This window comes from Oncorhynchus mykiss, chromosome 5, assembly GCF_057628025.1.
Source record: "Oncorhynchus mykiss isolate SJ-2025 chromosome 5, ASM5762802v1, whole genome shotgun sequence".
In the NCBI taxonomy this organism is placed as follows: Eukaryota; Metazoa; Chordata; class Actinopteri; order Salmoniformes; family Salmonidae; genus Oncorhynchus; species Oncorhynchus mykiss.
Genome location: NC_143026.1, coordinates 74,763,701 through 74,830,000, shown reverse-complemented (window position 1 = coordinate 74,830,000; position 66,300 = coordinate 74,763,701). Strand labels below are relative to the sequence as shown.

General features: G+C 43.1%; 4 protein-coding genes across 4 annotated transcripts; 3 read left to right on the top strand and 1 right to left on the bottom strand.

The window, feature by feature from the left end:
* The first annotated feature begins 8,630 nt into the window (after positions 1-8,630).
* Positions 8,631-12,050, top strand: LOC149983576 (proproteinase E-like). Its single transcript, XM_090236700.1, has 3 exons — positions 8,631-8,760; positions 11,539-11,579; positions 11,835-12,050. The coding sequence occupies exons 1-3, from the start codon at positions 8,631-8,633 to the stop codon at positions 12,048-12,050; spliced, it is 387 nt and encodes a 128-aa protein (XP_090092826.1).
* An 18,396-nt stretch (positions 12,051-30,446) lies between these two features.
* LOC100135942 (sodium-dependent phosphate transport protein 2B) lies at positions 30,447-41,066 on the top strand. The gene is made up of 13 exons (XM_021604256.3): positions 30,447-30,628; positions 31,539-31,588; positions 31,698-31,832; positions 33,444-33,572; positions 33,919-34,062; positions 34,436-34,547; positions 34,706-34,901; positions 36,853-36,948; positions 37,774-37,894; positions 38,564-38,731; positions 39,399-39,515; positions 39,687-39,811; positions 39,930-41,066. The coding sequence occupies exons 2-13, from the start codon at positions 31,543-31,545 to the stop codon at positions 40,479-40,481; spliced, it is 1,941 nt and encodes a 646-aa protein (XP_021459931.3). The 5' UTR covers positions 30,447-30,628; positions 31,539-31,542; the 3' UTR covers positions 40,482-41,066.
* Positions 41,067-43,369: 2,303 nt separating this feature from the next.
* Positions 43,370-57,705, bottom strand: LOC110524525 (protein sel-1 homolog 3). The gene is made up of 24 exons (XM_021604254.3): positions 57,417-57,705; positions 56,248-56,818; positions 55,904-56,030; positions 55,160-55,281; positions 54,878-54,993; positions 53,818-53,882; positions 53,491-53,614; positions 53,199-53,331; positions 52,886-53,026; positions 52,534-52,757; positions 52,244-52,423; positions 52,034-52,156; positions 51,763-51,903; positions 51,591-51,653; positions 51,327-51,503; positions 51,088-51,215; positions 48,994-49,077; positions 48,668-48,749; positions 48,391-48,466; positions 48,066-48,169; positions 47,773-47,894; positions 47,549-47,663; positions 47,095-47,158; positions 43,370-46,560 (listed from the first exon to the last, which is right to left on the bottom strand). The coding sequence occupies exons 1-24, from the start codon at positions 57,480-57,482 to the stop codon at positions 46,259-46,261; spliced, it is 3,450 nt and encodes a 1,149-aa protein (XP_021459929.3). The 5' UTR covers positions 57,483-57,705; the 3' UTR covers positions 43,370-46,258.
* Positions 57,706-61,519: 3,814 nt separating this feature from the next.
* LOC110522885 (uncharacterized) lies at positions 61,520-64,171 on the top strand. The gene has a single exon (XM_090236571.1). It carries the CDS (start codon positions 61,658-61,660, stop codon positions 62,909-62,911), a length of 1,254 nt encoding a protein of 417 aa, XP_090092697.1. The 5' UTR covers positions 61,520-61,657; the 3' UTR covers positions 62,912-64,171.
* The last annotated feature ends 2,129 nt before the right edge of the window (positions 64,172-66,300 follow it).

Here is a 66,300-nt window from a genome sequence, read left to right as displayed (position 1 = left end):
CTTCATTTCCTCAGCCTGGTTTCCCTTATAATTTCCTGCACTTGGCGTCTCATTCTCTCTCTCCCTTCCTCTCCCCTCTCTGTTTCTTTCTCTCTCTACCCACCCCGGTCTCTGTCTTCTCTCTCCCCACCCCTGTCTCTCTCTTCTGTCTTTCTCTCTCTTCTCTCTCTCCCCCCACCCCTCTCTCTTCTCTCTCTTTCTCTATCTTTCCCTACCCCTGTCTCTCTCTTCTCTCTCTCCCTACCCCTGTCTCTCTCGTCTCTCTCCCCACCCCTGTCTCTCTCTTCTGTCTGTCTCTCTCTTCTCTCTCTCCCTACCCCTGTCTCGTTCTTCTCTCTCCACACCCCTGTCTCTCTCTTCTGTCTGTCTCTCTCTTCTCTCTCTACCCAACCCTGTCTCTCTCTTCTCTCTCTCTCTCCACCCCTGTCTCTCTCTTCTGTCTGTCCCTCTCTTCTCTCTCTCCCCACCCCTGTCCCTCTCTTCTCTCTCTCTCTACCCCTGTCTCTCTCTTCTCTCTCCCCACCCCTGTCTCTCTCTTCTCTCTCCCCACCCCTGTCTCTCTCTTCTCTCTCTCTCTCCCTCTGTCTCTCTCTTCTCTCTCCCCACCCCTGTCTCTCTCCTCTCTCTCCCCACCCCTGTCTCTCTCTTCTCTCTCCCCACCCCTGTCTCCCTCTTCTCTCTCCCCACCCCTGTCTCTCTCTTCTCTCTCCCCACCCCTGTCTCTCTCTTCTGTCTCTCTCCACACCCATGTCTCTCCATTCTGTCTCTCTCTTCTCCCCCCACCCCTGTCTCTCACTTATCTCTCTCCCCACCCCTGTCTCTCTCTTCTCTATCTCCCTACCCATGTCTCTCTCTTCTCTTCTCTCTCTCCCCACCCCGGTCTCTATCTTCTCTCTCTCCCCACCCCTGTCTCTCTCGTCTGTCTCTCTCCACACCCCTGTCTCTCTCTTCTGTCTCTCCCCACCCCTGTCTCTCTCCCCACCCCTGTCACTCTCTTCTCTCTCCACCCCTGTCTCTCTCTTCTCTCTCCCGACCCCTGTCTCTCTCTTCTCTCTCTCCCCACCCCTGTCTCTCTCTTCTGTCTCTCTCCACACCCATGTCTCTCTCATCTCTCTCTCTCCACCCCTGTCTCTCTCTTCTCTCTTTCCCCACCCCTGTCTCTCTCTTCTCTATCTCCCCTTCCATGTCTCTCTCTTCTGTCTCTCCCCACCCCTGTCTCTCTCCCCACCCCTGTCACTCTCTTCTCTCTCCACCCCTGTCTCTCTCTTCTCTCTCCCGACCCCTGTCTCTCTCTTCTCTCTCTCCCCACCCCTGTCTCTCTCTTCTGTCTCTCTCCACACCCCTGTCTCTCTCTTCTGTCTCCCCACCCCTGTCTCTCTCTTCTCTATCTCCCCACCCATGTCTCTCTCTTCTCTCTCTCTCCACCCCTGTCGCTCTCTTCTCTCTCTCCACCCCTGTCTCTCTCGTCTCTCTCCCCACCCCTGTCTCTCTCTTCTCTCTCTCCACCCCAGTCTCTCTCTTCTCTCTCTCCCCACCCCTGTCTCTCTCGTCTCTCTCTCCACCCCTGTCTCTCTTCTCTCTCTCTCCACCTGTCTCTCTCTTCTCTCTCTCCACCCCTGTCTCTCTCTTCTCTCTCTCCCCACCCCTGTCTCTCTCTTCTCTCTCTCTCCAACCCTGTCTCTCTCGTCTCTCTCTCTCCACCCCTGTCTCTCTCTTCTCTATCTCCCTACCCCTTTCTCTCTCTTCTCTCTCCACACCCCTGTCTCTCTCTTCTATCTCTCCCCACCCCTATCTCTCTCTTCTTTATCTCCCCCTGTCTCTCTCTCTTCCCTCTCTCCACCCGTCTCTCTCTTCTCTCTCCCCACCCCTGTCTCTCACTTATCTCTCTCCCCACCCTGTCTCTCTCTTCTATCTCTCTCTTCTCTCTCCCCCCACCCCTGTCTCTCTCCTGTCTCTTTCTCTCTCTCCCCACCCCTGTCTCTCTCTCCTGTCTCTTTCTCTCTCTCTCTCTTCACCCCTGTCTCTCTCTCCTGTCTCTTTCTCTCTCTCTTCACCCCTGTCTCTCTCTCCTGTCTCTTTCTCTCTCTCCCCACCCCTGTCTCTCTCTCCTGTCTCTTTCTCTCTATCTTCACCCCTGTCTCTCTCTCCTGTCTCATTCTCTCTCTCTTCACCCGTGCCTCTCTTTCCTGTCTCTTTCTCTCTCTCCCCACCCCTGCCTCTCTCTCCTGTCTCTTTCTCTCTCTCTCTTCACCCCTGTCTCTCTCTCCTGTCTCTTTCTCTCTCCCCACCCCTGTCTCTCTCTTCTCTCTCTCCCCACCCCTGCCTCTCTCTCCTGTCTCTTTCTCTCTCTCTTCACCCGTGCCTCTCTTTCCTGTCTCTTTCTCTCTCTCCCCACCCCTGCCTCTCTCTCCTGTCTCTTTCTCTCTCTCTCTTCACCCCTGTCTCTCTCTCCTGTCTCTTTCTCTCTCCCCACCCCTGTCTCTCTCTTCTCTCTCTCCCCACCCCTGCCTCTCTCTCCTGTCTCTTTCTCTCTCTCTTCACCCTTGCCTCTCTCTCTCCTGTCTCTTTCTCTCTCCCCCCACCTCTGTCTCTCTCTCCTGTCTCTTTCTCTCTCTCCCCACCCCTGTCTCTCTTCTCTCTCTCTCCCCACCCCTGTCTCTCTCTCCTGTCTCTTTCTCTCTCCCCCACCCCTGTCTCTCTCTCCTGTCTCTTTCTCTCTCTCTTCACCCGTCTCTCTCTCCTGTCTCTTTCTCTCTCTCTCTTCACCCCTGTCTCTCTCTCCTGTCTCTTTCTCTCTCCCCACCCCTGTCTCTCTCTTCTCTCTCTCCCCACCCCTGCCTCTCTCTCCTGTCTCTTTCTCTCTCTCTTCACCCTTGCCTCTCTCTCTCCTGTCTCTTTCTCTCTCCCCCCACCTCTGTCTCTCTCTCCTGTCTCTTTTTCTCTCTCCCCACCCCTGTCTCTCTCTTCTCTCTCTCCCCACCCCTGTCTCTCTCTCCTGTCTCTTTCTCTCTCTCTTCACCCCATCCCTCTCTCCTGTCTCTTTCTCTCTCCCCCACCTCTGTCTCTCTCTTATGTCTCTCTCTCTCTCTTCTGTTCTTCTCTTTTCTGTCTGTATCTTATAGTATTCCCTTCAAAGAAATCTCAGCAGCGTTTCCCTCTCCATTAATCTCAGCTAGGTCAGTCTTAAGCATTGAGCTCCTTAATGTGACCTGACAGTTGATTGGCCGATCATTAGCCATCAGAAAGTTACTACCGTTTAGACCTCATTACATTGATTTCCCTTTGAAGGCTGAGACCCTGAATCACAAATCTGCTAGGACCAATTTAATGTCACGATAACCAGGTGGCTGGGCGCCGGCAGAATAGGTTAATGACAAAAACAGAGGGCATTTCATCATGACCATGTAAGGTTTTCTCCTATTGCTAATTCAAGCCATAATAAATCTCCATTTAAGTCAGTGCAGAGTTTTTATAGCTTCAACACAAAGTCATCTGTGATTAATAGGTTCATTCATACTGTCTAGTTGTAGCATACATGTGTTTGTTACTGGGTGTAAGGGTTTTCTTGTGGTGAAGGAGAAGCGGACCAAAATGCAGCGTGGTTTCTTTGATTCATGTTTAATAACAAAAGATAAACACGAACACTACAAAACAATAAACGTGGAAAATCAAAAACAGCCCTATCTGGTGCAAAACACAGAGACCGGAACAATCACCAACAAAACACTCAAAGAATATGGCTGCCTAAATATGGTTCCCAATCAGAGACAATGATAAACACCTGCCTCTGATTGAGAACCACTCCAGACAGCCATAGACTATACCTAGAAAACCCCACTAAGTCACAATCCCAATACGTACGAAAAACCCAAGACAAAACACACCACATAAAAAACCCATGTCACACCCTGGCCTGATCAAAATAATAAAGAAAACACAAAATACCAAGACCAGGGCGTGACACTGGGCATATATGTTATTAAATGTGGCAACACATTGAAAATAACCTACGGATTCAGTCTTGTATATTTAGATACAGATGTGGGATCTTAATTTGATCACCCTGTTGCAGGATAACTTTCCTGAAATGCAGGAAATGTCAAACTTATAGTGTATTTGAAGTTTAAAAAGGCTTCTGAAATGTGCCATTTCCACATTGAAATTTCAAACTTGATTTTCCCTGACGAAAAATGTATTAACCCCTATATTTCCTGTTGCTGTAGGATTATTTTCCTGCTGTATCAAACTGGCTCAGATTAAGATCCTACATCTGTGTCACCTGCTGCATTAATGAAACATACAAACCCCGCTGATAACTACACTTCTCACTCAACTTTTAGCAGAATCAAAAATCCCTTATTGTCAATATCCCCACTAAGCCAAGTTTGTCTCGAACTTACGCCTGCTTGTTTAGATTGTGTCTGATTGGTTTGTGTATGAGGGACATTACTCCTTCCCTCTCTCTTTCTCTCTCCTCCAGTAGGTAGAGCTGACATGTCAGGGCCCGGGGCTGAACCCGGGTTTGATTTGCGAGTTAAAAGAGCAGAGATAATCACAGGGCCTCTGTCTTAAATGACCAAAGCACTTTGTGTTTATGGGCTCATGATGCAAGCCAGAGACACAGACCAAACCGTTTTTAATTTGTCCAACAAGGTTTTAGTTAAGACTCCACAAAGCAGGGACCTGGGGAGCTGGGGACCGGGGGAGGGGAAGGAGAGAGAGGGGAACAAAGGGAAGTGGGGGAGAGAGGGAGAGGGAAAGAGGGGGGAAAGGGGAATAGCAATGCATCAAGCTGAAAAAGTGTCGCCACTGAGCCTCAAGGTGCCCAAATGGAGCCAATTATAAGTGAAAACACCCATTGCAGACCAGCCCATTGGGGGACATTAACGGGCAGGGTGGAGGGGTGATGTTTGCAGACACAGGGAGATGGGAGGGAGGGAGGGGAGGGGGGGGGGATTGCTATCTTATAACGCAATTATCCTGTGTTTGTTTTAGCTCTGCCGATAGCTCTACAGGCGTTTCTGAAATGATGCATCCTTGGTCTAGTGTTCTCAGCAGGATAATAAAATATATCACATAATTTTACTCACTGTGACAAACTAAGCATATTTCCAAACAGACAGTATAACATTTCACCCAAAGCAGTTCCAACACGTGGCATTTCTTGATCATTCCTTCCTTAACACACTTTAAATGGCTCATTTGTAGGGTCAGTCGAGCACACTTTAGTTGGGATTTCCTGAAGTATTTCAGATCCATGCATCGATAAACTCAAGCCAACATCTGTGCTAGTAATTAGAAATAATATGTCTAATGTTTGGCAACTGTAGTGTAGTGGGCTTTAAGGAAAGAGAAGCAGGGACTGGGGTGGGCCCAGGTTGCACAGAACCCGACCTGAGGGATCAGACTTTAGCCAGGAACAGGAGAGGGGAGAGAGGGGGAGAGAAAGAGTGCAGGAATAGGGGGGATAACATGTTTTAAAAAAATGGGATTCTGAACTGTTGGCAAACCTGAGGGGTGTGATTCATAGAGCCTCAACTAGACATAACATACTCTGACTGAAGCCGTCAAGACGGTTCTGCCTTACCCAGCTTTTCCATCCACACAGATCCTCAGCCTGGTGGTGCTCATCAGAGCTACTGTAGACATGCACAGAGACAGACAGACAGACAGACAGACAGACAGACAGACAGACAGACAGACAGACAGACAGACAGACAGACAGACAGACAGACAGACAGACAGACAGACAGACAGACAGACAGGTGAACAAGCTACAAATTCATATTTTTTTATATACAAAAGACAGGGTGGAAACTATGCATGGGAAATGAGGCTGATTATGTTTAAATCTGAAATATCTGCAGTAAGCTTGGGCATTCCTGAAGATGGGCTGTGATGTAAGATGTTTGTGGAAAAGTGTAATTCTACCACTTAATTACCTGATGGGGCAGCAGGTAGTCTAGCGGTTAGAAAGGCGAGCCAGTAGCCAGAGAGTTGCCAGTTCGAATCCAGGGTCTGACGGGAAAAATCTGGCATGAAGTGAGCTGGTAACAAATCCTAGATGCCATTGCCTGCTATTGTGCCCTTGAGCAAGGCACTTAACCCCCCACAACAACAGCTCCCTGGGCAGCCAGTGTAGCACCTCCCTGCACCGCACCAAAACCTGTGTGTCTTTCAGCAGGACTGGGTTAAAAGCGGAAGCCACATTTCATCTGAACTTTGTGCAATTGACCAATAAAGTGATCTTAATCTTAATTGAGTCATCCATCATTTTGAAATCAATTCCATGTACATTAGCCTACAGTATACCTAAAACAGGACATGCTAATATCAAGGATTCAGTCAAAAACATGAATTCATGCCTAATAAAGTCTATGATTCATGATAAGAATATATGGGCCCAAATCCTGTAAAAACATGAATTCACCTTATACACATAACCATGGTAGTATTAGTGCTTGTTGCCAAATATAATTCACAATCCTTCTTAAATAAACATTTGATGTATCACCCCTTTCCTATCTGCGGCGAACGTCTGTTATTTTACCAACGAATTCATGAGTAGCTGGTTTATTCCCTATACCATTTCCTAGCCTCACATTAATGACTGATATCCTCCATGTAAATGACAGGAAACAGAACAACTGATATCCTTCATGTAAATGACAGGAAACAGAACAACTGATATCCTTCATTAACATGTCAGGAAACAGAACAACAGATATCCTTAATTTACATGACAGGAAACAGAACAACTGATATCCTTCATGTAAATGACAGGAAACAGGACTGCTGATATCCTTAATTTACATGGCAGGAAACAGGACAATTGATATCCTTCATTTAAATGACAGGAAACAGGAATTCACCACTTTATCTGACCAGTTAAATATGATTTATGCATCAAATCTGCCCATTTGAATCTATTTCCCCTGCAGTCCCTGGGGTCCTACTGCAGATTCCTGTCATATCTGAAAACCTTAGCAGAAATACCTAGCCAGTTGGCCTTACACTGTGAAGGTTGAAGGCACATAATTTATCTTTGTCTCAAACTACGAGTAGACAGAGAGCAGACAAGCTACTGTGGCTGACTGTTTTTCTCCTTGGAAGTCTTGATTTACGAAGTATTTCTCAAGGTCGCCCTAATAGAAAATAAAAAATGATTACTGAAGTTTATGGATAGGCTCAAGTTGTTTCAGCACCCATATTTACTGGACAGGCAGGAATTGCTAGTTTTCTAATGAAAGTCAGATGGAACTCTTGAGCATATAAAGATGGGCAGGCATGTCACACTCCCAGAGTACAGTATATCTATACTGTACATTAAAGCACACACACACACACACACACACACACACACACACACACACACACACACACACACACACACACACACACACACACACACACACACACACACACACAGAGAGAGAGAGAGAGAGAAGCAGAAGACCGACGACATAAATTATAAGTCTGTTACATTTTACCCACATGCTATACCTGAAACATCCATGTACATTATAAAATAAAAATGTCTTATATCATTGCCATGCTATGCAAACATTTTGCACGTCTGCTCCATAAATCAGTACACAAAATGTGCCGTGGAGAATTATAACACAGAGAGAAAACATACAGAGCCTTTTAGCTGTCCAGGCAAATATGGATTCGCTGTGCTTCTTTAAAGGGGAAATTTATGGATGTGTGCTGTTTCCTCTAGAGGACGCTGCTAATTCCCCTAAAGAGGAAAAGATAGTGTCTCGGAGAGGCGTAAAGAATTGGCTCCAGATTCACTGGGAGCACAGCCCCGGCTTAGATGTACTCCACTTTATTTATTAAAGAAAGAAAAGTTGTTACAGGACTGTTTCTCTTGAACGCAGCCCAAGCGGATCCAGTTCTGCGGTCACAGGAAGAAAATGTATTTCTCAGTCCACTGCATACTAACACAGCTGACAACACTAAGTCCCCCTCTCAATCACTCTTTCTTTCTCCCTCCCCCTCTGTCTCTTTACGTCTCTCTCTCTCTACTTTTCTCTCCTGTTCTCTGTCCCTCACACACACTCTGTCTCTCTTTTACAAGGGCTTTCAACTGCTCCCTCTCTCTCTTTTTTCCATCAACGTTGGGAACAGTTTGTACTGTTCAGGCTACTGGTATGGATATGGTCGAGTACTGTAGAATACTCAAAAGCTACAGTATATGCCGGTTACAGTATGCAGGTTACCAACGTCTTGGTGGAAACTATCTTTATACGAGTTTGTCCCCCCACCCCCGTCCCACACACACACATCCCTTTTCCTTGTCAACATTTCCAGGGGGACATAATACCTCCAGTAAAGTACAGTACAGGTTAGTGCAAGGTGAGCATTAAGGGAACGGGAGGTAATTCCCAGCTAATATCGGTATACGGGACTATTAGAGCACAGTGTCTGGGGCTGGACATGACAATGACAATGACAGACTGTGAGTAGGAAGAGGTCATTGAGGTCATGAATGTGAAGCAGAATATTGGGAATATTGGGAAAGTATAATGTACTGTATAGTGTACTGTAAGTCTGAGTATGCAGATACAGTGTCATTCAAGGTAACTTGATGTTTCATGGTGATGTTTGGTACATCCTCCCCATGCATGCCTGGAGATGTGTACCATGTGGTGGTGGGAGAACATGACCTGAGTGTACAGGAGGGAACTGAACAGGTCAGAGACGTGCTGCACATCCTGGTTCACGCTGACTGGGACATTCACATGGTCGCCGCTGGTGAGTATCCAACTGATAGACCTAAAAAATGCCAAAGACTGCCACAAACCTTTTATAAAATATGTTGAATTTGTACCTGTGAAACAACGTCAGATCTTCAACATTATATATCCACTATCAGAAAAAAAACAAGGCTGGGCAGCACTTCCTTCTGGAGAGTTGATTTATCTACAGCTATTCATTTGGTCCCCCATCCAGTTTTTTAACCAAGCCCAGCTTTAATATTTGCCACTGACTACTACCAATGTGCTATCTTGACAATGATTATTAAGAGATCTCTTAAAGGGAATGTTCACAATTTTTCCACTTCATAATCATCATTTCCATCACCACTCGAACATGTGTGAAAATGGCACATTTCTATGATTAATAGTAAAAACTACAGAGAAAGATACGTGTTTCCACTGATATCATCAACCAATTAGTAGACAATTAGTAGGCGATGCCAACTCACAATTTGTCAAAATCACACGATGATGTCATTGGAAACACTTACCTTCCTCTATCTTTTTTACTACAAAACATAGAAACACACAATTTTCACATAGGTTGATGTTGGGGTGTTGCTGGAGATGATGAATATGAAGTTGAAAAATGTGGAAGTTTCCCCTTTAATAACCGATGCACTGTTGCTATTGAAGTCATTGATTTTTGTTTGAGATGTGAATTGAACATATACATTATTAACGTGTAGAAACTGAATATTGAACAAACAAACCAAATGTGTTTGAAGGAGATGTATCTTCTGCTTGGATAGTTCCATCTATACCACTGACTTAGTGTTTGTCTACAAAACTCTATCTCAAACTAAATGTTAAAGAACAGGACTAAATTAAATCAAACTTAAAATGCACTTTAAATAAAGATTTAGTTCTATTCTTTAACTTTGATTCTTGATTGAGATGAAGACATGAATCCAACATTTCAATTATTCATTTGTAGAAAAACTGAAATTAAACCCAGACTAAGTCAGTGGCACAAAATCTCCTTAAATTGTTGATATTTGGTTGCGTTGAAAACCAAATACAATTCAATATCACTTGAATAGCCTATTCACTTGTTGACAAGCTAACAAATGATATGTTGTATTCACATCTCCAACTAAACCAAAAAAGTTCAAGGATAGGATTCAGCCAGTGACTCAGATTAAACTATACAAGCATTAGATATCCTTTCAATGTTGATATTCAGTTGCGTTGTCAACCAAACACAATTCAATAATACTTTTTGTAATAAAGTAAATATCCTAAACTAATGTAACAGTATTTATTCAACCTTAAAATGAGTAACACATCCATGGCAACATTTTGAGGTCAGCCTACGGTAACTATAAATATCTTCTTATGTCATCATAGAAAGCTTGCCTGTTCAAGATAGCATGCAAAGGTCGCAGGTCTGTGGAGATCTTCATAATTGCTATAATAATTAGTGCAGAATCTTGAACAGCAATCATTGCACTATGTATTTTAAATGTAATATCAACTGCAATCCAGGTCATTTGGTTGTGCTACTAAATGAAGCACAGTGATAACACATTAAGTTGTTGTAGAAACACAACATATCTGACATTGTATTCCCATTTGAACTTTGATGTGCTTTTAAATGGTTGAAAGCACAGTGATAACACAATTAGATGACAACTAAACCAAAAACCAGACGTTGTTTTTCCGTTGGAATTTGGCTGTGCTTTTTGAAGGCATAATGATACCACATTGGGAAATCAACAAACTTCTGGCTGTCTTTTTGAGTGGGTGAGTAAAGTTTGAAATATCATTGATCAAAGTCTCAACCAAATATTACCTAGTGTGACAACGCTTGCAATGCAAGGATTGTGGGTTAGATTCCCGCTGGGGCCATCCATATGAAAAGTATGTATGCACTACTGTAATGAACGGATGAAACCGTCTGCTCAATGGCATATATTATATGTGTGGCTATGAGAAGACTGTGGGCTTGTGGCATGTGAAGTGTCATTTCAGGCTCACTATTTGCCCCTGTTGATGTTAAGCCAAGCAACAATTTTAAAGGGACAGTGCGAGATTTTACCCTTTTTTTCTCTCTACCCAGAGTCAGATTCATTAAGGATACAAATTGTATGTCTCTGCTTGCAGTTTGAAGCATGCTAGCTGTACCTGCAGACTTCCAGTCATTGCGCTGACGCTGGCTGGCAATGGCTCATAAAACTACCTTCAACTTCCTTCAAACTGCACGCAGAGACATACAAATTGTATCCATTAATTAATTTGACTCTGGTTCAGGGCTTGATTGCCGAAATCTCACACTATCCCTTTTAAACTGTAATCCTTATTTGCTACATTTATTTTACTTATAAATGAATGATATATAGCCATTTATTCTTGAAGAATATAACTAATACATGCCTCATGAGTTTAGTTGAACTGTCTTACCCCATGAGAACCCAACATAGAAGCTTGTTGTTCTCCAATGTTTGTAGACAATATAAATGTAAACAAACACTGTATGTCCTCAAAACATGGTTAAAACTACATAGATCAGTCTATGAATTTGAAAATGATTACATTTCTCCAGGCCCATCCCTCAGCTTAATACCAAAACAGAGGTGTGGTGTCCACTTTGTTGTTCTTCAACTAAGGATTCTAGCTTTAAGGTGTTTGGAATTTAGACATATACAATATAAACCTGTTATGTAGAATATGATATGTAGACATACTGTATAGTATCTAATCCTGTTACGTAGTGTTTATGTCTTAGTGTATAGTGTGTAACTGTACCCTCCGTGTTCTGTTCCAACACAAGGTCCCATGCCTGATCAGCTGCAGCAGGCCCTGCTGCTCTTAGTGGGGAATAGTGTGTGTAGCCAGAGTGGCTGGCGGGACATGGTGGTGAAGGACACCATGATCTGTGCTAGAGGGGGTGAATTGTCAGGATGAGTGAGTGAGACTACAAAATATCTTGAGATCATATTCTTAGGATAATACAGTATCACATTCACCATAACCTGTGCCATAACTAATGTTTGTAAAACAAGTTCTCTCTCTCTCTCCTTCTGTCTCTCTCTCTCCCCCCTCCCTCATTTTCTCCCTGTCTTTCAGGGGGACTCTGGAGGTCCTCTGAACTGTAAGCGTACTGATGGTAAGTGGTATGTCCAGGGTGTGACCAGCTTTGTGTCCTCTTGTATCTGTAACGAGGTGAAGATATCGACTGTCTTCACCCTCATCTCAGGAGGAATAGCAAACTTTAGTGTCTACATCTGTGGTGAGGAGCATTGTGGAGGGGGAAAAGGTCATGTGAACCTGGTGGTCACATGATGTGGATATTGTTGCATTAGGCTTTCAGATATCAATTAGACCTAGTATAAATTGTTTAGTGTAGCGTATCAGAAAACCAAATCATTCATCAGCCGGTTTATTGGAGATCAGCGCATATTCACATTCCATGAACATTTACAGTCACACACTTTTAATGTGAACGTATAAAGAAACCATACCTGTCAGCATTACCTTTGTCTGAGTGAGTTCTGTTGGCATTACCCTTGTCTGAGTGTGTTCTGTCAGCGTTACCTTTGTCTGAGTGAGTTCTGTCAGCGTTACCTTTGTCTGGGTGAGTTCTGTCAGCATTACCTTTGTCTGAGTGTGTTCTGTCGGCATTACCTTTGTCTGAGTGAGTTCTGTCAGCGTTACCTTTGTCTGAGTGAGTTCTGTCAGCGTTACCTTTGTCTGAGTGAGTTCTGTCAGCGTTACCTTTGTCTGGGTGAGTTCTGTCAGCATTACCTTTGTCTGAGTGTGTTCTGTCGGCATTACCTTTGTCTGAGTGAGTTCTGTCGGCGTTACCTTTGTCTGAGTGAGTTCTGTCAGCGTTACCTTTGTCTGAGTGAATTCTGTCAGCGTTACCTTTGTCTGAGTGAGTTCTGTCAGCGTTACCTTTGTCTGAGTGAGTTCTGTCGGCATTTTCTTGGTCCTGGAGAAAAAGAGCTCCGGGGTCACGGTTTCATTCCTCATCTCCTGTGTGATTTAAGATAAATGAGCAGCCGTCCATACGGAGCACCTTGGAGGGAGCGTTGCTGATCAATCACCGCCGAGGCCTGAGAAGTGTCAGCGTTGGCGAGCCTGCCTTGGAACGGGCAGGAAGAGAGCAGAGTCAGGAGTATGGGAGGGGGGCAGTGGATAAATTGGTGGTGATGGCTAACCTTGACATTAAATTGCTACCACTCTCCACTGGTTGGATCAAACAAGGGAAGATATGGAAAATATAGACCCCCCCCAGGCCCCTCCCCTCCTGTTCATTTTTTTTCTCTGCCATTATATTAGATGTTTCTAAAGCGTTGCTGTGCAGGCCTATATTAAAAGTGTGAAACGATTACCGTCAAAAGACCTTCTGTTTTCCAGTCAGCAGTTTTCTACTCAGGCAGAACTCTGTGATCAGGACCGAGCGTTCACCGCAGTGTGGTGATGTCACTTTAAATAAACCTTTTTCCCCTGTGTAAGCTGCAGTGCTCCCAGCACTATTATGCTACATAGCCTGATCCTATAGCGCCATGCAGGATTATATTTGGGATGACAATGGCCCTATTAAAGTAAGCTATAGGTCTAGTACCTATTATTTTTTCTGTGGTAACCTGATTACCCTCTAGTTTTCCTTCCCTGAAGATACACATTATAAGTATCAGTACAGTACGAACTAAAGTAGGCTATGCCCACATCCACTTGGAAAACATTGTAAAATTGAATAGAACATTGAGACATACCCTGAGGTATCATGTGACAGTTGGTTGGGATAAAGTTCTACACACAACGAGACTGATCTGATCTGGGGTGAATTTCTGCTGGAGTTTCTCATGGCCCTCGTCTCGGCCATGCTTACGTAATGTGTGTGTATGCAGATGTCTGGATGAGTTAGGTCTCCAGGGGGCCACATACTGTACCTTGTGGGGATGCAGCCTGCTGCTGCTGGGACAGAAGAAGCTAGGCTACACAATGCAGTGGCTGTGGGGGTGTGGAGGGTGTTCCATATGTGTTCCCCAGTTAACACTCAACACAGCTGAAACTTCTGTTCTCAGAACACTATGAATTAACTGGAAAAACAAGCAGAAATGTTAGTCCTAACATAATGCTCTTGTTTTGGTAGAAAGTCAGGGCTGATCTATCAGATCTACCACAGCTAGGTGAGATGAGTACACAGTATGTTCAAGTGTTGCAGTATAATTTGTGTTATTACCAGTCATTCATTACCCTCTGCTGGTGATCAGGGGAATCTCAGGAGCTGGGCCACCTTGAGGATAGACTCCTTAAAGGAGAGGCTACAGGGCCATGAGGGTGGCAGAGTAACACCACTCAGTGGAGAGCAAATGAGCTCCCTAAATCAAGTAATCTGTCTAAGACTATTTTGTCATCAATGTGAGACTGGCAGGCACAGGGATAGATAGGGGTGTTAATAGTTAAACTAGTAAAGTGGAGTGGCAGGTAGCCTAGCTTAGAGCGTTGAGCCAGTAACTGAAAAGTCGCTAGATCAAATCCCTGAGCTGACAAGGTAAACATCTGTCATTCTGCCCCTGAACAAGGCACTGTTCCTAGGCCATCATTGTAAATCATGTTTTTTTCTTAACTGACTTGCCTAGTTAAATAAAATAAAGGACACACCTCGTGGAGAGTTCCAACTCTTTATATTTTTTATTTATTTAACCTTTATTTAACTAGGCAAGCCAGTTAAGAACAAATTCTTATTTTACAATGACGGCCTACCCCGGCCATTATAGACCGCTCTGCCAGTCCACAGTTTGAGATGGTCACAGCACATCTGATTTAGAACATACTAGAACATGAAAGCTCAACTTGACATTCAGTATCTGAATAAGGTTTTATATTACAGTACTCAGGGCTTTCAGAAAACGTAATCCCGAACCTGAAAAGGTAAATGAGAAGCAAGGAACTCAAGTCCATAGTGACTGTGTGTGCTGATGCTGCTAAGTAGTTTTCCATCATCCCAATGCAGTGTGGTAGGCCCATGTGGTGACCTTGACTGCAGATACAGCCTCTCTCTCTAAAGCCTCCCAGGATGAACTAGATGAGACGAGTTCAAGCAGTTCAGAGTGTTTATGGCTTTATAGACTCCTAACAGAGTACTATAGTGCTGGGTGGACCCTAGCAGTAAGGAGACAAGATAATAAACTCTGACCCTGCGTGGACTACAGAGCCAGCGCGGCAGATAGCTACGCAGCATCAACTCAAAGGCGCTCTGGGCAATCATTAACCACTATGCCATAATTGTGCATCACGGAATAAATCAAATAAGACGATATCAGATGCAATGCAATTTGAATATATAATTCGATAAGACCTCTTGAAAAAATAGTTCATTCCATGCCAAAGATTTCGACCATGGTCATGTTTCAGCATGTTACATTGTATATGATCGTGCTGTAAACTCAGTTTTAATCCATCCAAATATATATTTGATTAGAGTGTGGGTGGAGGACCAATCCAAGCAGGGTAAAGGTTGTGCCACAGAATGTGGGATTCCTTAAGTCATATGGAAAAAACAAATTGTATCAGTATCCATGGTTAATAAATGACTGGATGAATTGTGAAACAACGTCACATGTAAAAGTTTCTGTAGTATTTGAGGTTATTTGAATCATGAACCCTGTGTAAAGTGACGTGTATTATAGGGTAGCAGACACTCAACCTCCCCTCCCTTCACCTTTCACACACTTATCGCCATTGTGGGTGTATTTGAAATTTAAAACAATGTGTGCACTCAGAATAGGTCAAGAACATCTATCCTGGGACAGTATACAGACATTTGTATACATTGTCTGGAGGAATGAAAATTAAAGGGCACAAAAATATTCCAGACATTTGCATACATTAAAGTTTAAACACTAGCTTTTGAGACATCATCTGGCATTGGATAAATCTGACGGTGCCAGTCCTGAAAATAAAATGTATGTTTAAAAAAGATACTGACAGAGTTAAAACCTCTTCCGTCTACCCCCTCCTTTTTCGAGCATTCTGTTAAAAATCGCGCAACATTTCAGCGTCCTGCTACTCATGCCAGGAATATAGTATATGCATATGATTAGTATGTGTGGATAGAAAACACTCTGAAGTTTCTAAAACTGGTTAAATCACGGCTGTGACTATAACAGAGCGTGTGTTTCATCGAAAAGCGCAAGAAAAACTGGTCACTGAAAACTGAAAAAAATATCCATGCGCCACTTGCATGTGTTGTTTAAGGGAAACCAAATTAAATAGGGCCGAGATTGCAATTCCTACAGCTTCCACATGATGTCGCCAGTCTTGTCATTTTCCTGAGAGTTATTTCTTGGTCAAACAAAGGAGAGAGATTCCATTCCATCCGGTCTCCGACAGGACGTCTTGGAAGAGAGATTTCCCAAACATGATTTGAAGACGTGGAGCTATTGAATACACATCGCCCCGTGTTCAATTTGATAGATTATTAACGTTTACTAATACCTAAAGTTGGATTACAAAAGTATTTCGAAGTGTTTTGTGAAAGTTTATCGTCGACTTTTGTAATTTAAAAAAATGACGCTGCGTTGTGAAACTGAATTTTTCTGAATCACACAGTTTCCATAGATTGATATTTTGGGTATATATGGACCGATTTAATCGAAAAAAAGACCCAATATTGATGTTTATGGGGCATATAGGAGTGCCAACAAAGAAGCTCGTCAAAGGTAATGAATGTTTTATATTTTATTTCTGCTATTTGTGTAGCGCCGGCTTTTGTTTACGTCGCCTTCAGGTATTTCGGGGTGTTGCATGCTATCAGATAATAGCTTCTCATGCTTTCGCCGAAAAGCATATTAAAAATCTGACTTGTTGGCTAGATTCACAACGAGTGTAGCTTTAATTCAATACCCTGCATGTGTGTTTTAATGAACGTTTGAGTTTTAACGAGTACATTTAGCATTTAGCGTAGCGCATTTGCATTTCCAGGTGCCTAGTTGAGACATCTGCGTCTCAGGTAGGAGCAAGAAGTTTTAAAGTCTTACTGATTAAGACATTTTAAACTTCATTTTAATCTAGTTAAAAAATAACTGACACTTCTCCGTGGCGGAGATCTTTGTGGGCTATACTCAGCCTTGTCTCAGGATGGTAAGTTGGTGGTTGAAGATATCTCTCTAGTGGTGTGGGGGCTGTGCTTTGGCAAAGTGGGTGGGGTTATATCCTTCCTGTTTGGCCCTGTCCGGGGGTGTCCTCGGATGGGGCCACAGTGTCTCCTGACCCCTCCTGTCTCAGCCTCCAGTATTTATGCTGCAGTAGTTTATGTGTCGTGGGGCTAGGGTCAGTTTGTTATATCTGGAGAACTTCTACTGTCCTATTCGGTGTCCTGTGTGAATTTAAGTGTGCTCTCTCTAATTCTCTCTTTCTCTCTATCTTTCTCTCTCTCGGAGGACCTGAGCCCTAGGACCATGCCTCAGGACTACCTGACATGATGACTCCTTGCTGTCCCCAGTCCACCTGGCCGTGCTGCTGCTCCAGTTTCAACTGTTCTGCCTCATTATTTTTGGACCATGCTGGTCATTTATGAACATTTGAACATCTTGGCCATGTTCTGTTATAATCTCCACCCGGCACAGCCAGAAGAGAACTGGCCACCCCACATAGCCTGGTTCCTCTCTAGGTTTCGTCCTAGGTTTTGGCCTTTCTAGGGAGTTTTTCCTAGCCACCGTGCTTCTACACCTTCATTGCTTGCTGTTTGGGGTTTTAGGCTGGGTTTCTGTACAGCACTTTGAGATATCAGCTGATGTACGAAGGGCTATATAAATACATTTGATTTGATTTGATTTGATTTGACTTATTAGGCCTATCTGGTTATTATTCCACACACCGGAGCAAACCTTATTATCCACTGGGTTTGCTGCAGGCAGAAAATCCTAAGAAATGCACAAGCTGTCACACAAGCTGTCACCAATCAATCATTCAATCTTTGGTTGTGCTTGAGTGTTTGGTGGGGGGGGTGGTCGCCTAAGCCAGGGGAGGCGTAGCTCTATGAAATGTAATCGCACAAAGCTTATTATTTGGCAGGGAATACTATTTGTAGATCAATGTTTCTACACCTCACTTTGCTCAAGGTGATCCTCTCCAACAGACACAATCCCTGATCATCAGAGGTTATAAAAATAGGCTCATTAGGACAGTTAAAGGGGAGAGACTATGAATCCAGACAGAATCAGATTATCACTTGAAAAAAGAGTGTGTCAATACCCCACTGGGACGTTATTTGCAGATGACAACAATATATTCTGTAAAATGTATAATTTAGCATTAGATTATACATGGAAAAACAGACTACACAGCAAATGAGGCTGGTGAAGGGAGCTATAGGAGGACGGGCTCATTGACATGGCTGGAATGGAATCAATGGAACGGTATCAAACATATGGTATCAAACATATGGTATCAAACATATGGTATCAAACATATGGAAACCACATCATTCCATGAATTCCATTCCAGCCATTACAATTAGCTTGTCCTCCTATAGCTCGTCCCACCAGCCTCCTCTGATACAGAGGACACATTATGCTGTCTAGGAAGAATGCTTCTACCCAAGACAGTTTAGATAGCTGACAGGTCATGCCGTGGAGGATATAGCGAAACAGTCTCATCTTTACATAACAAGACAACATCAATAAACAAAATATTTCACAACATATTCTTTGTCTGTTCTTAAAATATAGGTATGATTGGCATTTTTATATCAGAAAATGTAGAGGGGGAAATGTAGACTATTTTCAGACAGTGGTGATTTTAGCATGTAAATCTTGGTGGGGCAAACAAACAAATGTAGGATGCCTGACAGCAAAGCAACAACACAACACTAAACAATACATTCATTGCACCATAACGGTGACAAACGGTGCCCACAAACTGTTTGGGTCTACATAAAGATGTCCCAACAGCAGTCCCAACACTTTACCACTGCTACACCTGGCTTTCAGCGGAGCCTTGTCTGGCAGCAAACTGTTTGGGTCTACATAGAGATGTCTCAACAGCAGTCCCAACACTTTACCACTGCTACACCTGGCTTTCAGCGGAGCCTTGTCTGGCAGCAAACTGTTAGGGTCTACATAAAGCTGTCCCAACAGCAGGGTGCCAACAGCAGTCCCAACACTTTACCACTGCTACACCTGGCTTTCAGCGGAGCCTTGTCTGGCAGCAAATTGTTTGGGTCTACATAAAGATGTCCCAACAGCAGTCCCAACACTTTACCACTGCTACACCTGGCTTTCAGCGGAGCCTTGTCTGGCAGCAAACTGTTTGGGTCTACATAAAGATGTCCCAACAGCAGTCCCAACACTTTACCACTGCTACACCTGGCTTTCAGCGGAGCCTTGTCTGGCAGCAAACTGTTTGGGTCTACATAAAGATGTCCCAACAGCAGGGTGCCAACAGCAGTCCCAACGCCTTACCGCTGCTACACCTGGCTTTCAGCGGAGCCTTGTCTGGCAGCAAACTGTTTGGGTCTACATAAAGATGTCCCAACAGCAGGGTGCCAACAGCAGTCCCAACGCCTTACCGCTGCTACACCTGGCTTTCAGCGGAGCCTTGTCTGGCAGCAAACTGTTTGGGTCTACATAAAGATGTCCCAACAGCAGGGTGCCAACAGCAGTCCCAACACTTTACCACTGCTACACCTGGCTTTCAGCGGAGCCTTGTCTGGCAGCAAACTGTTAGGGTCTACATAAAGATGTCCCAACAGCAGGGTGCCAACAGCAGTCCCAACACTTTACCACTGCTACACCTGGCTTTCAGCGGAGCCTTGTCTGGCAGCAAATTGTTTGGGTCTACATAAAGATGTCCCAACAGCAGTCCCAACACTTTACCACTGCTACACCTGGCTTTCAGCGGAGCCTTGTCTGGCAGCAAACTGTTTGGGTCTACATAAAGATGTCCCAACAGCAGTCCCAACACTTTACCACTGCTACACCTGGCTTTCAGCGGAGCCTTGTCTGGCAGCAAACTGTTTGGGTCTACATAAAGATGTCCCAACAGCAGTCCCAACACTTTACCACTGCTACACCTGGCTTTCAGCGGAGCCTTGTCTGGCAGCAAACTGTTTGGGTCTACATAAAGATGTCCCAACAGCAGGGTGCCAACAGCAGTCCCAACGCCTTACCGCTGCTACACCTGGCTTTCAGCGGAGCCTTGTCTGGCAGCAAACTGTTTGGGTCTACATAAAGATGTCCCAACAGCAGGGTGCCAACAGCAGTCCCAACACTTTACCACTGCTACACCTGACTATCAGCGGAGCCTTGTCTGGCAGCAAACTGTTAGGGTCTACATAAAGATGTCCCAACAGCAGGGTGCCAACAGCAGTCCCAACACTTTACCACTGCTACACCTGACTATCAGCGGAGCCTTGTCTGGCAGCAAACTGTTAGGGTCTACATAAAGATGTCCCAACAGCAGGGTGCCAACAGCAGTCCCAACACCTTACCACTGCTACACCTGGCTTTCAGCGGAGCCTTGTCTGGCAGCAAACTGTTTGGGTCTACATAAAGATGTCCCAACAGCAGGGTGCCAACAGCAGTCCCAACACTTTACCACTGCTACACCTGGCTTTCAGCGGAGCCTTGTCTGGCAGCAAACTGTTAGGGTCTACATAAAGATCAAAATCAAATCAAATCAAATTTTATTTGTCACATACACATGGTTAGCAGATGTTAATGCGAGTGTAGCGAAATGCTTGTGCTTCTAGTTCCGACAATGCAGTAATAACAAGTAATCTAACTAACAATTCCAAAACTACTGTCTTGTACACAGTGTAAGGGGATAAAGAATATGTACATAAGGATATATGAATGAGTGATGGTACAGAGCAGCATAGGCAAGATACAGTAGATGGTATCGAGTACAGTATGTACAAATGAGATTTTTATTTTTTTTATTTTACCTTTATTTAACTAGGCAAGTCAGTTAAGAACAAATTCTTATTTTCAATGACGGCCTAGGAACAGTGGGTTAACTGCCTGTTCAAGGGCAGAACGACAGATTTGTACCTTGTCAGCTGGGGGTATGAACTTGCAACCTTCCGGTTACTAGTCCAACGCTCTAACCACTAGGCTACCCTGCCGCCCGATGAGTATGTAAACAAAGTGGCATAGTATAAAGTGGCTAGTGATACATGTATTACATAAGGATACCGTTGATGATATAGAGTACAGTATATACGTATGCATATGAGATGAATAATGTAGGGTAAGTAACATTTATATAAGGTAGCATTGTTTAAAGTGGCTAGTGATATATTTACATCATTTCCCATCAATTCCCATTATTAAAGTGGCTGGAGTTGAGTCAGTGTCAGTGTGTTGGCAGCAGCCACTCAGTGTTAGTGGTGGCTGTTTAACAGTCTGATGGCCTTGAGATAGAAGCTGTTTTTCAGTCTCTCGGTCCCAGCTTTGATGCACCTGTACTGACCTCGCCTTCTGGATGATAGCGGGGTGAACAGGCAGTGGCTCGGGTGGTTGATGTCCTTGATGATCTTTATGGCCTTCCTGTGACATCGGGTGGTGTAGGTGTCCTGGAGGGCAGGTAGTTTGCCCCCGGTGATGCGTTGTGCAGACCTCACTACCCTCTGGAGAGCCTTACGGTTGAGGGCGGTGCAGTTGCCATACCAGGCGGTGATACAGCCCGCCAGGATGCTCTCGATTGTGCATCTGTAGAAGTTTGTGAGTGCTTTTGGTGACAAGCCGAATTTCTTCAGCCTCCTGAGGTTGAAGAGGCGCTGCTGCGCCTTCTTCACGATGCTGTCTGTGTGAGTGGACCAATTCAGTTTGTCTGTGATGTGTATGCCGAGGAACTTAAAACTTGCTACCCTCTCCACTACTGTTCCATCGATGTGGATAGGGGGGTGTTCCCTCTGCTGTTTCCTGAAGTCCACAATCATCTCCTTAGTTTTGTTGACGTTGAGTGTGAGGTTATTTTCCTGACACCACACTCCGAGGGCCCTCACCTCCTCCCTGTAGGCCGTCTCGTCGTTGTTGGTAATCAAGCCTACCACTGTTGTGTCGTCCGCAAACTTGATGATTGAGTTGGAGGCGTGCGTGGCCACGCAGTCGTGGGTGAACAGGGAGTACAGGAGAGGGCTCAGAACGCACCCTTGTGGGGCCCCAGTGTTGAGGATCAGCGGGGAGGAGATGTTGTTGCCTACCCTCACCACCTGGGGGCGGCCCGTCAGGAAGTCCAGTACCCAGTTGCACAGGGCGGGGTCGAGACCCAGGGTCTCGAGCTTGATGACGAGCTTGGAGGATACTATGGTGTTGAATGCCGAGCTGTAGTCGATGAACAGCATTCTCACATAGGTATTCCTCTTGTCCAGATGGGTTAGGGCAGTGTGCAGTGTGGTTGAGATTGCATCGTCTGTGGACCTATTTGGGCTGTAAGCAAATTGGAGTGGGTCTAGGGTGTCAGGTAGGGTGGAGGTGATATGGTCCTTGACTAGTCTCTCAAAGCACTTCATGATGACGGATGTGAGTGCTACGGGGCGGTAGTCATTTAGCTCAGTTACCTTAGCTTTCTTGGGAACAGGAACAATGGTGGCCCTCTTGAAGCATGTGGGAACAGCAGACTTGTATAGGGATTGATTGAATATGTCCGTAAACACACCGGCCAGCTGGTCTGCGCACGCTCTGAGGGCGCGGCTGGGGATGCCGTCTGGGCCTGCAGCCTTGCGAGGGTTAACACGTTTAAATGTCTTACTCACCTCGGCTGCAGTGAAGGAGAGACCGCATGTTTTCGTTGCAGGCCGTGTCAGTGGCACTGTATTGTCCTCAAAGCGGGCAAAAAAGTTATTTAGTCTGCCTGGGAGCAAGACATCCTGGTCCGTGACTGGGCTGGATTTCTTCCTGTAGTCCGTGATTGACTGTAGACCCTGCCACATGCCTCTTGTGTCTGAGCCGTTGAATTGAGATTCTACTTTGTCTCTGTACTGGCACTTAGCTTGTTTGATAGCCTTGCGGAGGGAATAGCTGCACTGTTTGTATTCGGTCATGTTACCAGACACCATGCCCTGATTAAAAGCAGTGGTTCGCGCTTTCAGTTTCACACGAATGCTGCCATCAATCCACGGTTTCTGGTTAGGGAATGTTTTAATCGTTGCTATGGGAACGACATCTTCAACGCACGTTCTAATGAACTCGCACACCGAATCAGCGTATTCGTCAATGTTGTTATCTGACGCAATACGAAACATCTCCCAGTCCACGTGATGGAAGCAGTCTTGGAGTGTGGAGTCAGCTTGGTCGGACCAGCGTTGGACAGACCTCAGCGTGGGAGCTTCTTGTTTTAGTTTCTGTCTGTAGGCAGGGATCAACAAAATGGAGTCGTGGTCAGCTTTTCCGAAAGGGGGGCGGGGCAGGGCCTTATATGCGTCGCGGAAGTTAGAGTAACAATGATCCAAGGTCTTTCCTCCCCTGGTTGCGCAATTGATATGCTGATAAAATTTGGGGAGTCTTGTTTTCAGATTAGCCTTGTTAAAATCCCCAGCTACAATGAATGTAGCCTCCGGATAAATCGTTTCCAGTTTGCAGAGAGTTAAATAAAGTTCGTTCAGAGCCATCGATGTGTCTGCTTGGGGGGGGATATATACGGCTGTGATTATAATCGAAGAGAATTCTCTTGGTAGATAATGCGGTCTACATTTGATTGTGAGGAATTCTAAATCAGGTGAACAGAAGGATTTGAGTTCCTGTATGTTTCTTTCATCACACCATGTCACGTTGGCCATGAGGCATACGCCCCCGCCCCTCTTCTTACCAGAAAGATGTTTGTTTCTGTCAGCGCGATGTGTGGAGAAACCCGTTGGCTGCATCGCTTCGGATAGAGTCTCTCCAGTGAGCCATGTTTCAGTGAAGCAAAGGACGTTACAGTCTCTGATGTCCCTCTGGAATGCTACCCTTGCTCGGATTTCATCAACCTTGTTGTCAAGAGACTGGACATTGGCAAGAAGAATGCTAGGGAGTGGTGCGCGGTGTGCCCGTCTCCGGAGTCTGACCAGAAGACCGCCTCGTTTCCCTCTCTTTCGGAGTCGTTTTTTTGGGTCGCTGCATAGGATCCACTCCGTTGTCCTGTTTGTAAGGCAGAACACAGGGTCCGCGTCGCGAAAAACATATTCTTGGTCGTACTGATGGTGAGTTGACGCTGATCTTATATTCAGTAGTTCTTCTTGACTGTATGTAATGAAACCTAAGATGACCTGGGGTACTAATGTAAGAAATAACACGTAAAAAAACAAAAAACTGCATAGTTTCCTAGGAACGCGAAGCGAGGTGGCCATCTCTGTCGGCGCCTGATGTCCCAACAGCAGGGTGCCAACAGCAGTCCCAACGCCTTACCGCTGCTACAGTTTATTCCGCCTCATTTACTGCCTTTAAAAAAAACGCTGATATGGCTGACTTGCTTAAACAAATGTGGTTTCTACTGACAATTGAGATGTACAAACTATGGCATAAGGGGACGACAAGCGGATAAGAGGCAATCCGTAATTTTGATTAAGACATTAATGAGCGAGAGACGACGGACGTAGTCAATATAACTATTTGTTCAGCACTTTTGAAATGTACAGCGACAGAATTGAGAACATTGGCCTTTCTTACATATGAACAGACAATGAAAGTTCTTACAATATTCGATGATTACATTTCTCTAAAACAGATTATAGGCAAACAAGCCCACACCGTCCACGAACGATGTGCTTACAATACAACAGCTAATGAATAAGTTAAATATTTATTTTGATATTGGCCTTAAGTTAGGCTGCTGATGAGAATAATTGTCGACAAACATTTAATTTGAAATCAATCCACATTGTTGCCAATTTATTTTGGACTAAATGGATAATTATATTAGATGAGGATGGTATGCACACGTGACAATTAATTCACACTTGCTGTGAGGAGGTGCTATATAGGGCTCTAGAGGTCGGATGACCGAAATGCTCTGTTGGAAAAAATGAACAAAACGCCCAGCCCTACCCATTGTTACATCTGCAACTGCCACACCCTCTACTGCTCATCCTGTGTCTCCCTAACCTGCCACCCCTCCCCCAGTACTCTCTCCCTGTGTGTGTGTGTGGGGGGGGGGGGGGGGGCAGAGACAGGTGTGCTGGAGGCAGAGCAGATCCCCACCAGCTGCAACCTGTTCCATAATCAAGACCTCTACAAATACTTAGCCCTGCCACTTCCATACTGCCAGATCGTAAAATCTGCTCATTCTGCGTTTTTAGCTGTTTGTTCTTGCATAGATCCTGTTTTCGTGTTGTGCCTGATGTCCCTTGCCTGATGCTGTTTTCCTCTCAGCTACAGTTCTGTCCGCTCTAACTTTGGTCCCTGTCTCCAGTCCCACGTCTTGTCAGTCCTGCTATCCTGTCGCGGACCCCCCCACTTTACTGCTTCCTTGGATTCCTCTCCGTACCTGCTTACCTAGCCCCAACTCCCCTCACTCCGGCCTTAGCCTCAGCATCTGGCTCCCTGCAACCCGCCCAAGCTTTTCCTGGCCTGCACACCATCTCCACACTGTTTTTCAATAAATACCTTGGTTACCTTATCCCAGTCTCCTCGTCTGAGTTCTCTTGGGTTCAGCTGCTCTGCTCCGCGTAACACTCATAACACTAATCACGTTTAATAGAAGATGAACTATATAGCCTACCAGGGGCAATAATAGATCACACCCGTATCTGTTTTTATTATTGTATTGCAGTAGTAGTAGTAATCTGTGAGTCAGTGATTACGCTCATGTGATAAGCTGATTAATGTTGTTCTCATCAGTGGGCAATGGGCATCTCTCTATGCTATCATGATGTGAACTTTAGTTATTGTCATAGCCACTGTATGATGTCATGGGACTGCAGATGAGACACGTTTGATGCAATGTTTGTTGTACATGATCCCCGTCAAAAAATTTAACGATTTTGAGGTAAATATTGCAATTGATATGGCCAAGCAATAAATATTGTATTACTTTTGAAGCCAGGGGCACACATGGAGGCCTACATCAAATCAAAGTGAATTGTTCATGTAGACAGATTGCAGATGTGATTGCAGGTGCAGCGAAATGCTTGTGTTTCTAGCTCCAACAGTCCTGTAATAATACCTCGCAATACAAAACAATAAGCACAATATTCAAAAAGTAAAAAGAAAGCAATGAAGAAATATCAGAACGAGCAATGTCAGAGTCCGGATTTTATATACAGTGCCTTGCGAAAGTATTCGGCCCCCTTGAACTTTGCGACCTTTTGCCACATTACAGGCTTCAAACATAAAGATATAAAACTGTATTTTTTTTGTGAAGAATCAACAACAAGTGGGACACAATCATGAAGTGGAACGACATTTATTGGATATTTCAAACTTTTTTAACAAATCAAAAACTGAAAAATTGGGCGTGCAAAATTATTCTTGTTATCAGTATAAAAGACACCTGTCCACAACCTCAAACAGTCACACTACAAACTCCACTATGGCCAAGACCAAAGAGCTGTCAAAGGACACCAGAAACAACATTGTAGACCTGCACCAGGCTGGGAAGACTGAATCTGCAATAGGTAAGCAGCTTGGTTTGAAGAAATCAACTGTGGGAGCAATTATTAGGAAATGGAAGCCATACAAGACCACTGATAATCTCCCTCGATCTGGAGCTCCACGAAAGAGCTCACCCCGTGGGGTCAAAATGATCACAAGAATGGTGAGCAAAAATCCCAGAACCACACGGGGGGACCTAGTGAATGACCTGCAGAGAGCTGGGACCAAAGTTACAAAGCCTACCATCAGTAACACACTACGCCGCCAGGGACTCAAATCCTGCAGTGCCAGACGTGTCCCCCTGCTTAAGCCAGTACAAGTCCAGGCCCGTCTGAAGTTTGCTAGAGAGCATTTGGATGATCCAGAAGAAGATTGGGAGAATGTCATATGGTCAGATGAAACCAAAATATTACTTTTTGGTAAAAACTCAACTCGTCGTGTTTGGAGGACAAAGAATGCTGAGTTGCATCCAAATAACACCATACCTCCTGTGAAGCATGGGGGTGGAAACATCATGCTTTGGGGCTGTTTTTCTGCAAAGGGACCAGGACGACTGATCCGTGTAAAGGAAAGAATGAATGGGGCCATGTATCGGGAGATTTTGAGTGAAAACCTCCTTCCATCAGCAAGGGTATTGAAGATGAAACGTGGCTGGGTCTTTTAGCATGACGATGATCCCAAACACACCGCCCGGGCAACGAAGGAGTGGCTTCGTAAGAAGCATTTCAAGGCCCTGGAGTGGCCTAGCCAGTCTCCAGATCTCAACCCCATAGAAAATCTTTGGAGGGAGTTGAAAGTCCGTGTTGCCCAGCAACAGCCCCAAAACATCACTGCTCTAGAGGAGATCTGCATGGAGGAATGGGCCAAAATACCAGCAACAGTGTGTGAAAACCTTGTGAAGACTTACAGAAAACGTTTGACCTCTGTCATTGCCAACAAAGGGTATATAACAAAGTATTGGGATACACTTTTGTTATTGACCAAATACTTATTTTCCACCATAATTTGCAAATAAATTCATTAAAAATCCTACAATGTGATTTTCTGGATTTTTTTTCTCATGTTGTCTGTCATAGTTGAAGTGTACCTATGATGAAAATTACAGGCCTCTCTCATCTTTTTAAGTGGAAGAACTTGCACAATTGGTGGCTGACTAAATACTTTTTTTGCCCCACTGTATATACACATACAGTATATACTGTAAACACAATACCCCATAATGACAAAGCGAAAACAGGTTTTTGGAATTGTTTGCAAATGTATATAAAATGAAAAACAGAAATACCTTAAGTATTCAGACCCTTTGCTATGAGACTCGAAATTGAGCTCAGGTGCATCCTGTTTCCATTGATCATCCTTGAGATGTTTCTACAACTTGATAAGAGTCCACCTGTGGTAAATTCAACTGATTGGACATGATTTGGAAAGGCACACACCTGTCTATATAAGGTCCCATAAAACCAAGCCATGAGTTCGAAGGAATTGTCCGTAGAGCTCAGAGACAGGATTGTGTCGAGGCACAGATCTGGGGAAGGGTACCAAGAACACAGTGGCCTCCATCATTCTTAAATGGAAGAAGTTTGGAACCACCAAGACTCTTTCTAGAGCTGGCCGCCTGGCCAAACTGAGCAATCGGGGGAGAAGGGCCTTGGTCAGGAGGTGACCAAGAACCCGATGGTCACTCTGACAGAGCTACAGAGTTCCTCTGTGGAGATGGGAGAAACTTCCAGAAGGACAACCATCTCTGCAGTACTCCACCAATCAGGCCTTAATGGTAGAGTGGCCAGACAGAAGCCACTCCTCAGTAAAAGGCACATGACAGCCTGCTTGGAGTTTTCCAAAAGGCACATAAAGGACTCTCAGACCATGAGAAACAAGATTCTCTGGTCTGATGAAACCAATATTGAACTCTTTGGCCTGAATGCCATGCGTCAAGTCTGGAGGAAACCTGGCACCATCCCTACGGTGAAGCATAGTGGTGGCAGCATTATATTGTGGGGATGTTTTTAAGTGGCATGGACTGTGAGACTAGTCAGGATCCAGGGAAAAATGAAAGGAGCAGAGTACAGAGAGATCCTTGATGAAAACCTGCCCCAGAGCGCTCAGGACCTCAGACTGGGGTGAAGGTTCACCTTCCAACAGGACAATTACCCTAAGCACACAGCCAAGACAACACAGGAGTCTCTGAATGCCCTTGAGTGGCCCAGCCAGAGCCCAGACTTGAACCCGATCGAACATATCTGGAAAGACCTGACAAAAGCTTTGCGATGCTCCGCATCCAACCTGACAGTTTGAGAGGTTCTGCTGAGAAGAATGGGAGAAACTCCTCAAATTCAGGTGTTCCAGGCTTGTAGCGTCATACCCAAGAAGACTTAAGGCTTTAATCGCTGTTAAAGGTGTTTCAACAAAGTACTGAGTAAAGGGTCTGAATACTTATGTAAATGTATATTTTGTATAAATTGTATACATTTCTAAAAATCTGTTTTTGCTTTGTAATTATGGGGTATTGTGTGTAGATTGATGAGGGAATAAGGCTATAATGTGACAAAATGTGGAAAAAGTCTGAATGCTTTCCGAATGCGCTGTATATAATGGTGTGTATAGACTGTATGGGCAGTATATGAATGGAAAATGTGTTTACAGCAGCATTTATATAGGATGAGCCTTGACTAGAATATGGTATATAGATATAAAACAGTATGTAAAGTAAACATGATTAAAGTGACCACTGTTCAATGACTTTATGTGCATAGGGCTAAGCAGTCTCTAAGGTGCAGGTTAGCGTACAGGGTGGTAGCTGGCTAGTAACAGTGGCTAAGGTTCAGGGCAGGGTACTGGGCGGAGGCCGGCTAGTGGTTACTGTTTAACAGTCTGATGGGCTAGAGATAGAAGCTGTTCGTCAGTCTCTCGGTCCCAGCTTTAATGCACGTGTACTGTCTCCTCCTTAGATGGTAGTGGGGTGAACAGGCCGTGGCTCGGGTGGCTGAGGTTCTTGATGCAGGTCTACAATTTTGTTTCTGGTGTCCTTTGACAGCTCTTTGGTCTTGGCCATAGTGGAGTTTGTAGTGTGACTGTTTGAGGTTGTGGACAGGTGTCTTTTATACTGATAACAAGTTCAAACAGGTGCCATTAATACAGGTAACGAGTGGAGGACAGAGGAGCCTCTTAAAGAAGAAGTTACAGGTCTGTGAGAGCCAGAAATCTTGCTTGTTTGTAGGTGACCAAATACTTATTTTCCACCATAATTTGCAAATAAATTCATTCAAAACCCTACAATGTGATTTTCTGGATATTTTTTTATCATTTTGTCTGTCATAGTTGAAGTATGATGAAAATTACAGGCCTCTCTCATCTTTTTAAGTGGAAGAACTTGCACAGTTGGTGGCTGACTAAATACGTTTTTGCCCCACTGTAGATCTTAAACATTTTTTACCCACAACATACTTTACTTACTTACTTACTTTACTTACAGCATACTTTTTTTTTTGTTCTCTACAATATTTGCCAAAGAATTTGGCTTAACCTACAAATGCCACCACAAGCCACCACCAGAGAGCATGTTTTCTCCACTCAGAAGAGAAATGCATTTCACACAAATGCAAACTGAGCCGGCCAGGACAACCTAAAAACATGCCACTTTCATACAGCTCAAATCGAAAGCGACTTTTTTGTGGCAGGTTCTAGGGAAATTTACGCAGCAGGTTAAGATAATTAACGTAGCAGGTTAATAAGATAATTAACGTAGCAGTTCAGGATAATTAGGTTAAGGTCAGGAAAAGGGGTAGGGTTAGCAATAATCTAGATGGTCTAAACCTGTTTAAAGTCTTAATTAAATTTGGAAGACAAAACTTCTATAAATCTGTTATTTGAATACCCTATTCTCAATCAAAGTGTGATAAATATTCACAAACTGGCCTTTTAGATATTTGAAAATGTGGCAATACATTACATCCATGTTGAAATCATCAAGGTTATTTGGTTACGCCTAGTTCATTTGCTACTTTTCTTTTCGCCATATTCTGAAATTGACTGCTACTATCATCCCGCAAAAAAAAAAAAAAAAGTTTATGACAGGCATTAGCCTACTTTCTACCTAGTGCCAACAAAGTTGTAAAAACCCATGCCAGAGTAGTAATATTCCATCATACACTAATCATTTGATGTTGCCTGGTCTACATTCACTGCAGATGCTCTGGTAAGATCACTCACTCACTGTCAGAGCGCCCCTTTTGCCACGGACTTTGAACAGTCAGGGTCCAGCGTGTTTTGTGCTTTATAAGCAGCTTGCGGTATCCAGGTAGCTCAGGTGAAGGACTCCTGCAAAAGCCTCCACTGCAGGTGTGTATTACCACTCTTCATACTGCAATACATCATACATTACAAACAAGACTCATTCAGGTAATATCACAACAAAATAAAACTACAACAAACAAACAAGGATATGTTAGGAATTGTTACCTATAGTTGTATTTGCTTATAACCTCTAAATTATTATTATTATTATTATTCTTTTTGGCATGCAGCTACACACAATGTGTAGCCAATGACTGGTCGAGCTTGTTTTCAGGAGTGCTACTTTCTGCTGTTTAACCTCGCTTTCTTTTTTTTGTCAAATGTTGCAAAGATAACGATGATATAACTATTATTGTTATTATTAGAATAATAGGTATTCATTGTATTAGTTATAGCCTAGTAATAGGCATAGTATGCCTCTGTTGTACACAATTTTTGTTTGAGATAACTCATTTTGAACCTTGGAAAATCTGAGCTTAGAGAGCTTTTCTGATTCAACTTTTTTTTAATGGTTTCTTGAGGATTGTAGGCCCCTAGCATACAGTCATATTTGTATTTCTCTGTGGACTTTATCAATGTGGATGTGAAAAAGCAACATCACCATGAGTTATTCCCATGGAATAAGTTTCCATAATTTAAAGGAGAAATTCTCATATTTGGTAACATCTTGTGACAGGCACAAGATTGCTTGGCTATGCTTTGGAGGATACAAAAATATAAAATATTTAGGAACTATCAAATAGAGGTGTCTCAATATAAAAGGACTGTGTATTTGTTTCCTCTGAGAGAGAAAAATATTTAAAAATTGAACCGTTACTGGCTTTTCACATTTAAATGTTTTTCTTTCCAAATTGATTTATTCAAGTCAAAACTGTTTAGCCTTACTCCAATATACCTTGAGGTTTGCTACATGATCTTCATGGTTTACCGCAAAGTAAGTTATTTTTTCCTATAGGGCAATGCCTCTTCATCCAGAATTTAGAGATACTCCGTCTCCCACTCTTGGTATGTACAGTAGGCTACGCTTTACTATCTATGAAGTCCATACCTCACCACCAGGCAGCATCACCACACACAGAGGCAACCTCCACTCACAATTATCCTAATCTCACAGATGATGCTGGTAAGGCACCTAAAGACTCAGTCGTCCTGCCGGCATATTCTACCATGGACCTGGTGGACAAGGACCCGGATGAGGATGACCCCTGGAACCTCCCTGAACTGCAGGACACTGGACTCAAGTGGTCAGGTGAGATAGAGTGTGGTTGCATCTGAAATTGTTCCTCATTCCCAACAAAGTGCACAGCTTTTGACCACTGGGTGCTCAATACAGTGCCTTGCAAAAGTATTCATCCCCCTTGCCAATTTTCCTATTTTGTTGCATTACAACCTGTAATTTACATTGATTTTTATTTGGATTTCATGTAATGGCCATACACAAAATAGTCAAAATTGGTGAAGAGAAATGAAAAAAAATTACTTGTTTAAAAAAAATCTAAAAAATACAAAACGGAAAAGTGGTATATGCATATGTATTCACCCCCTTTGTCATGAAGCCCCTAAATAAGATCTGGTGCAACCAATTACCTCCAGAAGTCACATAATTAGTTAAAGTCCACCTGTGTGCAATCTGTGTCACATGATCTGTCACATGATCTCAGTATATATACACCTGTTCTAAAAGGTCCCAGAGTCTTCCACACCACTAATCAAGCGGCACCACCAAGCAAGTGACACAATGAAGCCCAAGGAGCTCTCCAAACAGATCAGGGTCAAAGTTGTGGAGAAGTACAGATCAGGGTTGTGTTATAAAAAAATATCAGAAACTTTGAACTTCCCAAGGAGCACCATTAAATTCATTATAAAAAAAATGAAAGAATATGGTACCACAACAAACCTGCCAAGAGAGGGTCGCCCACCAAATCTCCTGGAACAGGCAAGGAGTTCATTAATCAGAGGCAACAAAGAGACCAAAGATAACCCTGAAGGAGCTGCAAAGTTCCACAGCTGAGATTGGAGAATCTGTCCATAGGACCACTTTAAGCTGTACACTCCACAGAGCTGGGCTTTACCGAAGAGTAGCCAGAAAGCCATTGCTTAAAGAAAAAAATAAGCGAACACGTTTGGTGTTCGCCAAAAGGCATGTGGGAGACTCCCCAAACATATGGAAGGAGGTACTCTCGTCAGATGGCCATCCTGGAAAACGCTATGTCTGGCACAAACCCAACACCTCTCATCACCCTGAGAACTGCATCCCGACAGTGAAGCATGGTGGTGGCAGCATCATGCTGCGGGGATGTTTTTCATCGGCAGGAACTGGGAAACTGGTCAAAATTGAAAGAATGATGGATGGTGCTAAATACAGGGAAATTATTGAGGGGAACCTGTTTCAGTCTTCTAGAGATTTGAGATTGGGGCGAAGGTTCACCTTCCAGCAGGATGGTGAACCACCATCCCAATGACACTAAGCATACTGCTAAAGCAACACTTGAGTGGCTTAAGGGGAAACATTTAACTTTCTTGAAATGGCCTAGTCAAAGCCCAGACCTCAATCCAATTGAGAATCTGTGGCATGACTTAAAGATTTCTGTACACCAGCGAAACCCATCCATATGCACACTCTAGTTTTTTATTTTTTTGTCTTATTTCTTGTTTGTTTCACAATAAAAAAATACTGTGCATCTTCAAAGTGGTAGGCATGCTGTATATCAAATGATACAACCCCCCAAAAAATGCATTTTAATTCCAGGTTGTAAGGCAACAAAACAGGAAAAATGCCAATCACTGGGATGAAAATCAATGTTGAAGTGAGAACCTGTGTGACTACACCAACAAAAATTCAGTCTCTCTTTGGAAACAGAGTTGGATGCCAAAGGGAAGGTTATGCGGGTTCTGACTTCCATCGTCAAGTTTATTCTGCTGGTTGGATTTCTCTACATGTTTGTCTGCTCTCTGGACGTCCTGAGCTCTGCTTTCCAGCTAGTTGGAGGTAACATTAAACCCGCTCTCTCTCTCTGTCAGTGTAGACAAAATTAATTCAACCCAACCCAATCATATAATATACAGTCATAATCAAAGTAAAGTAATTAAAAGTGAATCTTTGTTGTCAACCAGATCCTGATAAGGGACCCATTGTCCATACTTATGTTTTAGCTCTGCTCATTTAATGACACTCTCATACTTTCATGTTGATGACATTACACAATATTATTCACAATTACAACTGTCCTCTTATTCTGTTTCTAAATATCATAAAATTGTCTGTTTATGGATATCAAAACATTTATGGGATGTTTTCATGATGCATTTGGCTGTGTGTCACTGTGTATCCATAGGTAAGGCAGCCGGGGACATCTTCCAGGACAATGCGGTGCTGTCCAACCCTGTGGCTGGCCTGGTGATTGGAGTGCTGGTCACAGTGTTAGTCCAGAGTTCTAGCACGTCCTCCTCTATTGTGGTCAGCATGGTGTCTTCTGGATGTGAGTATACACACACATACAAGTACACATGGGACACATACACACATGCACACATAGACATTCACGCATGTACAGGATGCACATACACACAAACAGATAGCCTAGCGGTTAAGAGTGTTAGGCCAGTAACCCAAAGGTTGCTAGTTTGAATCCCCAAGCCAACTAGGTGAAAAATCTGTATGTGTCCTTGTGCAAGGCACTAAACACAAATTGCTCCTATAAGTTGCTCTGGATGAAAGCATCTGCTAAAATGTAAACAAACACATTTGCACTCACTCATACATACACATCTGTATACATAACTACATAACTACATCAAAGCCAAGTGATTATTGTCTCATATAAACCTAAAGTGATTGTATCGTCATTGAAGTGCTGGAGGTCCAGTCTGCCGTGCCTGTCATTATGGGAGCCAACATTGGAACCTCAGTCACCAACACTATCGTGGCGATGATGCAGGCAGGAGACAGAAATGAGTTCCGCAGGTACATCTGACTGGATCACTTTCTAAGCAGCCTAAATTGATAGAAGTTTACTTCACCATTTTGGACTATAAAAAATAATTCCAATTTGTTGCTTGGTAACAAGCAGAATTGTATCATGCTGGATAGTGAGATGTCGATCCTGGTGTTATTTTGTCCAGGGCGTTTGCTGGTGCCACGGTGCATGACTTCTTTAACTGGCTGTCTGTGCTGATCCTGCTACCGCTGGAGGCAGCCACTGGTGTCCTGTATAAACTCACCAAGATTGTCATCGACTCCTTTAACATCCAGGGGGGTGACAATGCCCCTGACCTGCTAAACGTCATCACTGACCCCCTCACCAGTGCCATCATAGAGGTAGGAGCAGCATTTTACCATCATGAAGCATCTTGTTGATCACAATATAAAATGCTATTCTGGATGATGTCATCTGGTGTACATCATGGGATTTTAACTAACTATGAGCAAGCAAAGGATAGGACTTTTGCTCCTGCCCAGACATTGCAGACATCAACCAATGGTTGCGTGCTACGTCATCGACTGTGTCATCGACTGACAGATTGCTTCAACATAGGTGGTCCTGTGTGGCTCATTCGGTAGAGCATGGCGCTTACAACAGCAAATATTGTCGGTTTGATTCCCGCTGGGGCCACCCATATCTAAAATGTATGCATGCATGATTGTAAGTTGCTATGGAAAAAAGTGTCTGCTAAATGGCATTTATTATTATCACGAGTGTCCCTAATGCACCTAACAATATATAAACAATTTAAAACAGAAATCTAGTTTTTTTTATTTACATAAGTATTCAGACCCTTTGCTATGAGACTCGAAATTGAGCTCAGGTGCATTCTGTTTCCATTGATCATCCTTGAGATGTTTCTACAACTTCATTGGAGTCCAGCTGTGGTAAATTCAATAGATTGTACATGATTTGGAAAGGCACACACCTGTCTATATAAGGTCCCACAGTTGACAGTGCATGTCAGAGCAAAAACCAAGCAATGAGGTCGAAGGAATTGTCCGTAAAGCTCAGAGACAGGAAAGTGTCGAGGCACAGCTCTAGGATACCAAAACATTTCTGCAGTATTGAAGGTCCCCAAGAACACAGTGGCCTCCATCATTCTTAAATGGAAGAAGTTTGGAACCCCCAAGACTCTTCCTAGAGCTGTCCGCCTGGCCAAACTGAGAAATCGGGGGAGAAGGGCCTTGGTCAGAGAGTTGACCATGAACCCGATGGTCACTCAGAGTTCCTCTGTGGAGATGGGAGAAACTTCCAGAAAGACAACCATCTCTGCAGCTTTCCACCAATCAGGCCTTTATAGTAGAGTGGCCAGGCAGAAGCCACTCCTCAGTAAAAGGCACATGACAGTCCACTTGGAGTTTGCCAAAAGGCACCTAAAGACTGTCAGACCATGAAAATCAAGATGTTCTGGTCTGATGAAACCAATATTGAACTCTTTGGCCTGAATGCCAACCGTCACTTCTAGAGGAAACCTGGCACCATCCCTACGGTGGTGGCAGCATAATGCTGTGGGGATGTTTTTCAGTGGCAGGGACTGGGAGACTAGTCAGGATTGAGGGAAATTTGAATGGAGCAAAGTACAGAGAGATCCTTGATGAAAACCTGCTCCAAAGCGCTGAGGACCTCAGACTGGGGCGAAGGTTCACCATCCAACAGGACAACGAGCCTAAGCACACAGCCAAGACATCGCAGGAGTGGCTTCGGGACAAGTCTCTGAATATCCAGTCAGAGCCAGGACTTGAACCCAATCGAACATCTCTGAAGAGACCTGAAAATAGTTGTGCAGTAACGCTCCCCACCCATCCTAACAGAGCTTGAGAGGATCTGCAGAGAATAATGGGAGAAACTCCCCAAATATAGTTATGCCAAGCTTGTAGCGTCATACCCAAGAAGACTCAAGGCTGTAATCACTACCAAAGGTGCTTGAATAAAGTACTGAGTAAAGGGTCTGAATACTTATGTAGATAGATGTTATATTTCATTTATTTTTGTTGTTGTTGATAAATCAGCAAAAATCCTGTTTTTGCTTCATTATTAGGGGGTATTGTGTGTAGATTGATGAGGAAATATTTTTTTTAATACATTTTAGAATAAGACTGTAATGTAACAAAATGTGTAAAAAGTCAAGGGGTCTGAGTACTTTCCAAAGGCTAGCAAGACACCTATACAACCCTGAAACATATTTGAAACATCAGCTTAATGTTACATTTGAGTTGATAGAGAACTTTAGTAGGCCATAATAAAATGATATATAACTGAACAGAAGCCTTTCTTTTCCTCTAGCTGGATAAAACGGTCATCAGTGACATTGCCACGGGTGACCCAGCGGCCAGAAACAAGAGTCTGATCAAAATCTGGTGCAAAACAGAGAATATCACGGTAATTCACAGAATTATTAATCAGATAGTCAAACAGTGGGTTATTATCGACCAAGTTTGTGATGATTGATGATGAAGACTTTTCCAACAGTAAGAAAACAAGATAAATCTGTAGTATAGCTGGGAGTGTTATCTCTTAAGCCCTCTGTCGCAGGGTTAATGTTTGACAGCTTTTAGCTTGGCCAGAGTGATTCTACTTATAAGGACCAGTGCTTTATTGCCACTATATCATGATGAAGGTGGAATTTTCTTAAAGGCCCAGTGCAGTCAAAAACGTGATTTCCTGTGTTTTTATATATATTTTCCACTATGAGTTTGGAATAATACTGTGAAATTGTGAAAATTATTATAATGCCCTTTTAATGTGTGCGCTGTTAGAAAAGACCGCCTGAAATGTCAGCCTATTTTGGTGTCAGCCTGTTTTGGCATGCCTTGTGACATCACCAGGTGGTAAATCAGTTAATAGACCAATAAGAGAGTTCCAAACCTCTCTGCGAAAAACAGTACATTTTCAGTTTTCCCCTCCCAACTCAGACCACTCCCAGACAGTCCTATCAAAATTCCAGCTTGAATTAGCTCTTTGCTAAGAAGCTATTTTTGTTTCTTTTTGACCATTTGATTGGTAAACAATTACAGTAAAGTACTTAACTGTCACTCAGAAAGGATTTGATATTGAGGTAAAAACGGCTGTGTTGGACCTTTAATAAAATGCCCTTTCTTTACTAGTCAATGTGGATGTTATTGTTTCCATAGGTTTTGATTACAATGATTATGCACTGTGCATTTTATCTGTATTGGCGAAAAAACTTGTATTATTATTTTTTAGACTCTTTTAAATATAACAGTTCCCTCAGCTGCCAACTGCACAATCGGCGTCCCCTGTTGGGTGGAAGGCAACAAGACATGGACGCAGATAAATGTTACTGAGACGATCAATCTAGAGAGATGTAAGTACAGAACAATCACTGTGCCCATGATCCCACAAAAGGCCTATACAGAGCAATTTGGATTACCTGATACGCTCAGCCAAACATCTGTGAAACCAGAGAACAACCCCCCCCACCACCACCACCACCACCTGTCACAAGGACAATGACTTCCATTCAGTCGATTTAGTGACTCATCACATACCCTCCTCTCACCTCTTTTACCTGCTCAAATACCCTCCCCTCACCCCCTCTACCCGCTTAAAAGTCCCATTCATTCTGGCCAGCTGAAGCACCTGAGTGGCCCAAGGCCGATCGACGGGCCAGCACTCCACACAGCCAAACAAAATTAATACCTGTATGCTTGGAAAATCAGCCAATCAAAATAAGGGAAAGGGTCATCACTCATTTTGGCTTGGATCAGATCCAGTTGTAAAGTAACCCATTACTTTGGGTCACCAGACATGTCAGGGCTAAGTGTAGAAGCTATGGGGAAAAAAACATGTTGACTGTTGAAGTAACATTCTTCCTTCCTATCCTTTCCATCAAATCAGTGGAAGTCCTATCAGGACAGAAAAATTACCTTATCACTAATCTCAACAAACTAATTACCTTCTCTCTAATCTTTCAGTTTTATCCCACCCTTGTCTCAGGTATATATTTAATAACATTTGGTATCTTCCCATGCAGGTAACCATATCTTTGCCTATGCTAACCTGCCTGACCTGGCTGTGGGCCTCATCCTGCTGGCCCTGTCCCTGCTCATCCTCTGTACCTGCCTCATCCTCATCGTCAAGCTGCTCAACTCCATGCTCAAGGGACAGGTGGCCGTGGTCATCAAAAAGGTGCTCAACACAGGTGAGAAGACATTGGCTATCTTCCCAATCTACTCAGAACGCTGTTTGATAACACAGGATTAGCCACTCTGCAGATCGAAGGTCACATCAGGTGCTCTGGTCCTGTTACATGACTATCCTGTGATTCTTATGGTCATTTAGATGTTCATGTTGAAAGTAATCCTAAAATTCACTTTGATGTTTATGTTGAAAGTAATCCTAAAATTCACTTTGATGTTTATGTCGAAAGTTATCCTAAAATTCACTTTGATGTTTATGTTGAAAGTAATCCTAAAATTCACTTTGATGTTTATGTTGAAAGTAATCCTAAAATTCACTTTGATGTTTATGTTGAAAGTAATCCTAAAATTCACTTTGATGTTGAAGGGGTCATAATACAGTCAAAGTGATCTTAAGGTTATGGTCTCCAAGCTTTTTAACTTTTATTTAACTAGGCAAGTCAGTTAAGAACAAATTATTGTTTACAAGAACGGCCTACCCCGGCAAAATCCTAACCCGGATGACGCTGTGCCAATTGTGCGCCGCCCTATGGGACACCCAATCACGGCCGGTTGTGATACAGCCTGGAATCGAACCAGGGTCTGTAGTGAGATGCACTGAGATGCAGTGCCTTAGACCGCTGCGCCACTCGGGAGCCCATGCCAACCTGTTCTGTCTTGTCTGTTCAGACTTCCCCTTCCCCTTTGGCTGGGTCACTGGTTACATTGCCATCCTGGTCGGAGCAGGAATGACCTTCATCGTTCAGAGCAGCTCTGTCTTCACCTCTGCAATCACGCCCCTTGTTGGTGAGTAGTTAGGCATATTTGTTTAGCGTCTATCTATCCATTTACCTTTAGCTGGCTCCTATGGCATCCAAACCTACTGGTACACTCAAGTATTCTTTCAGTATCATGTAACCCTGCCTGTATTATTTTTCTCTGGCCCATGTCTTATTCCTTCTCTCTATCGTCCAACAGGTATTGGTGTTATTAGCCTTGAGAGAGCCTATCCCCTGACATTGGGCTCTAATATCGGCACAACTACCACTGCTATTCTTGCTGCTATGGCTGCTCCCGGGGAAACCCTGGCCAACTCACTGCAGGTTTGTTGTAGTAATCATTTATTTTTATGGCGGTGTCATATTGCTCTCTGTCCACTCTGTCTCTCTATACATCAGTGTTATTGAAGTCTCACTCACCCTGTTTGCATCTCCTCTGCAGATTGCACTGTGCCATTTCTTCTTCAACATAGCGGGGATCCTGCTGTGGTATCCTATCCCCTTCACTCGGATCCCCATCCGCTTGGCCAGAGCCCTGGGGAACCGCACAGCCAACTACCGCTGGTTCGCAGCGATCTACCTCTTGCTCTGCTTCTTCCTCATGCCCCTAACCATCCTGGGGCTCTCCCTGGCCGGCTGGCAGGCCCTGGTGGGGGTGGCTGTGCCCATCGTTGTCCTGGCCATCTTCATCATCATCGTCAACCTGATGCAGACGCGTTGTCCTCGGTACCTGCCCAGCAGGCTCCGGAACTGGGACTTCTTGCCCCGCCCCCTGCACTCCATGGCCCCCTGGGATGGAGTGATTATGTCTGGCATGGCCTTCTGCGGCACCCGCTGCTGCTGCTGCTGTAAGTGCTGCCAGAAGACTGAGGATGAAGAGAAGGGTGGTAAGGAGAGGAAGAAGAGTCAAGAGATGTATGATAACCCAGCCCTAACCAGAGACAATGAGCCACTAGAAGCTCCCAAGGAAACTGTGAAAGCTACACAGCTCTGACGCAGTTATGAATTCACTGTAACACATATGTAAGACATATATAACCAATTTGTAACATATATGTAATCCTCCACATTTGCTCAGGCTTTATGGAGTTAACCGGTCTCTGTTTAGGTGATACTGTATCATGAAGTGGTGAAGGCCTGAACACAGCAACTGTACTTCTTGTAGGAGAACATCACCATATATAGCTAAAACCACTCCATGGAATCATACAGACTCATTATGTACATCCGTCATACATTTTTGATCATGTTTATTGAATGTATCATTTCAACTTTCATGATAAAATAGAATGGGATAAACATGCACTTTGAAAAAATGTTTTTATTAATGCATCACTTACTATTTAAAAATGTTTTACCTTTTGATATTTGTAAATAATACAAATTGTTAGTTGTAAACAGAATGTTGTGATATATTTCCAATTAGTGTAATGTTCCTATTTGATCATTTACTGTATTGCATTGTGTATTGTATCATGACTGACTGTCATTTTACATTCTGTCGGACTGAATACATGTTCGTATTTGTTTTATATGGGTTTCACAGTATTGTCTCTCATCAATAAATATTAGAAACCAATGCATCAGTTTGTGTCACGCTTATAGGTAAACAACTTAAATGTTATTTGCATGGCTGAGCTGGTATTATGATATATTTGATGTTGTAGATTTCAAAATGCCTGGTCATGTGGTTGATAATGCATAACTGTAAGCTAATGGGTACAGTAGACTGGTTACCTCGGGTGAGTTGTGCTCCAATGCTGTAGCTGGTTTTTGGGAGGTTGAATCAGTGTGTACTACTGATAGTAGTAAGTGAAATGTATCAGATGTGCCTTTGGACAGTAGCTATCTGGGCAGAACCTTTCCCTGGTCAGGAGTGAAGGCCAACATCCTGCTGGCCCATAGAGACCAGCAGGTACACTGTGCGCACGCTGCATCACCTCCTGCCACGCATTTGCCTGTCCTGCCCTATTGTTCACCTGGGAGACCACCCCTGCTCAAGCCAAGGTGCACTTCATGAGTAGAACTCTGAATACGGTGATAGTACTTTATAGTTAACTACAGTGTCTAAATCAATTGGCACAAATGGCAGCAAATCAGAAAACCAAATACAAGGTGATCATTGCTATGATTTATCAAATATTGATTCATACATTACCAATTCAATCTATTCTTTCAGACTGAGTAATGTTATAGTACAGTGCCTTGCGAAAGTATTCGGCCCCCTTGAACTTTGTGACCTTTTGCCACATTTCAGGCTTCAAACATAAAGATATAAAACTGTATTTTTTTGTGAAGAATCAACAACAAGTGGGACACAATCATGAAGTGGAACGACATTTATTGGATATTTCAAACTTTTTTAACAGATCAAAAACTGAAAAATTGGGCGTGCAAAATTATTCAGCCCCTTTTACTTTCAGTGCAGCAAACTCTCTCCAGAAGTTCAGTGAGGATCTCTGAATGATCCAATGTTGACCTAAATGACTAATGATAATAAATACAATCCACCTGTGTGTAATCAAGTCTCCGTATAAATGCACCTGCACTGTGATAGTCTCAGAGGTCCGTTAAAAGCGCAGAGAGCATCATGAAGAACAAGGAACACACCAGGCAGGTCCGAGATACTGTTGTGAAGAAGTTTAAAGCCGGATTTGGATACAAAAAGATTTCCCAAGCTTTAAACATCCCAAGGAGCACTGTGCAAGCGATAATATTGCAATGGAAGGAGTATCAGACCACTGCAAATCTACCAAGACCTGGCCGTCCCTCTAAACTTTCAGCTCATACAAGGAGAAGACTGATCAGAGATGCAGCCAAGAGGCCCATGATCACTCTGGATGAACTGCAGAGATCTACAGCTGAGGTGGGAGACTGTCCATAGGACAACAATCAGTCGTATATTGCACAAATCTGGCCTTTATGGAAGAGTGGCAAGAAGAAAGCCATTTCTTAAAGATATCCATAAAAAGTGTTGTTTAAAGTTTGCCACAAGCCACCTGGGAGACACACCAAACATGTGGAAGAAGGTGCTCTGGTCAGATGAAACCAAAATTCAACTTTTTGGCAACAATGCAAGACGTTATGTTTGGCGTAAAAGCAACACAGCTCATCACCCTGAACACACCATCCCCACTGTCAAACATGGGGGTGGCAGCATCATGGTTTGGGCCTGCTTTTCTTCAGCAGGGACAGGGAAGATGGTTAAAATTGATGGGAAGATGGATGGAGCCAAATACAGGACCGTTCTGGAAGAGACCTGAGACTGGGACGGAGATTTGTCTTCCAACAAGACAATGATCCAAAACATAAAGCTAAATCTACAATGGAATGGTTAAAAAATAAACATATCCAGGTGTTAGAATGGCCAAGTCAAAGTCCAGACCTGAAACCAATCGAGAATCTGTGGAAAGAACTGAAAACTGCTGTTCACAAATGCTCTCCATCCAACCTCACTGAGCTCGAGCTGTATCGCAAGGAGGAATGGGAAAAAATGTCAGTCTCTCGATGTGCAAAACTGATAGAGACATACCCCAAGCGACTTACAGCTGTAATCGCAGCAAAAGGTGGCGCTACAAAGTATTAACTTAAGGGGGCTGAATAATTTTGCACGCCCAATTTTTCAGTTTTTGATTTGTTAAAAAAGTTTGAAATATCCAATAAATGTTGTTCCACTTCATTATTGTGTCCCACTTGTTGTTGATTCTTCACAAAAAAATACAGTTTTATATCTTTATGTTTGAAGCCTGAAATGTGGCAAAAGGTCGCAAAGTTCAAGGGGGCCGAATACTTTCGCAAGGCACTGTAATTAAAGAAAATATGCAGGTAGAGAAAGTTCTGGAACTGGTGATAACCTTGGATAGATAGTTGAATACTCAGCTGTTTCAAATAAATGTTGGTCTTTATTTTCTGAAAGGACAGTTTATAGACTATGGTATAATGCATGGCTGAGACCACGCATCAACTCAATATCTGTATGTCCTGGATGTTGACAAAGTCAAAAAGTCTCCATGAAAAAAAACAACCCATAAATGATTATAAAGGTTGCCCTTGGGAAACATTTCTATTAAATGAGTTTGACTAAACAGAACAGTATTGCAAAGTACAACGTGACAGCAGTTAAACTGTCACATTTATTACATTTTGGCCACAGTGTTTGTTGTTGCCAAGATTCAAGGTAATATCACTCGTCATATAATGATTAAATAACTGCATATTAATGAGAGAGAAAGAGAGAGCCCTCCAACAGTTGCAGTTTATGCTGTAAATAACAGCTGATCAAGAAAATACTAGAAAAGATGCTGCTGTTTAGCTCCTCGAACTTTCCCAACCTATTATGAAATCCATAACTCAGATACAGAGTAACAGTTCTACCATCCCATAATACGAAATCCTTATCTGAAGTACTGTATCTACATGAAGACGGGGCTTAGTGTGTTTCACAGAATACAATCATATCTCACTCATTGACCCACATACTGAGAACAGACAGTTCATTGCATGAATAAAATGCAGACTTAAACCCTGGGCAAGGGTCTAGGAATGCTGCACACACTGCACATACTCTTGCGGACCCACCATATTTACTCTGGGTAACACATCATAGTTACAGTTGAAGCCGGAAGTTTACATACACTTAGGTTGGAGTCATTAAAACTTTTTCAACCACTACAAACATTTCTTGTTAACAAACTATAGTTTTGGCAAGTCATTTTTCCAATAATTATTTACAGACAGATTATTTTACTTATAGTTCACTGTATCACAATTCCAGTGGGTCAGATGTTTACACTAAGTTGACTGTGCCTTTAAACAGCTTGGACATTTTCAGAAAATGATGTCATGGCTTTAAAAGATTCTGAAAGGCTAATTGACATAATTTGAGTCAATTGGAGGTGTACCTGTGGATGTATTTCAAGGCCTACCTTCAAACTCAGTGCCTCTTTGACATCATGAAAAAATCAAAAGAAATCAGCAAAAAATTGTAGACCTCCACAAGTCTGGTTCATCCTTGGGAGCAAGGAAGGAGACGTGTTCTGTCTCCTAAAGATGAACGTACTTTGGTGAGAAAAGTGCAAATCAATCCCAGAACAACAGCAAAGGACCTTGTGAAGTTGTTGGAGGGAACAGGTACAAAAGTATCTATATCCACAGTAAAACTAGTCCTATATCGACATAACCTGAAAGGCCGTTCAGCAAGGAAGAAGCAACTGTTCCAAAACCACCATAAAAAAGACAAGACTACGCTTTGCAACTGCACATAGGAACAAAGATTGTACTTTTTGGAGAAATGTCCTCTGGTCTGATGAAACATAAATAGAACTGTTTGGCCATAATGACCATCGTTATGTTTGGAGGAAAAAGGTGGACGCATGCAAGCCGAAGATCACCATCCCAACTGTGAAGCCCGAGGGTGGCAGCATCATGTTGTGGGGGTGCTTTGCTGCAGGAGGGACTGGGGCACTTCACAAAATAGATAGCTACATGAGAAAGGAAAATTATGTGGATATATTGAAGCAACATCTCAAGACATCAGTCAGGAAGTTAGAGCTTGGTCGCAAATGGGTCTTCTAAATGGACAATGACCCCAAGCATACTTGCAAAGTTGTGGCAAAATGGATTAAGGACAACAAAGTCAAGGTATTGGAGTGGCCATCACAAAGCCCTGACCTCAATCCTATAAAAAAAAATTGTGGGCAGAACTGAAAAAGCGTGTGCGAGCAAGGAAGCCTACAAACCTGACTCAGTTAAACCAGCTCTGTCAAGAGGAATGGGCCAAAATTATTGTGGAAGTTTGTGGAAGTTCGCCCGAAATGTCTACCCGAAATGTTTGACCCAAGTTAAACAATTTAAAGGTAATGCTACCAAATACTAATTGAGTGTATGTAAACTTCTGACCCACTGGGAATGTGATGAAAGAAATAAAAGCTGAAATAAATTATTATCTCTGCTATTATTCTGACATTTCACATTCTTAAAATAAAGTGGTGATCCTAACTGACCTAAGACAGGACATTTTTACGAGGATTAAATGTCAGGAATTGTGAAAAACTGAGTTTAAATGTATTTGGCTAAGATGTATGTAAACTTCAGACTTTAACTGTACGTATGATTCATAACCCTTACCAATAAATCAAGCAGATTCTGGACAACTGTTCAGACAAAAACTGTAATAAGTTAACCAGCAGAAACTAGTCCTTCTGATCGGCCTTGGACTAACCTAACGTACCGGCCCCAAACAGACAGACGTTTAGGAGCCCCAGAAAAAAACGTGTGATTCAGCACCATGTGGCTGAAACAAAACAACCAGATAGCAGACTCATACACCTACAGATGTAAGATCTTAATTTGCCCTATATTGTCACAGAAAAATAATCCTGCAGCAACAGGTTTTGAACATTTAGTCCACAATGTTGCTCAGCGGTTAGGCTATCAGCTGGCCAAAAGTAGGCTACATGAAAAGTGCAATACTGTTAATGTAACTGTTTGTAAATGTGAGTTTTCAGTGAATTTATGCAAATCACAAAGTTCATCTGCATTTCCTGCTGTACAGAAAACTTCTTAGCAACAAAAGAGTGATCAAATTAAGATCCTACATCTGTATCAGTCATATGAGTCTGTTCACTCCCACTTGTCAGTTAAAATTAGTCAGATATCTCAGAAAATGCAGTTTTATAATATTTACAGGCTTGCTTCCCAACATAAAGCATATACATTCCTTTATATGTTATCTTCTGTCTCAGGCATTTCCTGTGCTGTGTAAGACAACTATCAGAGCAGGTGATGGAGGATCAATGTGCAGAGGACACAGAGACACACCCCAGACACAGTAACAGCCAGGTCAACTGTCTGCTGCACTCTCTGTCCATCCCTCAGTAAAATGGACCATAGACCCTGGGCCATTCTAACAGTTCTGGACATTCTGTCTTCTCTCCTGATGGGGTCGTTCTGATCCTGCTGTCCATTCCCATTGACTTCTGCTTGATTGACAGGGGATGTCCCTGTCCTGTCATCTACTGCACGGTCAGTGGTCTGCCTACGTTGTCTAGCTGGGATGTGCACTTGGAGACACTCTGGAGGCAAAGAAACTGTTTACCAGTCAAGCATTGATGTAATAAATCACAAGAGTTTGTCATGAAAAAACAATGGGTCGGTTTTACAATTTAACATGGTCTTTCTATATTTACAATGGAGGGGACAAAAATAAATATGACACGTGCAGAACGGCACAGTATTCCAATGGTGGCTAAATCGGAGGACGTGCTCATTGTAATGGCTGGAATGGAATAAATGGGACAGTATCAAACACATGGTTTCCAAGTTTTCGATACCATTCCATTGATTCCAATCCAGCCATTATTATAAGCGGTCCTCCCTTCACCAACCTCCTCTGATGTATTTAACATTAGGCTGTAGCTGTAACACAACAAGTTTGTGACAGATAACCAACTGAGGCAACAGTACCACCGTGTGGAATACATATGTAGATGCCTATACAGAGGTAAGATATGGAAATGTGATCATGATAAGTGGACATTAAGACTATTCACTATTACACTGAAATTAAACAGTATTTTAGCAAGGAGGTATTCAGGAAACTGACTTACTCAGAGCACTTTGGATTAGCACAGTAATCAGAGCAATGATGAGAGTAACGACAGATATATAAACCTGGAAGACAGGATTTACAGGATCACATTTGCATTTCCATTTGACAACTTTGAAATTGTCTTGCATTTTATTTAGTTAAAAACCATGAGCTATCCCACTTGGCAAAAAACAGGTTGAATCAACATTGTTCCCATGTCATTTCAACCAAATTAATCAATGTGGAAATCTGATTGGATTTGCAAAAAGTCATCAACGTAAGGCCATTTCGTCTTTTTTTTCACCCAAATCTTAACCTAAATCCAATGACATGACGAAATTTGAGCTGACGTCAGTGGCCAGTGGGATGTGATTGATAAAGACATTGTCATATGGGTCTGACTAGTCATGGTCAGATCACATGATGAGCAGGAGAAACACTGGTCCTTGTCATACTTAAAGATAAAGGCCTACCAGTGACAGCTGTATAGGGTCTTGAGTCATTTTTCTCCAGGATTTTCCCATGCGGACTCTGAGTAGAGCTAAAGTACATGGTGTCAGATCCTCATCTTCATCCAACTCTACACATCTATGGGGGAAAACAGAACAAAACAAAAACAAAGCATTGGCATACACAGTCTATTATTCATTAGTCATGATGAGTCTGATATGATTCTGATATGTAGAAGGGGAAGTACCTTTGTAAGAGTCTCTCCACCACAATGTCTAGCCCATCATGAATTGATATGTTTAATCTGTCTCTGATGATCAATGGGACATCATGTCCCTCTTCTGCCAAAACCACCAACGTATATATTCCCTGAGGGTTCATAAGGAAAAAAATCATAAAAAGAACAGTAATCAAAAACATGCAAACTGACATGTATGAACGCATTAGAATTCTGATTACTGTTACTTTTACAGAAGGCTCAAAGATTCTGGAGGCTTAATTGTAGCATGTAAATGACAGTGATAATACATGGTAAGACACCTGAGAACTGCCTGCAAGGGCTGCTCTGCTGTACAGTGATATAGCCTGATCAACAGCTCCTAGCCTGCTGCTTGAGTAGTAGTAGTCGCCCATCTTCAGCAAACCTGGAACCAGAGCGATAGCCTGAGTGTCAGTCTGTGCCATCATGCCTACTCATTGTCACTCTTTGTAATGCCAAATGTTTGGCTTGACATTGAAAGCAATGGAGTTGGCAAGAGCACAAACAGATCTGAGACCAGGCTAACAGAGAAACAGGTGCTTTATGTAAACTAGCTTTTCCACTACTGACTATAGTCTGTGAGGACACTGTAGGACAGGAACTCACCAGAATCATGTGGGGCATAGTTCATTGTGGAATGGTTATAATACCTCCATTGACAATCATAGCTCTGCTTCAACTCCTGCAATCAAAAAAAGAGTGGTAACTCAAGTGTATGATATGGCTTATGGTAATGACTGTCTCTCTGTCAACGCCCTGGGGTGTCTTTGTGTGTCTCTCAAATGAATGTGTCACTAAATCTGAACTAATTGGCTTTAGAAGAATATGAGAGATGCAGTATCTTTCTATGAGAAAATAAGAATTCAAATGCCAGACTCCTTACCTCACATAGGTAGGCAACATTATTCTGGGCCACTCCCAAACCTGTTTCAGCGGCAAGGGCATACCTGACCAGAGCCTCGCCCCTTTAGGAACAATACAATACATCAACCCATACCCATGTACACATACGTGCACACACATGCACACACACACACACACACACACGCACGCACGCGCGCACACACACACACACACACACGCACACACGCACACACACACACACACACACACACAAAAACACTGTAACATCAGTAACTCGATTTAACAAATCAAATGAATATGAGGGAAATTGGATTGATGAACTAGAGTCTATTTTGCTTCTCTCACCAGAAGCCCTGGAGGTAGGCTTGGAGAGCCTCTCTTACGATGTATCCCAGGTAACCATTCTGCTCACAGATCTGTTTCAGCATGCTAGAGGGCAGGACAACATAAAACATAAAACATGTACTGAATCAGAGAGGTTCATCACATAACGACATCAACAAAGTATTGTTATTACCATGACATCATTACTACCGTAAAAAAACAGAAAGTACAGTCATGGCCAAATGTTTTGAGAATGACACAAATCTTAAATTCTACAAAGTTTGCTGCTTCAATGTCTTTAGATATTTTTGCCAGATGTTACTATGGAATACTGAAGTATAATTACAAGCATTTCATAAGTGTCAAAGGATTTCATTGACAATTACATTAAGTTGATGCAAAGAGTCAATATTTGCAGTGTTGAACCTTCTTTTTCAAGACCTCTGCAATCCGCCCTGGCATGCTGTCAATGAACTTCTGGGCCACATCCTGACAGATGGCAGCCCATTCTTGCATAATCAATGCTTGGAGTTTGTCAGAATTTGTGGGTTTTTGTTTGTCCCCCCACCTCTTGAGGATTGACCACAAGTTCTCAATGGGATTAAGGTCTGGGGAGTTTCCTGGCCATGGACCCAAAATATCGATGTTTTGTTCCCCGAGCCACTTAGTTATCACTTTTGCCTTATGGCAAAGTGCTCCATCATGCTGGAAAATGCATTGTTCATCACCAAACTGTTCCTGGATGGTTGGGAGAAGTTGCTCTCAGAGGATGTGTTGGTACAATTCTTTATTCATGGCTGTGTTCTTAGGCAAAATTGTGAGTGAACCCACTCCCTTGACCCCACACATGAATGGTCTCAGGATGCTTTACTGTTGGCATGACACAGGACTGATGGTAGCGCTCACCTTGTCTTCTCCGGACAAGCTTTTTTTCCGGATGCCCCAAACAATCGGAAAGGGGATTCATCAGAGAAAATGACTTTACCCCAGTCCTCAGCAGTCCAATCCCTGTACCTTTTGCGGAAAATCAGTCTGTCCCTGATGTTATTCCTGGAGAGAAGTGGCTTCTTTCCTGCCCTTCTTGACACCAAGCCATCCTCCAAAAGTCTTCGCCTCACTGTGCGTGCAGATGCACTCACACCTGCCTGCTGCCCTTCCTGAGCAAGCTCTGTACTGGTGATGCCCCGATCCCGCAGCTGAATCAACTTTAGGAGACGGTCCTGGCGCTTGCTGGACTTTCTTGGGCGCCCTGAAGCCTTCTTCACAACAATTGAACCGCTCTCCTTGAAGTTCTTGATGATCCGATAAATGGTTGATTTAGGTGCAATCTTACTGGCAGCAATATCCTTGCCTGTGAAGCCCTTTTTGTGCAAAGCAATGATGATGGCACGTGTTTCCTTGCAGGTAACCATGGCTGACAGAGGAAAAACAATGATCCCAAGCACCACCCTCCTTTTGAAGCTTCCAGTCTGTTATTCAAACTCAATCAGCATGACAGAGTGATCTCCAGCCTTGTCCTCGTCAACACTCACACCTGTGTTAACGAGAGAATCACTGACATGATGCCAGCTGGTCCTTTTGTGGCAGGGCTGAAATGCAGTGGAAATGTTTTTGGGGGATTCAGTTAATTTGCATGGCAAAGAGGGACTTTGCAATTAATTGCAATTAATCTGATCACTCTTCATAACATTATGGAGTATATGCAAATTGCCATCATACAAACTGAGGCATCAGACTTTGTGAAAATTAATATTTGTGTCATTCTCAAAACTTTTGACCACGACTGTACACATTTGGTACAGAACACCAAGGACTACAATAAGCTCAGTGACTAAAGGTTTACTCTTACTCTGACGCATCAGCCCTGATCTAAGATATTTTTGTGACACTAACAGCTTCATCTGGGGATTCATAAGACGAGTAACTGCACTACGCAGGGTCTCTCGCTCTAAGCCACACTGTGACAGTGGCACTTATTTTTATATATGCAAATACACAGGTCCTTAAATTAGTCCAGCATTTAGTCAGATGACACTTTTCTGCAGCTACCCTCTGGTGCAGTGGACCATACAGGGGTTTTCTTCACTCCCTGAGCTGAGCGGAATAGAGACTTACATCACAGCCCTCTCTGTGTCCCGGGAGACCCCCTCCAGGTTTCCTGTGGACAGGTACCAGGCCGCCTCCACCGCCCCGTCCACGTGACCATAGAGGGAGGAGTTTAGGAAGAGATGAAACGCAGCAGTCTTGGGAGTACAGAAAACACAATGAGTATTAGACTCTTCATAAATCTGAAAAAGGCTTCCAACTTATAACTCAAGTTGATTTTTAAAAAGGATGGGTGAAGTTGGTCCTACCTCATTCTTTTCTGGGTTGTGTGGGTTCTTCCCATTTAAGTGATACACACCCAGGTTAAACATGCCGTCATGACTGCCATTGTGGGCAGCCTGTTCAAAGTACTTGTAGGCAGTCTTGTAGTCTCTCAGTATGGTGCTGTAATACCACCCTAGCCCATTCAAGGCTTGGACTGAACCCTGGGGGTCAGAGATGCACATTAAAGGCAAGCACACATAGACACACATAAACACACCCCACAAGGTAGAGTATTACAGCACACATACCTTGGCTGCAGCTTTCTCCAATATCTGGAGACCCAGAGTCATGTTCCTCTTCACCCCCTGTCCCTGAAGAGACCATTATCAATCAGTCCTCTAATCAGTCTACACATACACAACACATATCTGTCAATATTGAAGTCCTATATCCCCTACTTACACAAGACATGATGCTTACCTTAAATAATAAGATAGAGTACTCATACATGGCTGCAGGATCCTCCAGCTCCATGGCACTCTTAGCATACCACTTAACTGCACTCCCAACGTCCTTAGAGACACCATTTTGACCCCAGAGTAGAAGCTTTGCTAGAAGTTTCTGTATAAATGAAGTTGTGTCATTTTCAGATTTATTCCCTTGAATCATTCCTAACTTGACGTAGAAGACACTTCTAAGTACTTTAGACTAAAAGCGCAATGATTTCTAGGTATTTTGATATATACTGTACCTGTGATTCAACGTCTCCTCTGTCAGCTTGAAGTTTGATATACTGAAAGGTGTCACCTGTCTCATGAGTTAGGCTGTTCAGGTGGTCCTCGTTGCTTATAAGAATGTGCTCCGTGATATATTGCTTGGGGTGAGAGGAAATGTATGGTTAACAGTTATACTAACGTAACAGTACAACTAAAGTTCCTCAAGTCCTTTTTTATAAATTCACCTGATTCCCCAGTACCCGGCCTTGGTCAATACTGGTCTGTGCCCCAACATTGGAGTAGTAACTGTACGCCATGTCAAAGTCTTTGGGGAACCCGTCAATTCCTTGTGTGTGTTTGTAGCCCAAATGCATGAGGGCTAAACGGTTGTCTCCCAGTGCACCAATCAGACTGTAGACATGACCCTGGAATACACAGAGGTCATAACAAGGTCACTCATCATGGGTCCGGGGTCACATACAGCTCATGACAAAGGTGGTATTACCCGTGACGAGATCAGGTGACTGGTCGTTACCTGCTGTTGGTCCACAGGGGCCCCCAGGCCAGCCAGGTGGATGGTGGAGAGCAGCAAGGAGGAGTGGTGGTAGCCATAGCAGGAGGACATCTGCAGCAGGGCTATCAGGGAGGAGGTGGTGGTGGTGGAGTCCATCTGGTTGCTTCCTCTATTGGACAGTCTATTCACTACATGCTCAAACAATCTGCTTCCAAGGTAAAGGGGTGTTCTCCTGTTCTTAGTTCCTACAGGTATCAATGGAGTAGATACAGTAAATGTAACCAAGAATATGTGAGGTGCAGTCAAACACTACCTGCAGGTGATGTAGGTTTAAGTACATAAGTATGAGATGGGTAGCCTATAGGTAATATACCTGTGGTGAAGTCCTTTAGCTGGGTCTCTAAGAAGGTGAAAAGTACACGGTGCTTCTTCTGTGCTTCCCAGGTCCATGTCTGCCTACATGTATTCTGTCCAAACCTTCTCCATAAACTGATGTAGTGAGAGTGACACAAACCTGAAAAATCTAACTCAGTCAGATCTGGTTTCTCCAAAATAATGTGGCATAAAACTACCCCAGACTCCATATTCACAGTGCTAGGGTTTGCCTTCAAGACACAGATCCATTTGGTGTTGGCACACCACTCACACAGATGACTAAACATGAATCTACACAGTATAGAGCTCACCTGTCATAAAGACTTCCTGGTTGTGTGTCACAGCCTGAAGAAAGGCTGCAGTGACTTCTCTGATAACATCACACTCTCTGTGAGTCTTTTCCAGGCCCTCTAATGTCTTGACAGGGGAAAGGAAGTTGATCACCTGCAATATATTTAACTATATTTAACTGTCATAAAACTGTAACAACAATATACCTCTTAATACAGTAGTACAGTAAGGCCTATATAGTACATTTCTGTACATTTTCATTTCTCATATTGAACAATTGTTTTAAAAAAAAGTTAAGGCATTTGGACACACCTTTTCTGTGCCCAAACGATAGTATTTGATTGGTCCAAAATAGCCATGGAAACCTGGCATGAACCTGCCCCCTCCAATCACAAAGTATCCACCAGTGTCATTGTAATGGATGTCACTCTGAAAGCTGCAAAATATTCAACACTCAACATTCGAAAGAAATATTGACACTAAGTTATGCAAAGCCCTCCTCAAGGCTTTTGGTGCAGTTTGAAGAGTGCAAGTCTTAAAAACACCAAAGTTCACTCCAATCCCTTTTCTGTGTTTATATATCAAAATATTTATGTCTGAAAAAAGTTTGTAATTATCCAAAAAGTTTTAATGCCTTACTCAAATATGTGTGTGTTCCCCACCATTCCTCCCGATGTCATTTCAGGTTTAACTTGCAGTGTCACCTGAAAGACACACAAGACATAAATCCAAAACTCCAATATATAAAGTATATATTAATACCATGATGTGAAAAGATGGGATGTAGATTCTGACATGGGACTTTAATGATATACCCCATTCCTAACTGTAGCACCCTAAGCTACCAATTGTGTCTCTGATGCATATGTTGTTGCTGTATGTACACTGAACAAAAATATAAACAAAACATGTAAAGTGTTGGTCCCATGTTCCATGATCTGAAATAAAAAATCACAGACATTTTCTATACACACAAAAAGCTTATTTATCTCAAAGGTTGTGTACAAATGTGTTTACATCCCTGTTAGTAAGCATTTATCCTTTACCAAGTGTATCCATCCACCTGACAAGTGTGGCATATCAAGAAGCTGATTAAACAGCATGACCATTACACAGGTGCACCTTGTGCTGGGGACAATAACAGGCCACTTTAAAATGTGTAGTTTTGTCACACAACACAATGCCACAAGTTTTGAGGAAGCATGCAATTGGCATGCTGTCTGTAGGAATGTCCACCAGAGCTGTTGCCAGATAATTTAATGTTCATTTCTCTACAATAAGCTGCCTCCAATGTCGTTTTAGAGAATTTGACAGTACGTCCAACTGGCCGCAGACCACATGTAAACACGCCAGCCCAGGACCTCGACATCCAGCTTCTTCACCTGTGGGAACGTCTGAGGGGTGGTGAGTGATGAGGATTATTTATGTCTGTAATAAAGGCCGTTTGTGGGGAAAAACTCATTCTGAATGGCTGGGCCTGGCTCCCCAGTACCACTGGCCAGTCATGTGAAATCCATAGATTAAGGCCTAATGAATTAATTTAAATTGCCTGATTTCTTATGAATATGAAATGCAACTTAGTAAAATATTTTCAATTAATGCATGTTTAATTTAGATTTCTGTTCAGTATATCTTGCTGGTGATAAATCCAATTTCCAATCATTGGAATAATAGTTTATTAAATTCAATTGTATGGTACCTTAGAGCCTTGTATGAAGCAGTCTAGTCTGATCCAGGTCCAGAGAGGCAGAGCTGTGTGGGCTCTGAATGCCTTATCTCCCCCAGACACCACACGAACCTGAATTATGATATCTCCTAAACAGTAGACAGTACTTTATTAAATCCTAAGACAGACATCTACCATAATGCATGCTGATATCCAATCATAACACTACCTACCGCTCAAAGACACAGCAGCTTGATCACATTCACAGCCCAACATTACATCATAAGTATCAAGTGAGACCATGCTATGCCTCACCTGTGTTAGTGAGCTGCATCAGAGGAGTGTCGTATTTGCTGTTCTGATCAACATGATGGATGATTCCACACAGTTTCTTGTCACACCACTGCACCAGAAAGACCCATATAGACACTGTGATACTGGGGAAAGGGAGATTAATGAGATCTTTCACATTACATTTTCTGTGTTTAATGAATTTGTGTAGTTGTAATCTGTGATTATATCTTGATTAGATTTTAGATTATGCATCCATCCTTAAGCATCCATAAAGCATGCCCACTGGTATCATCTTCTACATAGGTTAGTTCGCTGATCTTTCAATGCATTGTTTAAAGCATGTAAACAATAAAGAACTGTAGCATATGGAAATGTATATGCTAAGTGAATTAAAAATGGAAGTGAAATGAGCTGTCAGCATTGAACAGACAGAGATCTTTCTGTAACTGACCTAAGGAGGTGCATGGAGTCAGAAATATCAGATGACTGAAACTATCATTTTCAAAATGCTAAATCATGGACCCTTTTAGTTGAACTTTAAAATAACTCACTTTGTAAGAGAGGTCATAATATATATTGTATAATTAATTTGGCATTATACTGGTTATACTTGTTCATGTTTATGTGAGTCATTCCAGGTGACATTGTCAGTGCACTTCCAGTTGTTGTCCACAAGACTACCCAAAGGATCAGCTCTCATGATAACGTAGGCAAATGTGTCATGAATGCAAATAAATACTATTTAGAGGGAAGTTAAATCCAAACCTGGGCTGCTCCACAGTGAGGACACGATCTCTCTCAAGATCTCTGTTGATGAAAGGGTGGATCTTGCGAATCACTCCAAAACTCTTTCCAGTGCTAACCATTGGAAATGTCAATATATCCACAGTGTCTACAAATCAATTCAAGAAAATATTAGTATACACTAAAACTCTAACAAGGACTGAGAATAACTTCTTTAACAAAATAAATAATGTCAGTATTTTTCTTTCTATGTCTCAATTCACTGGCACCAAACTGTTTATCATAAAGTGTACTTGACAGCAATGTGAGTCTAATTGTAACACACACATATAGTACAAAACCTGATTGGTTGATTGAGACCAGACCTGACTCATGTGGGCACTGGCGGATTCTGTCTCTGGTCAGCTGCCACATAAGATCAGCCATCCAGGAGGGGCACCCAGGATAAAGTCTAGCTGGACGCTCAGAGGGAAGTACTGCCTGAAGCACTTTGAACGTCCTCACCAGGGACCCATTGTATGTGCTGGTCCTATTCACATGGCCTTTGTCTCCTTTGCCTTGCTCAAGGTGGTCCAACCAGGCTCGAACCATCACATTATGGACGTCCAATGTGCGCCTCATGAAGAGGTCCTTTCTGTAGGCCATGCCTGGAGGGAACCAAAGCTTCACTGGATGAGTCCTGGGGACATGGAGGCGTCTGTGGTTGGTCCATCTCCTCCTGAAGACAGCCACTCCTGTCTTGGTCTGTGTGGGGACCATCACCTCCACTCCCACCTCACAGGCCCTGGAGCACTGGTAACTAACTTGGACCACTGAGCCATTCATCACTATGTCTGGGACCAAGTCAAACTGTATGGAATCACCATGCAGCACTGAGCTCTCTCCAGCTGGAGATGAGGAGGTAGGCGTGATGTGGGATGAAGACTCACATAGTGCCTGGTCGAGATGAATTAAATATAGGTGGAAATTAGCTGGATTCAACAGTAACGTTAAGTCCATTGCAGAGCATGCTTGCTTGGTGTTCAGAAGACCTCTCCTTGAATGGTTTGCTATAATAAATGGGTAATGTCTCTAGTGTATTATCCCTTTATAAAACCAAGAAAACTGAAATAATGAGTAAAGCCTGGGGGAATTTTCCTCAATCTAACTTGTTTGTAAGATTCATTCGGAGATGCCTCCAGGCAGCACTGGTGACTATCAGTGTGTTATGGCTGGAATATAATCACTTTTGTTGAAATTTAAGACTGGTAAAATGCATATTCATACAGATTTAAATTGCTGAAAATGGCCAAAAGCATCGTGGGCCTAGTCTGGTATGTACATATTAAACATCACATTTGAAACGAGGTCAGCTAATGACCAGGCACTAAATGTGACATTTGTGGATATTAGTTGTGAGTTGTGATGTGTGGTGGTAGTCTGTAAACTACACACAAATATTTACACAAGTTTGCAATTTATTCAAATAGATTACCGTTTACATAGCCATATTCATTATCCTTGTATTAGATACTCAATTGTGTATATTTCTTACCAGCGACAAAACAATTACAACGGTGACAGCATGTCCACAAAGGTTAAAACTTTCAAAAACTTTCATTTTCAAGTGTGCATTTCATACAATCCTTGAATTCTGTCTTCCCAATTTTTTTAGGACTATATCGAATGTTATTTAATGTTCAAATCGTGGTTATAGTTGTATTAATGTGATAAATCCAATGTTATTAATCCAAATACGGCTTTCTGTTGCGTTGCCTCGTTATTCCTCACTTCCGTGATACAGGTGGAGCTATGTGGTAGCACCTGTTCTGCAGGTGGAGCCTATTACGCCGTGCAAAATTAGCCTGACGATACACTAAATCTTTCCGCTACTCTGTCGTTCGCCCCCGACAGAGCCAGTGATCCTTTGGCGAGGTTGTGCAGAGTGGCAAAAAATATTATTTATTAAATTGGATACATTCCTAGGCAGTATTTCAGCAACACGTTTCTCCTCATACATCATAATCTCACAGCACCAACATTCTATAAACACGAGGAAATCAGTTTATCGCACGATAAAGCCAAAGACAGTACAGTGTGAAGATAAGCAGAAAGTGCTTCTCCAACAGAAATCCCCCATCACACTTGTAGGCGATGTCTTGCCTGTGCATAATCACATCAACTGCGCATGTGCAGGTTTTACAATCCTAGGCACTCGTTCGATATAAAGTTGTTTTTGACGCAAATTAAAATGTGTCAGTTTGTCACTTTCACGAGGTTGGAGTAATAACATGTTCAACTATGTAAAACATTTGCTGGAATCTAGGTTGTGCCTTTAGATTTTGAAAAAATGTACAACTAAGGAAGAATTGTTCACCTTTCTCATTGACTTCTCAAACCCCTGCCTGGTCTGTTTCGCAATCGTTCCCGGAAGTCTCGCGATGTTGCGCCTCTGGGTTTAGAAACTGTCTTTACCTTCAGCAGCCTGGCGTCAAAATTATCAACAGATATGAACTATGAGTCTACCATTTGAATTTAAGACCCAATTTAGCACAAAACAGACACTGGCAGAACATACACATACAGAAAGGGAGAAATACAGTCCCTAGTGAAAGTCTACACACCCCTTGCATAGTCTAAATATTTTGTTGCCTTAAAATTAAATCTCAAAGAGAATAAATTCGATTATTTTTCTTACTGAACTACACAATTTACTCCACATTTTCTAAGTCAAATAAAAATATAGAACACTTTCCAAGGTCACAAATAGTTTTCCAGTATATGTTTCATCAGGAGAACTTGCATGTGTGAAACCAAAATTCAGACAATCGATACTTCAGAAAATGTAGGGGCAAAAACAAACAAATGGCCAGGCCATTAATTAATCTCCCTTAATGGCCAGTTTTGGGTACCTTTATAGAGCTGCAGAATTTCACTGCTCTTTCAAGGCAGCAGGCATCAGGAAGCGTTTCAAAGGGATTGATACAGAATCATTGTTAAACTCATCAGAATACTGGGTAGGGGACCCCACATCCTCTCCTGGAATAATTTGTTTTCAGTATGCTAAATCTTAAATCAGTCCAAAAAGGTCAATATTCGCTATTACTAGGCCTACGTACCTCCCTCTCTTTTCTAATCAATCTTACTGCATTTTGTCAGGAAGCCTAGATAAAACCATGCATATACTCATACTGGAGACACATCAGACAACACATAAAATAAAATAAAATGTATTTATATAGCCCTTTTACATCATCTGATATCTCAAAGTGCTGTACAGCCTAAAACCCCAAGCAGAAAGCAATGCAGGTGTAGAAGCACGGTGGCTAGGAAAAACTCCATAGAAAGGCCAAAACCTAGAAAGAAACCTAGAGAGGAACCAGGCTATGAGGGGTGGCCAGTCCTCTTCTGTCTATGACAGGTGGACATTATAACAGAACATGGCCAAGATGTTCAAATGTTCATAAATGACCAGCATGGTCAAATAATAAAAATCACATGGTCCCATTAAGCAAATAGGAACCTACTTAAGTAAAACAATCCCAGACATCCTTCCATTTGTAATCTTATCGTCTAGACCTGTTGCATTGACGTATGGCTTGAGTTCTGTACTTTCTGTCCCTGGGAGATCAAATAGTCAAAACATGAAACCTGTTGTTTAACAATTCTGTCCTGAAAAAGTTGGTGCCAGCTTATCAGCTCTTTTTGTTTCACAACACCTTGTACTAAAAACATTTCTTTGGATCTATTTAGTTACATTTTCAAATAAAATCTTATTGGTCATGTACACATTTTGCAGATGTTATCGCAAGTGGGACGGAATGCTTATGTTTCTAGCTCCAAAGGTGCAGTAATACATAATTCAAAGCAATACATACAAAACCAAAAAAGAAACACATTAAGACATTTTGGATAGTGTTCCACACAATGGAAACATTTTTTTTATATGAAATTACCGTCTTACTTAAATCACTGGAGTTATTCAAACTCTATCGAATTGAGAAATAATAATTTGAAATCATGTCAGATTGACAAAAACTGTTACAGTGATGCTTGTACAAACTCAATCCCAGTAGCAGAGAAACACAGCAAGCAGAGGTAAGAGTAAATCCAGATCTTTACTTAAAGTATTGACAGAAACAAGGCAATAGCACAAGAGTGCACTAAACAAAACATAAGACATAAGCAAGGATCCAGGCCAACAGAGGAACCTAAATAGCCAGGCAATCAGGTGAACAGAGAGGGCAATCAAACACAGGTGAAACCAATAAGAAACAATTAGGGTAAACTGGAAACAAGGTAAGGGTGCCATCCAGCAGTAACCTAAGGAAACACACTCAAAATAAAACAGAAACTGTGACAAAAACGCATCCTATTCAATTATTTATACATCCTACATATGTTAAATATTTTTCACTGTGTCTCTTACAGTCTGTTTGAGTTCACAACGCCAGTGGCACATCTTATCTTTCACCCAAACACCAGATGTACTGGGGAGGGAGAGGAATGGCAACCTCGATCCCTCTGTTAGATTAGGAGCGTAATAAAATCAAACAATAGAATGCTGTTAACGCTTGATCTTACTAAGATATTACATTATTAAAGTGTTTGCTGAAAGCTACTAATAACATATTACTATGAACCATACAGTCAACACTCATTTCACTTGACTTCAACTGATAGACCATGAGTACCATGATGCATGAGATGTTTAATAAAGTATAATTGATGTGATGTTGATTTTTGCCCCTCTGCAGAACATCGCTTCAGGGTCAATGGCTTTTCTTCCTATCCAGTATAATTATTCAATAGAGTAGATTAGTTCCATGAAGTCTATTTACCTTCCTTATATCATTCTTTATTTTCTGGAAGGACTTGTGGGTTCATGGAAGCTGCTTTCATTCTCCCACTGTTTGAAATGTCCTGATAGAAAGGAGGAAAAGAGAGTCACTTTCCTCCAAAGAAAAAGTGTGTAACGGTAAGATTTGTTTTAAAAGTATGCTTATTCCCAATTGGAATTTAGCCTCTGTGTAACCTCTCTAGGGTCAGAGGTCACCATAAGCAGAACCTGCTTGGTATTCGGGCCCTTAGCTGTAATCCAGTCAGGGTTACTCTCAAGCAATTAAGATGTTCAAATGTATAGCCTACTTTGACCAGAGTGGTCTCAGCTCTGATTTAATGTTTTGACCAGGGGCCCGGAACACTTGGAGGACGAAAGTGCTTGTCTCCCCATACGGATATGTCTGTCTATTGTTTGTCTAATAAACCTTTATAGAATTTGTTCGCCTTAACCTTGTATACAGAATTTCCACACCTTGGGCAAATTCATGATTCCTGACCAGTGTAGCCTACTTTTTATGAACACAGGTGTGCAAGTTTTTGGCTCACCAATAGGGGGATAGACTGAACTACAGACACATAATCTCATTTCATCAATCTAAATCAACGCCAGTACAATCAGCATATCAATATGATTTATGAGACAGGTATCGTGTTCAAAAGCACAGTTTTTGATGACTGGCGTGGCTTACTCCACACTTTTTCTGCGTCCCAGTAATGAGGTAATGTAATGCTATTGATGTCATGCTACTTGTTTGGACAATACAACTGAGGGATCATTTACTATATAAAAGGATGCGATTTACTACATTTAGGTCAGTGCATCCCCAATCACAGAGACAAACAGACCCCGACCTGGACTCTCAAAGAAAAAACAGAAGAATCAATGATTAACGGTGGAGGGGAATTAAATATGGATAAATAGGTTACATTATATATTGAGGGACACATTTTTCAATGGCATTACAAGATCTGTGCGGTTTCAAGGACTCTTTTCTCAACTCTAGATGGAATTTACCAGCTTCACATCGCATGGCCCAGGAAGACACCTCCATGCTTTTTGGGAAGAGAACCAGAGATATATCAAGCAGGGGATTGTCGTGGAGTAACAGTGAGAGCCCACTGCATCTTTATATACCAGCTGTGGAATACCTCAGTGAAAGCCCGATACAGTTTGGCCAAATCAACCCCAACACTGCACCATACAATATCACCCCCCTTCACCAGGATTCAACCCTACCTTTCCTCTCTTTTCCTCCTGGCTTTCCTCCCTCCTCCTCTCCCTCTGTCCCTCTGCCTTTCCCCATGTCTCATGGCACCACCACCCTGGCCTTCATGTTCCAGGGGGGAGTGATAGCTGCAGCAGACACACGGTCCAGCTGCAATGGGCTGGTTGCCTGCCCAGCCTCGCAGAAGATCCTGCCTGTCCACTCCCACTTGGTGGGCACCACCTCGGGCACATCTGCCGACTGTGCCCTATGGAAGAGGATACTGTCTCGGGAGCTCCGGCTTTACCAGCTCCGCCATGGCAGAAGGCTGTCCACCGCTGGCGCTGCCAAGCTACTAGCCCACATGCTGCACCCGTTTAAGGGCACTGAGCTGTGTGTGGCAGCCACTCTGTGTGGTTGGGACGGAGGTGAGGTGGAGACATGTCCTCTTGAGCATGGCAGCAAAGGGGCGGATCAGCAAGAGAACATATCAAAGATGGGGAATGAAACAGATGATCTGGCAAAGACATCAGAAAGTGACTCAATCTCTCAAGCAGAGGCACGGGGAAGGAATCCGTGCCCCTCACCAGCCATGAGTCGGCAGCACTGTTCTGCTAGAGGTAAACAGCTAGTGCGCTCTGGCCCCAGCTTGTACTACGTCTGCAGTGACGGGACTCGCCTGCAGGGAGCGCTGTTCTCTGTGGGCTCTGGCTCGCCCTATGCCTACTCTGTGCTGGACGGAGGGGTACGGTGGGGGCTGACGGTGGAGGAGGCCATCTCACTGGCAAGAGAGGCTGTGTACAGGGCCACACACAGGGATGCATACTCTGGGAACTGTGTGGATGTGTACCATATCACCTCACATGGGTGGACTCGCAGGGACAGAGAGGAATTGAGAGAGGAGTATTACAGAGAGAAGGAGAGAGAAAGAGGGAAGGTGAAGGAAAGGAGGGAGAAACAGGAAGGAGTGGAAGATGGGCAGAGCAGTGGTAGAAAGAAGTGAAACTAAAGAAGGCAAAAGAGAGTTGGAAATAAAGGCTTAGAAGAAGAAAGAAAACAAGAAACTTGTAAGTGACCAATAACTGTACCCTACAGGGTTTTACTGAGATTGTTTGTAGACTGATGAATATTGATCCTTTTTGTAAACATCGGAGGTTGTGTGTTAATTTATGTTCAAAACCAGATTATGGACTAGATTATTCACATTTATTCTTGTTAGAAATGTAGTGCTTGATTTAGAATTTAGTCTTAAACCACAATGACGTTGAATTAAAAACATTTTTATTTCGGAGAATTGCCAAGACGTCTCTGGAGGCATTGATGCAAGATGTCTCTGGACTGCAGAAGGAAGGTGGGCCACAACCTGGTCCTCAACCTGCATCTACCTTGTTTCCTGTGAATGGGACCCTGTCCACATGCTGGAGGCTCTGTGCCCCTCGGGAGATAAAAGGGGCACGATCTGACAGTAGAAAGAAGTAAGGCCAAGAGGTCACTGTTGGGTGCGCCTGCATCTTATCAAAGGATATGTATGCATGGTTACTTACAAGACCTTAACCAACAATGCAGTTTTAAGAAAAATACCTAAAAAATTGCCATGGAAACAGAACACAATATAGCTTTTATGACATTATAAGAACTGTGATGTCATTCATTGTTTAGGTATGTTGACGGGAGATGGGGAGAATGGGGAGATGGGATAGGTTAATAATAATAATAATGATATGAATTTATTACATTTCTATAGCGCTTTCATAGAATCTCAAAGTGCTTCAAGACCAAAAAAACAAACAAGCAATATATCATGACAGGTCAACCAAGGCCAAAGATTTGGTGAGGTGGTAAAATCCATAAAATTATTTTTTAAGGTAAATCAATCATACTGTGTGTTCAGAGATCTTTAGTACAGTAAAACCACATGTAATTTCTCTCAACAAATAAGAAATATGTATCATGAATCCTAATAATGCATTTTCATTATTGTGAAACATCATATTTTCATAAATATTTTTCTTTATTATGTGTAAACAAACTTCTACCAAATAATAACCCATAATGAACTTCTATAATATCGAAATACCCTTTTCCTCTCTGCCTATAGACGGGTTGGTTGTTTAGCAACAAAACCAGCTTGTGCGCAACTATGGGGCAAAACAGAGGGGGTTGGCTTAGATTGTTGACAACATATAAACTACATTTCGTCTCCAATGTTTATTGAACATTTTTAAATAAATGTGCACGATGAGCACTTGTTGTCTCTCAAAAACTTTGTTACAGTTATTGGTTAGCTAGTGAGCAATTTTTTTTGCCATATTAGCAAAGACTTGACATCAGTCAAAGCATCTCAAAACAAGACATGGTATCAAGAACGAGACACCTACGATTACACACATGGCAGCTTCTTGACATTGTTGCTAGCTATCTGGCCATCCAGAATCACAACAACACACAGACTTCTGCCCCATTGAAGCATGTGCATCATTTTCGTAACCCATAATCTATAGCTGATAATGACCTATAGGGAATCATCCAAATATCTTAGTGGGGCCAACTACAGTTACTGGGTCAACTCTTAGAGATGAAGGACTCTAATGTCCAAAATCCCATTTTAGCATGGGCAGCCCATTGAGGACTTTCACCATTTTGAAGTAGTCAGCTGGGTGCGATTTCCTATGCGTTAAGGAAGGGTCACATAATTCCACGCAGGTCATCAGGAGGGATCGGCCAATGCATTATACTCGTGAGCAAACATTCCATAACTGCAGGTGGCAGTAAATCGCCAACCTTGGCTTTATACCGGTTCAAACAACACACTCCAAGTGCCAGTACGTACCCTTTTAGTTTGTTTACCAACCTATAGAAGTAGATGGCCTCAATGGCGGTGCCCATGCTTTCACAGACGCCATAATGGGACAGATACAACACAGATAGGATCATGCCAAGCCATACAGAGGGTACTCTAGCAAACAAACAGAGACCTGAGGACACCATCCAACCCGGAACTGAGTGAGTAGTGTTTGGTCTGATGCTATTTTGAAAGCCAAGAAGAAAAATAAACAATTAAAATAATGTACATTACAATGATATATTTTATTTTATGGGGACTGAATGCTGAGTTAAGGCTCCCAGGCTTGCAAGGACTTTGGGCCCAACAAGTGTCAGGAGTCTTTGAAGCATCCTCTGAAGCCCTCTCCTGCTGTTCAAAGACCATTCATTCATTTTCTACAAGAAATCTGCCTCCAGAAATAAAAGCTTCTCCCAAGTGGGTGGGATACCTACCCCTGTCGTCTACTGCACTGCTGCTTGGATTTCACCTGGTGATCTGTTCACCGTCTGCCCTGGCCTGTCTCCCTCTGTCTGGTACAGGTACCTCCACCACACTCACCCCTCTCTCCCTGGCCTGTCTCCCCCTGTCTGGTACAGGTACCTCCACCACACTCACCCCTCTCTCCCTGGTCTGTCTCCCTCTGTCTGGTACAGGTACCTCCACCACACTCACGCCTCTCTCCCTGGCCTGTCTCCCTCTGTCTGGTACAGGTACCTCCACCACACTCACCCCTCTCTCCCTGGCCTGTCTCCCTCTGTCTGGTACAGGTACCTCCACCACACTCACCCCTCTCTCCCTGGCCTGTCTCCCTCTGTCTGGTACAGGTACCTCCACCACACTCACCACTCTCTCCCTGGTCTGTCTCCCCCTGTCTGGTACAGGTACCTCCACCACACTCACCCCTCTCTCCCTGGCCTGTCTCCCTCTGTCTGGTACAGGTACCTCCACCACACTCACCCCTCTCTCCCTGGCCTGTCTCCCTCTGTCTGGTACAGGTACCTCCACCACACTCACCCCTCTCTCCCTGGTCTGTCTCCCTCTGTCTGGTACAGGTACCTCCACCACACTCACCCCTCTCTCCCTGGCCTGTCTCCCCCTGTCTGGTACAGGTACCTCCACCACACTCACCCCTCTCTCCCTGGCCTGTCTCCCCCTGTCTGGTACAGGTACCTCCACCACACTCACCACTCTCTCCCTGGCCTGTCTCCCCCTGTCTGGTACAGGTACCTCCACCACACTCACCCCTCTCTCCCTGGCCTGTCTCCCCCTGTCTGGTACAGGTACCTCCACCACACTCACCCCTCACTCCCTGGCCTGTCTCCCCCTGACTGGTACAGGTACCTCCACCACACTCACCCCTCTCTCCCTGGCCTGTCTCCCCCTGTCTGGTACAGGTACCTCCACCACACTCACCCCTCTCTCCCTGGTCTGTCTCCCCCTGTCTGGTACAGGTACCTCCACCACACTCACCACTCTCTCCCTGGTTGTCTCCCCCTGTCTGGTACAGGTACCTCCACCACACTCACCCCTCTCTCCCTGGCCTGTCTCCCCCTGTCTGGTACAGGTAC

Excerpts from the sequence above, each read along its gene's own strand:
- LOC110524525 (XM_021604254.3), bottom strand. The coding sequence starts at position 57,482 with ATGAAAGTTTTTGAAAGTTTTAACCTTTGTGGACATGCTGTCACCGTT. Across the intron at positions 56,031-56,247 it reads CCAGTGCCCACATGAGTCAG|ACACTGTGGATATATTGACA; the intron begins GTCTGGTCTCAA and ends ATTGATTTGTAG. Across the intron at positions 48,750-48,993 it reads GCCTACCTCCAGGGCTTCTG|GGGCGAGGCTCTGGTCAGGT; the intron begins GTGAGAGAAGCA and ends TTGTTCCTAAAG.
- LOC100135942 (XM_021604256.3), top strand. The coding sequence starts at position 31,543 with ATGCCTCTTCATCCAGAATTTAGAGATACTCCGTCTCCCACTCTTG. Across the intron at positions 34,063-34,435 it reads CAGCATGGTGTCTTCTGGAT|TGCTGGAGGTCCAGTCTGCC; the intron begins GTGAGTATACAC and ends TCGTCATTGAAG. Across the intron at positions 37,895-38,563 it reads GACGATCAATCTAGAGAGAT|GTAACCATATCTTTGCCTAT; the intron begins GTAAGTACAGAA and ends CTTCCCATGCAG.
- LOC110522885 (XM_090236571.1), top strand. The coding sequence starts at position 61,658 with ATGGCATTACAAGATCTGTGCGGTTTCAAGGACTCTTTTCTCAACTCT.
- LOC149983576 (XM_090236700.1), top strand. The coding sequence starts at position 8,631 with ATGCCTGGAGATGTGTACCATGTGGTGGTGGGAGAACATGACCTGAGT. Across the intron at positions 8,761-11,538 it reads CATTCACATGGTCGCCGCTG|GTCCCATGCCTGATCAGCTG; the intron begins GTGAGTATCCAA and ends TTCCAACACAAG. Across the intron at positions 11,580-11,834 it reads AGCAGGCCCTGCTGCTCTTA|GGGGACTCTGGAGGTCCTCT; the intron begins GTGGGGAATAGT and ends CCTGTCTTTCAG.